The sequence below is a fragment of the Staurois parvus genome, unplaced genomic scaffold (genome assembly GCF_062004578.1).
Source record: "Staurois parvus isolate SC_StPar_1 unplaced genomic scaffold, SC_StPar_1.0 ptg001617l, whole genome shotgun sequence".
In the NCBI taxonomy this organism is placed as follows: domain Eukaryota; kingdom Metazoa; phylum Chordata; class Amphibia; order Anura; family Ranidae; genus Staurois; species Staurois parvus.
The window spans coordinates 71001-143089 of NW_028319413.1; the positions used below are offsets into that span (position 1 = coordinate 71001).

At 42.6% G+C, this 72089-nt stretch overlaps 1 protein-coding gene across 1 annotated transcript; it reads left to right on the forward strand.

The window, feature by feature from the left end:
* The first annotated feature begins 19227 nt into the window (after window positions 1-19227).
* LOC149435064 (ras-related and estrogen-regulated growth inhibitor-like protein A) lies at window positions 19228-42440 on the forward strand. Its single transcript, XM_089663052.1, has 4 exons — window positions 19228-19484; window positions 25596-25649; window positions 30768-30844; window positions 37940-42440. The coding sequence occupies exons 1-4, from the start codon at window positions 19337-19339 to the stop codon at window positions 38366-38368; spliced, it is 708 nt and encodes a 235-aa protein (XP_089519178.1). The 5' UTR covers window positions 19228-19336; the 3' UTR covers window positions 38369-42440.
* Window positions 42441-72089: the final 29649 nt, after the last annotated feature.

The window sequence follows — 72089 nt, forward strand, 5'->3', positions numbered from 1 at the left end:
AGCACTAGCATATAAACTATTCCATAGAGAAATATGTGTAAGGCTTATCATGACATAAGATACACTCGAAAATATCCATAACAAGGTTATATTCAGGATACAGATACAATTGAAATTATAGACATTCATAAATATTTACAACCGTTTGTAAACAGCGCATATAAAGTTCCATCTAAGTATACTTTATTTAACTGATGTCAATGAGTATCAATAGAATATTATAAATAACATAAAATAGAGTAAAATGAATAGAATGGGGAGATGACAGAGATAGCGCCATCTTATTTCCCATTCTATTCTCTTAAGATTGCGACTGATATATATGGTCCGAAGATATTAACTATTATTAATAAAACAATTTAAATCTATATCTACGTTATGGCCTTTTGGATGCAGGGTCTGGAGCTCATGTATCCAGCGTGTTTCGAGTTGTGAGACTGCCCGCAGTTTATTAACCCCCCTCCAATGGGGTTGTACTACATCCACTCCGACAAATTGTAAGGATGATGGATCATTATTATGTTTCCGTTTGAAGTGGTAGGACAAGGAATGATCCTTATATCCCTTTTTTATATTATTAATGTGCTCTCTCAATCTATCGCGTAAGCGTCTAGTAGTACGTCCCACGTACTGGAGTTTACATGAGCATTCAAGGAGATATACTACGTTTTTACTATAGCACGTTATACATTTGTCTATGTTGTATGTTCTTCCTGTAGTACATGAGGTAAAAGAATATTGTTTATGTTTTCGTTCATTGTTAGTTGTGCATATGACGCACTTATTACAAGGAAAGAATCCTTTAATATTTGGTGCAAAAGAGATCTTTTCTGGGGGGTTGATGACATTTGGTGCTAATCTATGTCTCAAAGCCATGGCCTTTTTATATATAACTTCTGGTTTATCTGGTAGAATTTTGGAGAGAATGGGATCCGTCATCAGAACATTCCAATTTTTGTTGATAATACGTTTAATGGCCCTATGCTGTATGGAATATGTAGTTATAAAAGGGCAAGACAATTACTTTTTTGCCATTTTATTATCCTCTTATAATGTACTTCTATTCATACTTGCTACTTGCTGAATTGTGTCATCAATACTTTGTTGGGGATATCCTTTTTCCAGAAATTTTTCCTTTAAGGTCTCGGCTTGTGTATAATATGTATCGAGTTCAGTACAGTTCCTACGGATTCTTAAAAATTAACCTTTCGGAATGTTTGCTAGCCATGTGGGGTGGTGACAACTTTCCAGCGGGATGAAACTATTCCTATCAGTTTTTTTAAAAAAGGACTTAGTAACGATCATACCGTTATCATTCAATAGTGTTAAGTCTAAAAAATGTATCTCTGTAGTGCTGTACGAATAGCTAAATTCAATATTAAGTTTATTGTCGTTTAGCGTTTTAAAAAAGTTTTGTAAGGACTCCTCCTCCCCGTTCCATAATAAAAACACGTCATCTATAAATCTTTTATAAAATATTAGTTCTGGCCATTCTCTGGCATAGATTAAAAACTCCTCCCAGTAGGCCATAAAAAGATTTGCTAGGCTGGGGGCAAACTTTGCCCCCATCGCTACGCCTTTGGTTTGCAAAAAATAATTACGATCAAACCAGAAATAATTGTTCTGCATAGCGAACTGTAAAAGTGATAAAATATACTCAATATGTGGGGGAGATAAAGTGCTGTGAGTGTCCAAGAAATATCTAGTAGCTGCCATCCCATCTGCATGTGCAATGTTGCTATATAGGGACGTAACATCCGCTGTAACTAGAAAGGTCTGAGAAGAAATCCTGATGTCTTTGATGTCATTAAGAATATGTTTTGTATCTTTTAGAAAAGAAGGGGTTTGTGTAACCAATGGTTGCAGGAAATAATCTATATATTCTCCTACTTTAGAGAATAGTGAACCTATTCCACTTATAATAGGTCGTCCTGGTGGTTTTACCGGATTCTTGTGTACCTTTGGAAGTATATAAAACACTGGAAGTCTCGGAGCCGATGGACACAAAAAATCCTTCTCTCTTTTATTTATTATGCCGTTCTCAAATCCCCTTTTAATAATATGTTTCAAACCTTTTTTAAGGGTTGGTAGGGGGTTGCTGAGTAGGCGCGTGTAGGTGGTGGTGTCATTAAGGATTTTGTAAGCTTCCTCAAGATAATCAGATTTATTAAGTATAACCACCCCTCCTCCCTTATCCGCTGGTCTGATGACCAGGTCTTTTCTTTCTAGAAGGAGGTCAATTGCTTTCGTAGTATCTGTGTTGGGGTTTTTTTTGAGTTTAAGCTCCTCCAGATCTTTTAATACCAGTTCCCTAAAGATATTAACATGAGATCTGGACTGGGGTGGGGGGTTATAGGTTGAGGCATTCCTTAATGTTGAGTAGTTCGCAGTATTATTCTGATCATGAATACTAGGGTTGGAAAAGAAATACCGTTTTAAAGAAAGTTGTCGTGAGAATCTATGAATGTCAATATAAGTTTGAAACTTATTTAACTTTTGTTTAGGGGCAAATTTTAGCCCCTTATCCAGAAGTTTTAGTTCAGGTTGTGTCAATGATATATTACTCAGATTAAAGATACCTTGGCCGGCTATGTTTTCCTTCTTTTGCCTGTTTCTGTTGACCCTTTTACCACCCCTTTTCCCTCTACGGAACCGCTTCTTTTCCGAATCCTTCCCTCCCCTAAAAAATGCACCTGGGGTGTTCTATTTGGATCATGATTATATGCTGTCCTTGGTGGTGTATGTTGATGGTTCCGATTGTCATATTATTCCCTGTTGGATTGTGGGTTAGATTGTTTTTTTAGATTCGAGGGCATCTGATTATAGTACCTAGGAGAAGCTACTGCTCCTTGTTGACGGGGATAGTAGTTGTTATTGGGGTAATAATTCTGATAATGATGCCTAGGAGATGCTCCTACTCCTTGTTGATGGGGATAAGGGCTCTTATTAGGATAATATTGCCCATTATTAAACTGATTTTGTTGAGTGTGGTTTTGATGTTCAAAAACCGGATGCCATTGCATGTTCCGTGCACCTACATTTTGATCAGTAAGCGGTTCAAATCTATTCGATGTTGACACATTATACTGACTGGGTTTTCTATTATATTTAGGAGACTGATATTGTGAATATGTGGAATCATGTCTTTTATTAGATGATACTTTTTTAGGTTTCCTCTTATTGATATCAGTAGGGTTAGAAGCTATTTGTGGGTTATCCTCAGCAGATTGCCACTTGAACACTACATTCTCTTGATAATCCTTAAAGTCTCTAGAGTACTTTTTCTTTTTCTTTATTTTTTGTTCTTTTTCTACATTTTCAAGATACTTTTTTACTTTATCAGATTCTTTTTTGTATTCTTCCGTATCTTTATATGGAATGAGTTTCTCTCTTATAATGTTAATTTCAGAATCTAGATAAGTCAGTTTTTTCTTTTTCCTTGTGATTAGAAATTTTATTAAATCTATCCCAGCTTTATTAAAAAATTGGAACCATTCTAAAAGGCCTGTATCATCCATATATTCAGGGGGTACATCCCATCTGAGTGATCGGGGAACCATGCCATCTTTAAGATATTTATCTAGGAATGATACATCCCATAAGGTTCTAACTTCAGCAGAGGTGAGGTTCTGTAAATGTAAGAAAAGACCCTGAAGGTCATCTCTTGTATCATCAATCGTATAGATATCCTCAGAAATAATAGATCTAGTACAACCCCATTGGAGGGGGGTTAATAAACTGCGGGCAGTCTCACAACTCGAAACACGCTGGATACATGAGCTCCAGACCCTGCATCCAAAAGGCCATAACATAGATATAGATTTAAATTGTTTTATTAATAATAGTTAATATCTTCGGACCATATATATCAGTCGCAATCTTAAGAGAATAGAATGGGAAATAAGATGGCGCTATCTCTGTCATCTCCCCATTCTATTCATTTTACTCTATTTTATGTTATTTATAATATTCTATTGATACTCATTGACATCAGTTAAATAAAGTATACTTAGATGGAACTTTATATGCGCTGTTTACAAACGGTTGTAAATATTTATGAATATCTATAATTTCAATTGTATCTGTATCCTGAATATAACCTTGTTATGGATATTTTCGAGTGTATCTTATGTCATGATAAGCCTTACACATATTTCTCTATGGATTAGTTTATATGCTAGTGCTATATATAGATTTTTATATCTTATATTTTATTATATTTGGAACCAATTTGCAATATGATTAGGCTGATTAAGAAAGATTTTTATTATATAATTTTAAATTCATTTTGTTTACCTTATACCACCAAAATAAACTACACACTGAGCGGCTCCTTAGTTTTAATATAAACGAAGGACGATGTGTGCTCTCATTATGGTAATTTGATAATGAGTGCCGGGCGGTTAGATATACTGTAGCTGTCACAGTGTGTATTCACAATAATCCAAAGGAAAATGGCGCCCGTACAAGTGTCCGGACGTCTATGTATAAAACTTCCAAAACATGGCGCCTCCCTAATGCGCATGCGCCTAGCATATAAATTGGCGTCACACGGCTCGGCGTTATTGGCAAATCCCCCCAGACGACGTGCGTGTGCACGAAACGCGTAGGAGGAGCCAGGAACGCCGTGACGTCACGCCGCCGGAGCATCGTGGAGCTCCGGCAGCCATCTTTAACATTGGACGTAATATCCAAGAGCACTGGAGGGAGGCTATCGCATTGCAGACCTTACCTGGTCAGCTGATGAACCCAAGGGAAATTTATATTTAAAAACGCCCATTTAACTGTGCGTTCTGGTGAGTGTGCATTTCTTCAGCACTATACCGCACAGCACCTTACTATCAGGAGGATATGAATAGATGAGAGCACTTGAAGTCACCTTGATATCACCATATGAACTGTTTCATTTATTTATTTATTAATTTATTTATAGTATTTCTCTTTTTAGCGCTGCATCTTCTGATTTATATTGTTTTATGGGGTTTATGGTTACCTGGTGCACAGCTGCTATTCTACTGTTGTAGGTGCGCTCGTATACATTTTCTTTACTATCTGTTTTATTTACCATTGAGTTGTTTGAGCAGCACCACATTTTAACATTCTATCTTATAACTGGAATGTTATTTCACCCTTTTTGAAATATCTTCAGTCAAATATTTAATATTCTATATGGCGGACATCTTTGAGATGAGATCATCTATTATTTCTGAGGATATCTATACGATTGATGATACAAGAGATGACCTTCAGGGTCTTTTCTTACATTTACAGAACCTCACCTCTGCTGAAGTTAGAACCTTATGGGATGTATCATTCCTAGATAAATATCTTAAAGATGGCATGGTTCCCCGATCACTCAGATGGGATGTACCCCCTGAATATATGGATGATACAGGCCTTTTAGAATGGTTCCAATTTTTTAATAAAGCTGGGATAGATTTAATAAAATTTCTAATCACAAGGAAAAAGAAAAAACTGACTTATCTAGATTCTGAAATTAACATTATAAGAGAGAAACTCATTCCATATAAAGATACGGAAGAATACAAAAAAGAATCTGATAAAGTAAAAAAGTATCTTGAAAATGTAGAAAAAGAACAAAAAATAAAGAAAAAGAAAAAGTACTCTAGAGACTTTAAGGATTATCAAGAGAATGTAGTGTTCAAGTGGCAATCTGCTGAGGATAACCCACAAATAGCTTCTAACCCTACTGATATCAATAAGAGGAAACCTAAAAAAGTATCATCTAATAAAAGACATGATTCCACATATTCACAATATCAGTCTCCTAAATATAATAGAAAACCCAGTCAGTATAATGTGTCAACATCGAATAGATTTGAATCGCTTACTGATCAAAATGTAGGTGCACGGAACATGCAATGGCATCCGGTTTTTGAACATCAAAACCACACTCAACAAAATCAGTTTAATAATGGGCAATATTATCCTAATAAGAGCCCTTATCCCCATCAACAAGGAGTAGGAGCATCTCCTAGGCATCATTAACAGAATTATTACCCCAATAACAACTACTATCCCCGTCAACAAGGAGCAGTAACTTCTCCTAGGTACTATAATCAGATGCCCTCGAATCTAAAAAAACAATCTAACCCACAATCCAACAGGGAATATTATGACAATCGGAACCATCAACATACACCACCAAGGACATCATATAATCATGATCCAAATAGAACACCCCAGGTGCATTTTTTAGGGGAGGGAAGGATTCGGAAAAGAAGCGGTTCCGTAGAGGGAAAAGGGGTGGTAAAAGGGTCAACAGAAACAGGCAAAAGAAGGAAAACATAGCCGGCCAAGGTATCTTTAATCTGAGTAATATATCATTGACACAACCTGAACTAAAACTTCTGGATAAGGGGCTAAAATTTGCCCCTAAACAAAAGTTAAATAAGTTTCAAACTTATATTGACATTCATAGATTCTCACGACAACTTTCTTTAAAACGGTATTTCTTTTCCAACCCTAGTATTCATGATCAGAATAATACTGCGAACTACTCAACATTAAGGAATGCCTCAACCTATAACCCCCCACCCCAGTCCAGATCTCATGTTAATATCTTTAGGGAACTGGTATTAAAAGATCTGGAGGAGCTTAAACTCAAAAAAAACCCCAACACAGATACTACGAAAGCAATTGACCTCCTTCTAGAAAGAAAAGACCTGGTCATCAGACCAGCGGATAAGGGAGGAGGGGTGGTTATACTTAATAAATCTGATTAACTTGAGGAAGCTTACAAAATCCTTAATGACACCACCACCTACACGCGCCTACTCAGCAACCCCCTACCAACCCTTAAAAAAGGTTTGAAACATATTATTAAAAGGGGATTTGAGAACGGCATAATCAATAAAAGAGAGAAGGATTTTTTGTGTCCATCGGCTCCGAGACTTCCAGTGTTTTATATACTTCCAAAGGTACACAAGAATCCGATAAAACCACCAGGACGACCTATTATAAGTGGAATAGGTTCACTATTCTCTAAAGTAGGAGAATATATAGATTATTTCCTGCAACCATTGGTTACACAAACCCCTTCTTTTCTAAAAGATACAAAACATATTCTTAATGACATCAAAGACATCAGGATTTCTTCTCAGACCTTTCTAGTTACAGCGGATGTTACGTCCCTATATAGCAACATCGCACATGCAGATGGGATGGAAGCTACTAGATATTTCTTGGACACTCACAGCACTTTATCTCCCCCACATATTGAGTATATTTTATCACTTTTACAGTTCGCTATGCAGAACAATTATTTCTGGTTTGATCGTAATTATTTTTTGCAAACCAAAGGCGTAGCGATGGGGGCAAAGTTTGCCCCCAGCCTAGCAAATCTTTTTATGGCCTACTGGGAGGAGTTTTTAATCTATGCCAGAGAATGGCCAGAACTAATATTTTATAAAAGATTTATAGATGACGTGTTTTTATTATGGAATGGGGAGGAGGACTCCTTACAAAACTTTTTTAAAACGCTAAACGACAATAAACTTAATATTGAATTTAGCTATTCGTACAGCACTACAGAGATACATTTTTTAGACTTAACACTATTGAATGATAACAGTATGATCGTTACTAAGTCCTTTTTTAAAAAAACTGATAGGAATAGTTTCATCCCGCTGGAAAGTTGTCACCACCCCACATGGCTAGCAAACATTCCGAAAGGTCAATTTTTAAGAATCCGTAGGAACTGTACTGAACTCGATACATATTATACACAAGCCGAGACCTTAAAGGAAAAATTTCTGGAAAAAGGATATCCCCAACAAAGTACTGATGACACAATTCAGCAAGTAGCAAGTATGAATAGAAGTACATTATTAGAGGATAATAAAATGGCAAAAAAGTAATTGTCTTGCCCTTTTATAACTACATATTCCATACAGCATAGGGCCATTAAACGTATTATCAACAAAAATTGGAATGTTCTGATGACGGATCCCATTCTCTCCAAAATTCTACCAGATAAACCAGAAGTTATATATAAAAAGGCCATGGCTTTGAGACATAGATTAGCACCAAATGTCATCAACCCCCCAGAAAAGATCTCTTTTGCACCAAATATTAAAGGATTCTTTCCTTGTAATAAGTGCGTCATATGCACAACTAACAATGAACAAAAACATAAACAATATTCTTTTACCTCATGTACTACAGGAAGAACATACAACATAGACAAATGTATAACGTGCTATAGTAAAAACGTAGTATATCTCCTTGAATGCTCATGTAAACTCCAGTACGTGGGACGTACTACTAGACGCTTACGCGATAGATTGAGAGAGCACATTAATAATATAAAAAAGGGATATAAGGATCATTCCTTGTCCTACCACTTCAAACGGAAACATAATAATGATCCATCATCCTTACAATTTGTCGGAGTGGATGTAGTACAACCCCATTGGAGGGGGGTTAATAAACTGCGGGCAGTCTCACAACTCGAAACACGCTGGATACATGAGCTCCAGACCCTGCATCCAAAAGGCCATAACATAGATATAGATTTAAATTGTTTTATTAATAATAGTTAATATCTTCGGACCATATATATCAGTCGCAATCTTAAGAGAATAGAATGGGAAATAAGATGGCGCTATCTCTGTCATCTCCCCATTCTATTCATTTTACTCTATTTTATGTTATTTATAATATTCTATTGATACTCATTGACATCAGTTAAATAAAGTATACTTAGATGGAACTTTATATGCGCTGTTTACAAACGGTTGTAAATATTTATGAATATCTATAATTTCAATTGTATCTGTATCCTGAATATAACCTTGTTATGGATATTTTCGAGTGTATCTTATGTCATGATAAGCCTTACACATATTTCTCTATGGAATAGTTTATATGCTAGTGCTATATATAGATTTTTATATCTTATATTTTATTATATTTGGAACCAATTTGCAATATGATTAGGCTGATTAAGAAAGATTTTTATTATATGATTTTAAATTCATTTTGTTTACCTTATACCACCAAAATAAACTACACACTGAGCGGCTCCTTAGTTTTAATATAAACGAAGGACGATGTGTGCTCTCATTATGGTAATTTGATAATGAGTGCCGGGCGGTTAGATATACTGTAGCTGTCACAGTGTGTATTCACAATAATCCAAAGGAAAATGGCGCCCGTACAAGTGTCCGGACGTCTATGTATAAAACTTCCAAAACATGGCGCCTCCCTAATGCGCATGCGCCTAGCATATAAATTGGCGTCACACGGCTCGGCGTTATTGGCAAATCCCCCCAGACGACGTGCGTGTGCACGAAACGCGTAGGAGGAGCCAGGAACGCCGTGACGTCACGCCGCCGGAGCATCGTGGAGCTCCGGCAGCCATCTTTAACATTGGACGTAATATCCAGGAGCACTGGAGGGAGGCTATCGCATTGCAGACCTTACCTTGACCAGCTGATGAACCCAAGGGAAATTTATATTTAAAAATGCCCATTTAACTGTGCGTTCTGGTGAGTGTGCATTTCTTCAGCACTATACCGCACAGCACCTTACTATCAGGAGGATATGAATAGATGAGAGCACTTGAAGTCACCTTGATATCACCATATGAACTGTTTCATTTATTTATTTATTCATTTATTTATAGTATTTCTCTTTTTAGCGCTGCATCTTCTGATTTATATTACAAAGTATCATGGCTTCGGTTATCTGGGAGCAGGGTCGTGGATAAGGGGGTACCACCAGTCCTCCTGTATGGGGCCCAGGCTAGAAGGGGGGCCCAGGCAGCTGGGTGAATCAGATGTGGGCAGGGAGATGATTGGCATGGCAGGGGTGAGGCAATTACTGCAACTGATGAATGTCTCTCTGCAACAGCGGGAAGCTTCTCCTCTTCCTCCCACCGGTTTTCAGCTGCTGCAGAGAGACACATATAGGGGATTGGTTGCCCTTCCCCTCGGTTGCACCAATCACCCTCACTGTGCACCATACATTGCCCCCACCCCTACTGTTCTGCCAGCTTCCCTCCTCTCCTTCCCACCAGCAGCTGCAAGCACACAATAGGATCCTTCAGGATGGAGAGTGGGGGGAAGGGTCCGGTAAGTATGTCACATTTACCAGCCCCTTCCTTTTCTGAATGAACACAATGAGTAATCAGTACCGATCGCTCACTGTGTTCATTCATAAACCGAAGCATGGTGAACTGTTTTTTTTTTGGGGGGGGGGGGGGACTGGTCAGATTGGCTCTATGGGGCCCTAATGTTTCTAACAGCTGCCCTGTCTGGGAGTGGGCAATGCAGCTATGATGTCACCATTATTTCAAGGACCTCCTGACTGGTTCAGTGTCATATTTTGATCAATTAGATTATGAGGTTGCATCGTGGAAGCAGATATGATCGATAGCTTACAATCGTATCTTCCAGCTATCGTTCAAATTCCACTTTCCCACGTGTGGCAATTGTATTGTTAACTATATATTGATGATTCAGGAGGGATCGATTAGAAAAGGAATAAATTATTTATTTGAAGCATGTATGTACATACTGGATGAAAAATGATTGTTTCCCATCGATTGGCAGCACTGGGATATTATGTTAATCAATACGATTGTTTTTCAATCGATCAGTTCAGAAAATTACATGGTTGAATCAGAACTGTGATCAATAACTTACAAATGCAAGTTATGATCATGTCTTTCGGTTCACACTATAGAAATGCAGACCAGATGTGTTCCGGATGCGTTTCTGCATGCAAATTTTTGATGCGTCCAGGTGCATTTTTGATGTGTTATTGACGCGTTCCAGTGCTTTTTTTATGCATTCCACTTATTTTTTTCCCCTTTTTCTTCAATTTAAATAGGGACATGTGCGTTCCAGTGCGTTTTTGGTGTGTTTTGGTGAGTGCTGGTGCGTATTTGATGCGTTTTACTGTGTTGCACTGGAATTGCAAGCACTGATGTGAACTATGACATTGACAATCATATAACCTACTTTCTGTGCGTTTTGGATGCAGAAAAAGCAAATGAAATGCATGTAGTGTGAACTGACTCCAGGCCCGGACTGGGACAAAAAATAGGCCTGGCCATTTTATACTGGGCAGCCAATATCTCCAGGGACTGGGGGGGGGTAGGGATGGGGGAATAGAGATCAGGCATTTGCGGAGGCGGTTGGTGACAAGATATTTACGGAATCGGTCCTCTGTACTGTAAAGGGGCACTGTGATACTGTATAAAGGAGACTGCACTGTAAAGGGGCACTGTACTGATTAAAGTGCACCTTTACAGTGCAGTTCCCCTTATAACACAGTGCCACTTTACATTACAGTGCCCCTAGCAATCACAGCCCCCTATCACAGTGCCACTTTCAGTTATGTGTGCCCCCTCACCCCTTTCTCTCTAATCCCAGTACCCTATATATTCAGCAAACAAACATCCCAATCCAACAAAGAGACATCCCCATCTAGCAAAGAGACATCACAATCCAGCAAAGAGACATCCCCATATAGCAAAGAGCCTGCCCAGTCTAGCAAAGAGACAGCCTCAGCCAGCAAAGAGACAACCCTGTCCAGCAAAGAGACATCCTCGTCCAGCAAAGAGACAAGCCCAATACTGCAAAGAGCCTGCCCAGTCCAGCAAAGAGACAGCCTCTTCCAGCAAAGAGACAACCCCGCCCAGCAAAGAGACATCCCCATTGAGCAAAGAGACAGCCCAATCCAGCAAAGAGACAGCCAGTACAGCAAAGAGACATCCCAATCCAGCAATGAGACATCTCAATCCAGCAAAGAGACAGCCCAGTCAAGCAAAGAGATGGCCCAAGTCAGCCCCGCTACAGAGACCTGGTTCACACTGATGTGATGCAGAATTTGCTGATTTCTGTGTTTTTCCAGCACTGCATCAAAATCACACTCCATTCACATTCCACTGCAGGTGTGTATGTTAAGTGCAAAACGCACTGTGATTTGCAGAATTGGATGGCAAAAAAAGCTTCCTACACCATTTTGCTGCAGATAGGGTGCAATTTGAGCCATACAAAATGAATAGGCTCAAATCTCACTGCTGGAAAAATCGCATGTGATTTGCACAGGAATGCAGTGCGATTCCAGTGTGAATCACATGCGATGTGTCACATCATGGCAGTGTGAACCGGGCCTTAATGCAGGACACCATGTTGGGTCCAAGATGTTCACTGACATTGTGACAGAGAGAACGGTCTCTCTATCTCTCTCACAAAGTGAGAGATACTGAACAGAGAACAACTTGTCATGTCAGAAGGTAAAATGACAGACACAGAGCTAGACACCCACGCATCCTCTCATGATGAACATTTACTGTCAGAAACAACTACAAGACACTTTGTATAGATTCAGACTGAGACTCTCATCAGAGGTAAACTTTATACAAATTGACATAATTTGGCCTAACAGTAAATGTTAACTTGCTGGCAGTTTTAGGCTGGCATTCACTTTTTCTTCAGTCCAGGCTGGCTCCCTGTGGTGTCTGTGGCGGCAGCAGACAGTGACACCTATCTGGCATCAGGTAATGGGGATCTCCTCCAGCTCCTCCCCCTACACAGTCATGGACAGCCGAAGGGTCAGCTGACGATAGCTTCCGCCCCCTGCTCTGACGGACATACAGGAGGGATTGAGAAACAGAGGAGCAGCGCAGGCTGCAGACGAGAGGCAGCTGAGCTGCCGCATCTGCTTTGCATTTTGCCCCAGCCCCACATCATGTTCATGTACATGCGGCAAATGCCCAGTGTGCCCTATGGCCAGTCTGGGCCTGAATGGCCCTAAAGGAAGTGTGGGATTTGAAAAACACAAACATACATACTCACCTTCAGCTCACTCTCAGCTGACTCTGGGTCACAGGAGAGCAAAAGTAAGTGCTCTCCTGTGACCAATGGCTGGATCTAGAGGGGTGCTGGGCTGCACCCCCAAGATTTCAGTTGCACCCCCACCCCCATGGACTCTGTGCCCGACTGCTTAGCTCCTCCTCCCATTCTCACAGTACACACAGCCTGGGCACAGGGCATGCAGCAGAGTTGATTCTCCCTACACAGCGTACAGCTGAGACTGGATTTTCTTACAGACACAATCTTGGTCTGCATAGTGTGAAGTTGGCTGCTATGTTTCAGTTCTGACCTGTGAAATTCCCAGGTTGGAAAAGCAGGATAGCTGCAGTAGCCAGCTACACACTATGCAGATCGAGGCTGTGTCTGTAAAACGATCCAATATGTGGGAGGAGGAGCTCCCCTGAGTGCCCTGTCAGCACTGACCCCAGTCCTCTGCCCTACCAGCAATGACCCCTCTTCTCTGCCCTGTAAACCCTTGTCCACTTCCCTGCCAACCCCTGTCCACCGCATAACCAACCCCTACCTCTGCCCTACTGATCCATATACACTGCCCTACTTACCCCTGTACACTGCCTAAATGAACTCTGTTCTCTGCCCAGTTAACCTCTGTCCTCTGCCCTACTGACCCCTGCTCTCTGCCCTACTGACCCCTGCTCTCTGCCCTACTGACCCATGTACACTGCCCTGCTGACCCCTGTACACTGCCCTACTGAGCCCTGTTTTCTGCCTTACCGACCACTGTTCTCTGCTCTACTTAACCCTGTTCTTTGCCCTGCTGACCCCTGTACACTGTCCTACTGACCCCTGTACACTGCCCTGCTGACTCCTTGTCCTCTGCTCTACTGACTTCTGTATACTACCCTACTAACCTCTGTTCTCTGCCCTAATGATTGATCCTTGTACACTGCCCTACTGACTATTGTACACTGCCCTATTGGCCTCTCTTCTCTGTCCTGCCAGCAGTGACCGCTGTCCACTGCCCTGCTGACCTCTGTCCTCTGCATTGCTGACCCCTGACCTCTGCCCTGCTGACCCCTGACCTCTGCCCTGCTGATTCCTGTCCACTGCCCTGCTGACCCCTGTCCTCTGCACTGCTGACTTCTGTCCACTGCCCTACTGATCCCTGTCCTCTGCACTGCTGACTCTTGTACACTGCCCTGCTGACTAATTGTCCTCTGCCCTATTGATCCTTGTCCTTCCCTCTGCTGACCCCTACACTGCTAACCCCTGTACAAACTGCTGACCCTATCCTCTGCCATGCTGACCTCCCATCCTCTGTTCCCTGACATTTTTTACTGCTTCCCCACATCAGACAAGCTAGATCTGTCCCTGCAGTGATCCTCAAGATAAGTATGACCAAAAAATCTTTGGCCATAGTTTTCTTTTAACTATTGATCAAAATCCCGTGTTGTGCATACTGATTGAATAATCCTATTGGGAGAGATCGATCAGAAAATAAATTGGTCATTTATCTATCCGTGTATGGGCATCGTAAGAAGACTGGCCAGGGTGGAAAATTATTGATTGTTTTACCTCAATTGTCAGGACTAAACCTAATTGATCATAAATGTGATCGTATTTTGATTGATTGAAATATGAGATTACATGCTGGAAACAGAGATAGAGAACGTAGATTCGATAAATGCTCAATGAATTTCTTTTCTGATCGATCTCTTCCAATAGTAATAATCTATCGACAACCCATTTGATTGATATACCACACACTGAGGAAGTGCATTTTGATCGATAGTTAAGATGCAATCATAATTTACGATCGTGAGTCATCTATCTCATCGCTATTTCCAATATGTAATCCAATCATTTGATTGATCGAAATGCGATTGTATTAATGAAAAAAGTATCTCAGGACTGCCAATCAATGAAAAATGATTGATAATTTCCCCCCCTGGCCAATCTACTTCAGTGTCAGAGCCTGGGATTGAACCTGGTCCTTCTGCAGTGAGAGGCAATGTCTCTTCTCACTGAGCTATCTGGAATGCTGGACAGCTCCCTTGACAATTCTTGGATAATCCTGCCTTGTGCCTTGATTTCTCTTGAACCTTGAACTCCTTGCTCCTCCCATGAACTTCCTTATAAAAGCCATGTCCATGCACTTCCTCCTTGCCAGATTATTGTTCCTTTCCAGCCAATATCCCGCTACTGTTCCTGCTGCTGTCTACACCTCCGCTACTGACCTTTGGCTTGTTCCTGACCACGATTTCGTCTCATCCTAACGTACTACGATTGATCTGCTACCATTTGTGACCGACCCTTGGCTTGTGACTGACTCTGCTTTCGTCTGATCCCTAACCTGTTGATCCGCTATTGGTTCCCAGTCTGCTCATTCCCTGGTGGGGTGATCCTGAGATCTGCGACCTGGTATTAACACGCAGCCCAATCCATCTCCACCATTAGGAGCTCTGGTGAATACCGGTTAATACTTAGACCCCGCACCTCAGGTGAGCCTGCGTCATTCCCAGGGGGATCCGCTGGTGTACCTATCCTGCTGGTTTCAGGTAAGCCTTTTACTGCTATAGCAACTGGTCTCTGAACCTGACCTTATATCGTGACATTCAGTTTTATCGAATCTGATCAAAATTGAATCTACATTTTTCAGAAGAGAGGTTATGGCTATTTTATCTTTTTCAGATTAATTTGTTTTGATTAAATTGCAGAATAACTGGATAGAAATTAAAGCATGTATGGCGACGAATGCAACCTAGAAACATTATTAAGAAAATTTCTGTGCGCTACAAAAAAAAAAAAATTCACTGAAAAACATAAAATATAAATTTAGGAGCTGCAGCATACACCTATAATGTGTTCCCACACTCAAAACAACAACTACCTAAAACTGACCCCAAGGAAGTCACTTGGGTGAATGGCGTAGCACGTAGGGCGGAGCCGGGTGACGTCACTTCTGGTCTGGGGCCGAAACAAAAAGTACATGTATTTCAATGCTGGTAATGAGTCCTTGACTCAAATGTATTATGTGACTAAGTTGTGTTGTGGTTTTGTATTCTAATCTAAAACATTAATAAAAGGTACTGCACTATCGGAGGCCTCTTCTTTCCTCTTTGAGCACTACAGGTGAAACTTGAAAAATTAGAATATCGTGCAAAAGTTCATTTATTTCAGTAATGCAACTTAAAAGGTGAAACTGATATATGAGATAGACTCATTACATGCAAAGCAAGATAGTTCAAGCCGTGATTTGTCATAATTGTGATGATTATGGCTTACAGCTCATGAAAACCCCAAATCCACAATCTCAGAAAGTGAGAATATTACATGCAATCAATAAAACAAGGATTGTACATAGAACAATATCGGACCTCTGAAAAGTATAAGCATGCATATGTACTCAGTACTTGGTTTAGGCCCCTTTTGCAGCAATTACTGCCTTAATTCGGCGTGGCATGGAAGCTATCAGCCTGTGGCACTACTGAGGTGTTATGGAAGACCAGGATGCTTCAATAGCGGCCTTCAGCTCTTCTGCATTGTTCGGTCTCATGTCTCTCATCTTTCTCTTGGCAATGCCCCATAGATTCTCTATGGGGTTCAGGTCAGGCGAGTTTGCTGGCCAATCAATTACAGTAATCCCACGGTCATTGAACCAGGTTTTGATGGTTTTGGCAGTGTGGGCAGGTGCCAAGTCCTGCTGGAAAATGAAGTTAGCATCCCCATAAAGCTCGTCTGCAGAAGGAAGCATGAAGTGCTCCAAAATCTCCTGGTAGATGGCTGCGTTGACCCTGGACTTAATGAAGCACAGTGGACCAACACCAGCAGATGACATGACTCCCCAAATCAACACATTTTTCCTCCATACTCTGGGTGCTTAGTTTCCAAATGAGATGCAAAAGTTGCTTTCATCAGAAAAGAGGACTTTGGACCACTGAGCAACAGACCAGGTCTGTTTTTCTTTAGCCCAGGTAAGACAATTCGGACGTTGTTTGTTGTTCAGGAGCGGCTTGACAAGAGGAATACGACATTTGAAGCCCATGTCCAGGATCCGTCTGTGTGTGGTGGCTCTTGATGCACTGACTCCAGCCTCAGTCCACTCCTTGTGAAAGTCCCCAACACTTTTGAATGGCCTTTTCCTGACAATCCTCTCCAGGCTGCGGTCATCCCTGTTGCTTGTGCACTTTTTTCTTCCACACGTTTCCCTTCCACATAACTTTCTATTAATGTGCTTTGATACAGCACTTTGGGAACATCCAACTTCTTTTGCAGTTACCTTTTGAGGCTTTCCCTCCTTATGGAGGGTGTCAATGATGGTTTTCTGCACAACTGTCAGGTCAGCAGTCTTTCCCATGATTGTGATTCCTACTGAACCAGACTGAGAGACCATTTAAAGGCTCAGGAACCCTTTGCAGGTGTTATGGCTTAATTAGCTGATTAGAGTGGGACACTTTGAGCCGAGAATATTGCACCTTTTCACAATATTCTCATTTTCTGAGATTGTGGATTTGGGGTTTTCATGAGCTGTAAGCCATAATCCTCACAATTATGACAAATCACGGCTTGAACTATCTTGCTTTGCATGTAATGAGTCTCATATATTAGTTTCACCTTTTAAGTTGCATTACTGAAATAAATGAACTTTTGCACAATATTCAAATTTTTTGAGTTTCACCTGTATATACAGATAAGTGTAGGATACCGATGATTTAAAGGGGACCTGCCTAATCATCATCCATTGGAATTACTGATGCCGTAGACATCACCAGATGACTGGGTGAAGTGCATTGTGACCTGTATATTTATATAGGTCCGCTGGCCAGGTGAGCAAGTATCCCCACTGGTGGAGCATTAAACTTTTTGGTGGAGCATTGAATCAGATGCAATGAACACAAGAATAATTGATGAATCTGACTTTTATTCGTCACAAATATTTACTGGTGTTTTATGAGTTATTTTACTTACACATATGGTGTCACATACAGTGCATTCATAAAGTACTCAGTCCCCCTTCACTTTTTTCAGTGAGGGGGGGGTGTGTGTGTGTGTGTGTGTGTGTGTGTGTGTGTGTGTGTGTTTGTTTGTTTGTTTCCGGTTAGGGGGTGCGTGCGCCCTACCCATGTTCCCATTGGCAGCTTCAGCTGTCGATCACCGGGTCCCGGCCGGTGATTCCCCGCCGGGAAGAGTATCACTGACGGGGAAGAGACCTGTATGTAAACAATACAGAGCTCTCCACTGTCAGCTCCTGCACACTGCTTTGTATGGCTCTGCATAGCAGCATGCTTACACAGTAAAACACACACAGTTAACCCTTTGATCTCCCCAGATGTTAACCCTTTCCTGCCCAGTGCTATTAGTACAGTGTCAGTGGTTTTTATTAGTGCTGATCACTATATTGGAGTCACTGGGGATGTCAGTGGCAGTTAGGCAGTTCCCATCCAATGTCAGAATTCCTGCCACACCGCTATAAGTCGCTGACCGCCATCATTACTAGTATTAAAAAAAATAAAAAAATTCCAGTATATATACCGCCATTTGCAGACGCTATAACTTTCACGTAAACCAATTTATTTACACGTATTAGGATTTTTTTTTTAGCAAACACATGCAGCAAAATACATTGTGGCCTAAATTTATGAAGAAATTAGTTTTTTACATTTTTTACTGGAAATGTTTAATAGCAAAAAGTAAAAAATATTGTTTTTTTTTTCTCAAAATTGTCCGACTTTTTTGTTTTATAGCGCAAAAAAATGAAAACCGCACAGGTGATCAAATACTACTGAAAGACAGCTCTGTTTGTGGGAAAAAAAGGACGAAAATTTCATTTGGGTGCAGCGTTGCATGACCGAGCAGTTGTCAGTCAAAGTCACTCAGCGCCGTAACGCAAAAAATGGCCTGGTCAGGAAGGGGGGGGGGGGGGTAAATCTTCTGGAGGGTGAGTGGTTAATAGCAAAAAGTGAAAAATATAGTTTTTTTCCTGAAAATTGTTGGTCTTTTTTTTTTTTATAGCGCAAAAAATAAAAAAAGCACAGGTGATCAAATACCACCAAAAGAAAACTCCGTTTGTGGGGAAAAAAAGGACATAAATGTAATTGCATGACCGCGCAATTGTCAGTTAAAGTAACCAGCTCCTGGTCAGGGCAAGCTGTTCATTTTGGGCAGACAGACTAGAAGAAGGTGTGATCTCCCCCTGACAACCTTATCCAAAACTGACATCTCCCCCCCCCCCCCCTCAGTCACATGGAATGTACCAAACCGGATCACTATTTTTAATCCTGTAAAACGAATATATCCGACCCGTCTCGTCTCTTCTAGATTCATTTAGAAAAAAACAACTGGAATGTCGCACAGCAGGATCGTCCAATCACCGCTCTTCCGCCGGTGGTCCCCCCCCCCCCCGTGGGGCGGTGCGGAGTGGTACGCTCCATTGAAATGCTTGCGCTGCGCTCCTGTGCGGGGGTCAGTCGAAGGAGAGCGGAGAGGAGAGCTGACCGGTCCTGCCGGGGAGAGCGGAGCTGTGGCTGCAAATGGTTCTAAAAATCCCGCTCCGGAGATCTGTCAGCCTGAGCCCCGAACACCAACCTACCTGCACCCCGCCAGAGATGACCGGACCTACCGCCCTCAAGATGGAAGCCAATATCCTGGTGCTGGGGGCAGACGGAGTGGGGAAGTCAGGTGAGTGGTGGGGCACCTACCGTCACCCCATAGGAGAGGGCAGACTGACCGCGAGCTGCCCAATGCAACAATGTATTCCTGCGAAAGTTACAATGGATCGAATATCGGCCAGACACACTTCTAGAAATGTTTGGTTGATTTTGTGCTCGATCTCCAATACAAGTAATTGATCAATATTGATTTTGTGCTCGATTTCCAATAGAAAAAATTGATCAATATTGATTTTGTGCTCGATTTCCAATAGAAAAAATTGATCAATATTGATTTTGTGATTTGATCTCTAATAGAAATAATCAATATGCCACACACAGGGCAGGAGATTCGATTGGGTATGATCGTGAATGATCTGTTTCTACCACGTCCTCTCATAATCTGATCGATCGTATAAAGTTGGCCATACATGTATAGGTTTTTTTTTTGTTTTTTTTTTTTTTCCAAGAATATTTGTTAACCATTAGTAGGGTCAAATTGATGTTTGGTTTGTTTTCAACGGCAGTGATGGGAATATTCAAAGGGGCAGGCAAGAAAACTCTTCTGGATCAAATGAATTTTTGGTCAGTGTATGTGGTTATCGTTCAGAAATTGCGTTCATTTTAACCGCTAGCCTACAGGGCACTTCTACCTCCTTCCTGCCCAGGCCAATTTCCAGCTTTCAGCACTGTCACGCTTTGAATGAATTGCGCGGTCATGCAACACTGTACCCATATGAAATTTTTATCATTTTTTTTCGTGGTAGAGCTTTATTTTGGTGGTATTTAATCACCTCCTGGGTTTTATTTTTTTTTAAACCAAAAACTACTGAAAATTTTGAAGAAAAAAAAATGTTCTTAGTTTTTGTTATAAAATTTTGTAAAGTGATTTTTCTCCTTCGCTGGTGTGTGCTAATGAGGCTGCACATGGGCACTGATAGGTGGCACTGATTGGCATTGATGGGTGGCATTGACTGGCAGTAATGGGTGACACTGAAAGATGGCACTGGCACATGGCACTGATGGGCACTGACAGGTGGCACTGCTGGGGCTACACTGATCATCAGGGCATACTGATCATCAGTGCCCTGATGATCAGTGTACATTTCCCCTCTGAGGGATGCCGATTACCGGCTCTCCTCCTCTCCTCTGTCAGCGTGACAGCTCGAGAGGAGAGAAATGCCTACAACCGGCATTTCCGTGTTTACATGCGATCAGCTGTGATTGGACACAGCTGATCACATGACCAAGCTGACATCTTCGGCTCTTTCCGTGATTGGTGATCCGCTGTGTCCGAGGCACATGCGCGCTCCCTGAGCCGTGTATGCGCAGTGAGAATGGGAGGACGAGAGAACCACCTTGCGCCCGTCATTGTACCATATGGGGGGCAGGAGGTGGTTAAAATTGAATGTTAGAAGCAAAAGACAAATATTTTTTTTTTTTTTTTTTTGAATGAATATTCTCGTTCGAAAATCTATAAATGTATGGCCAGCTTTAGGAACAAAGTATCTTGGAGCCGCCAATCGATGCAAAATGAGCAATAACTTTCTGCCCCATGGTAATCGTACATGATCAATTTCTGAAGTGATGATTATCATTTTTCTGAACGATCTCTTCTGATAGGAATAATCAATTGATATGTCACACACATGGGGAAATGGATTTTGAATAATATTTAAGATAGGATCATAAATTGTAGATCGATTATATAATTGATATGCCACACACGGGGGGAGGGGAATTCCTTTGATGGGTTATGATTGTAAATGATCTGTTTCCACCATGTACTCTCATAATCTGATCGATTGTATTCTGAACAAAGTATCTCAGTGCTGCCAGTCGATGCAAAATGAGTAATAACTTTCTGCCCTATGGTAATCATACATGCTTTTGATAAATGATCGATTTCTGAATTGATCATTTTTCTGAATGATCTCTCCCAATAGGAATATTCTATCACGCACATGGGGAAATGGATTTCGATCAATAGTTGAGATGGGATCATAAATTGTCAATCACATCTGTTTCCACCATGTACTCTCATAATCTGACCAATCAAATTACGATCATAGTCATGAACAGAGTATCTCAGTGCTGCTGATCATAATAAAATGCTGAAGAATTTTCAGCCCTGTGGTAATCATACATGCTTTTGATAAATGATCAATTTCCAAATTGATCATTTTTTTTCGAGCAACTTCTACCGATAGGCATAATCGATATGATATGCCATACATGGGGGGAGGGTAATTTGATAGGTTATGATCGTAAATCATCTATTCCCACCATGTAATCTCATAATCTGATCGTATTATGAACAAAATATCTCGGTACAGCCAATCAATGCAAAATTGGCAATAATTTTAGGAATAATCAATTGATCTGCCACACGCATGGGGAAGTGGATTTTGATCAATGGTTAAAATGATAAATTGTTGATCACATCTGTTTCCACCATGTACTCCCATAATCTGACCAATCAAATTACGATCGTTTTCATGAACCAAGTATCTCAGCTGCTGATCATAATGTAACAATCAATTTTCTGCACTATGGTGGCTATACACACTTTAATAAATTATGCATTTCTTTTCCGAATGATCTCTCCCAATAGGTATAATCGATTGATGTGCCACACATGCAGGGAAGTGGATTTCGATGAATCCTTAAGATATTATAAATTATTGATCACATTTGTTTCTACCATGTATTCTAATAATTTAACCAATCAAATTACGATCGTATTCATGAACAAAGTATCTCAATGCTGCTGTTCATAATAAAACTATCAACAATTGTCTTCCCTATGGTGACCATACACACTTTGATAAATGACCAGTTTCCAAATTGGCGAACATTTTTCCAAATGTTCTCACCCAATAGGACAATTCGATTGGTATGTCACACATGGAAGTGGAATTGGATAAGATATGATCAGAAGTTGTTGATCGCGTCTGTTTCCACCATGTACTCTCATAATCTGACCAATTTGTATTCCTGAACGAAGCATCTCGGTGTGACTGATCAAGACAAAATGATCAATAATTTTGCACCCTTTGACATGCACATTTTTGATAAATGATCAATTTATTTTCTAATTCTTCTCTCCCGATGGGAATAAACGATTGATATGCCACACACAGGAGGAAAGGAGATTTTTATCGATAGTTACAGGACTTGAAATTTGAAGTCCTGAGCTACTAGCCTGGCCCTAGAGTTACTCGCCATCAACAAACGCACGCACACACCTACGCGCACACATCTGTGCACACAGGCGTGTACATACACGTATGTACACGTACACCCTCCCCCACCATAAAAAGTTGCAGTACTTCGTTGTTCACTCACAGATCTGGGTACTGCACTCTAGGGGGAGGCAGAGAGCACAACACATACTCCTTACTTTGCTTTCCCTGCGCTCAGCTATTGAGCAGTGTGAGGTTCCCAGTGCCAATGACAGATCCGGCCTGAGCTCCGAGCCTGCTCAGCAAGACGGCCCTGGGGGGACACACTCCCCCACCATAATGTCCACTCGCCATTGGCGAGCAGGCGAGTGGAAATTTCAAGCCCTGAGTTATTATATGATCATAAGTAGTTGATCACATCAGTTTCCACCATGTGCTCTCATGATCTCACTGATCAAATACGATCATATTCATGAACAAGCATCTTGGTGTGACTGATCACAACAAAACGATCAATGTCCTGCCCTAGGCTGACCATAAACACTTTGATAAAATTATCAATTTCTTTTCTGATCTCTCCAGATAGGAATAATTGATTCATTCAATAGTTGAGATGTGATTGTGATTTATGATGGAAAGTTAGCGATCATCTGTTTCCGCCATGTGATCTGATATTCTGATCAACTGAAGTACAATGGAAGTCATGAACATAATGCTGCCAATCAGTGCAACAATCAATCATTTCCTGGTGGCCATACACACTTCGATGCATGATCACTTTCTTTTCCATTTGTTCTCTCCTGATAGAACTAATCAGTTGATGTACCACACACAGAAAAGTGGATCTCTTTTGATATTCTTTTGGTCAAATCTGATCTAAATTGAGTCTTTATTGTTCAGATGTGAAGTTATGGCTGTCCAGTTTGTGGATTTAATCGTTTTGATTGGATCGCACATCATTTGGGGGAAAAAAAAAATGGAAGCCTATGTGGCAACAAGTGTATATATTGCATCTTATCAGTCTTTAGATGTGGTGGATGCATTCATTTTTATATTTTATATCTGGTGATCCTGCCAGTAACACCCTTTTTCCTAGGGTGACCGCACTCACCCACGGTGTCACTGAAGGGGCAGCATTGTCACCCTGCTCTGCTTTATTGATTTGAACTACATAAACCCCATCTCCCCATTTCTATAATGTATAACAGGAGGGTTCTCCAAACTCTCTAAACAAAGCCAGTTTACTGTCCTGCCGGCTTTAGGGGGGCTGGATTGTGACCATTGGGGACAGAAATTGTCCTGGCATCAGTGAGAGGAAACAATGCAACTTTAGTATTAGGTGGAGAAATGGGTCCCCATCGTTGGTGTCAGTGGGAGAAATGGGTCCCCATCGTTGGTGTCAGTGGGAGAAATGGGTCCCCATCGTTGGTGTCAGTGGGAGAAATGGGTCCCCATCGTTGGTGTCAGTGGGAGAAATGGGGGTCCCAATCGTTGGTGTCAGTGGGAGAAATGGGGGTCCCCATCGTTGGTGTCAGTGGGAGAAATGGGGGTCCCCATCGTTGGTGTCAGTGGGAGAAATGGGGGTCCCCATCGTTGGTGTCAGTGGGAGCAATGGGGGTCCTCATCGTTGGTGTCAGTGGGAGAAATGGGGGTCCTCATCGTTGGTGTCAGTTCAAAGAAGATAAATGATGAAGCTGATAACATTGTTTGAAATTTAAGTTCAGTGCACAGCTGAAGCTACAATGAAGCCCTGTTCACATTTTAGCGATTGGGATTGTGGGTGATTTTTCTGTGATTCAAAAACGCACTGCAATGTTGGCAAAAACACAGCACCAGTGTTTGTGCGGCGTTCATTTTTAATGGTCCCTAAACCACTGTTTTGCTGTGATTGTTGAGCAGCAAACCACACCGTGCAAAGCTTGTCACCCAAAACATCCTACACTTTTTTTTTGTTTGTTTGTTTTTTTTACCGCAAGCTTCGTGCAATGCAGTTTGCCGCAATAAATCGCATGCCAATTTTGGCGAAAACGCACCAAGATTTAGGCGCCATTAGTCACTTCCCACCCGAGGTACGCATATATTTGGTCTCTCGGTGGGTGGGCTAGAAGTTGGTGGCAGGAAGGGTTAAAAAAACGAATGGGACACACATGCGCTATGTTTTGCCAGCATTGCAGTGTGATTTTGAATGACGGGCAGGATTGCAGTGATCCCAAATCATTAGATGTGAATGGGGCATAACACTGGTTTTTGGCAGGATCAACTGGCATTGTGTGTACTTAGAAAAATGTACTTGGCCTTAAAATTAAACAAATGCAGCCACCACATTGCAAGTTGCAGGTAAGCTTCAATATTATACATTTGGTTAACCCCCCCCAAAAAAACCCACCCACAAAAAAGTCTGTCTTTTTGTGCCATCACTTTCTATGTTATGTTCTTGCGTTTTTAGATATGTTTTGCGTTCTCACATACAATGCTCTCTGCCATTGCAGAGGAAACCAGGAATGTGCACCTGCGCATGTTCCTACTTCTCATACCCCGCTGTGTTCCTGACAAATTGGTCATAGGGTACACTGTACAATCTGATTGTACAATCTTTAGATTTTTTCCATCAACAATGTTGTACAAGGACCTGCCTGACTGGATACAAATTGAAAGCGTTGTTTACTTTGGTCCTCGGTTTTTTTTTCATGGTTCTGGTAAATCTAAAGGAGATGGTACAGAAATTGTACAATCAGATTTTTATAGTGTATGGCCAGCTTTCAGGTTTTCATGCGCACCTGATCAGAGGTTCCAAATCGGTCTCTGGGTGTCTTGATGTAAATGGACTTGTCTAGTCACACACGGTTATCTATAGGTCCGACCTCAATGTGACAGATCGGAGGTAATGACATGTAAATGTTATGTCTGTGTTGCTTTTACGATTTCCTAATTGTGGACTTTGATTCTGCTCCGTACAGCGCTGACCGTCCGCTTTCTAACAAGACGCTTCATTGGAGAGTATGGGGATCTCGGTAAGTACACATCTGAATCCTGACTGTTTCTGAGAAGTCTTTTTGTAAAGTTGCAGTTTTGATATTTTAAAGAGTTCACATTTTCCGAAAAAATTAAAAGGTGAACTTACCCTGCCCCTCCCCCTCCTGGACCCCACTGTACTTGCCTCCTTGGCTGATGAGCTGTCAGTGCTCATGTAGCTGGTGTAACAGTCCAGGGATTTGAAATCCCCTGCTCTTTTTACTTTCTTTCTGTAGGGCTTCCAGGACAGATCAGAGCGATTCCAATTTGTAAGAGGTCACATGCTGGTGCTGACCAATCACAATTGTTCTGATCCGTCCCAGGTGCCTTACAGAAAGATGGAGAAGAATAGGGATTTCAAATTCCCGAACCATTGCCTAGAGTGCATGGGGCACTGACAGCTCATCACCAATGAAGGCAAGTATAGCGGGGACCCAAGAAAGGCGGGTGGGAATGGGGTTTGGAGAGAGTGTAGGGTGTTGGTTCATTTTTTTTTTTTTTTTTTTTTAAAGGTGAAGTAACCCTTTAAAGTGGCTGTAAGCATATACTCTGTGAAGTGACTGGCCTCAGGTGTTACAGGGATGAAACTAATCCTCCTGCATAAGTTGTACCTGCTTATCTGTAGTATTCTCTTCTCTATAGCCATTCAAAGTACTTTTTTTTTTCCTCCCCTTTGGAGGGGGAGGTTAAATGCTCGGGAGCACCTTTTTTCTTAACTAAACTTTGTCTTTATAGACAAACTGTGGTTAAAAATAGTGGCTGAGCCCCACCCCCTGTTCCCTTCTCACTGGTGTGGCTAATGGCTCCAGCTGCTTTTTCTAAGCCAGTGACAGTGAGATGCGAGGGGCCCGATATGTCTCATGCACATCACTGGATCAAAATTGGGCATAGGTATATATTGGTGGGGGGGGGGGGGTGTTGGTGAGGATGGCTAAGGGGAGAGCTGTACACTAAAGGTTTTATACCTTCATGCATAAGGGTAACAAAAACCTTCTGCCTTTACAACCACTTTAATGGGAGCACATGAAAAATACAAAGCTTGACAAATTATAAAAAAAAAAAAAAAAAAAAAGCGTGACGATCCAGACACATTAGTCTTTCTGTGAACCATGTTATGGCTTGACAGCTAGGCATGGGCCCCCTACCCTTTCACTTTACAAAGGGTTATATACTCATAGTCCAGTGGTGCAAGGATAAGGTGTATCCCTTACACTGTCCCCTCGCTCCTGCATTATGTGCGCTGCAGGGCCATTAACCCCGCAGTGTACATGAGAATATGGCCATGCAACCGCAGCCTGAAGCACCTTAGATTGGCAGCAAGGGATTGGTCGCACGGCTGCAGGGACCGCTCCGCAGCAAGGAATGAGGTAAGTGTTACACCTTACCAGGGGCGGACTGACAACTCATGGGGCCCCCAGGTAATAGGGGATCATGGGGCCCCTGTGTCCTTGCCAAAACTCAGTCTATGAAAAAGAAAAGGTACCAGGGGCATCTCATGGGGCTCCCTACTGACCCCGGGCCCTCGGGCAGTGCCAGAGTTTCCAAATTATCAGTCCGCCCCTGCACCTCACCCCTATACTAAATTAACATTTAACCCTTGCACTGTGGGGGGCTCACTGCAGTGGTACACTGGGCCTATCTCCTTGTTTGTGTTTTGTTTTTGTTTTTTTTTTTTCTTTAAAATCCAAATAATCACACAGCCCCTAGACAGAGCTAAAAAAAAACAAAACAGGACATGTAATTGTATGCATTCTGCTTGTCCTGGTTTAAAGTACTCGCCATAAAATCAAAAGGCAGAGGTGAGGTTTGCTTTTTGTAACCTGTGGAGGCATAAGACCATCTACACCAAGTATGCTGGAATATGGGCTGCTGGTTCCTTTGTGTTGGCTGAGTTCCCACTGACCTCCATGGGCACGGTGTGTTTATTGATCTTGTAGGAATAAAGGTCAGCCTTTTGGTGAAGGTTTTAAAAGGCCATGAGAAACATTTTGCAAGCCTTTTGTCTTACTATCTGCAAACACACTTTGATATTTGAGAGATGTTTGCAGAGAATACAATGTATCTGTTTCATTAGTTTTCAATTGTTCATTGTTGTATGCTGGTTGTAAAGGTATTTTACCTTTTTTATGCATGAAGGTAAAAAAATCTGTGCAACAGCCCCCCCCCCCCCCCCCCATACTGACCTGAGCCCCTTCTTGATCCAGTGATGTGCACAAGAGCAGTGGCTCTCCCTCATTGGCCTAGACAGCAGAGGGAGCCATTGACTGGTAAGTATAAAATGCTGTGGGTTTTTTTTATCGATTTTTGCCAGTGCTATAGCCACTAGCAATAATCGCTGTTCTCCCCACGTCGAACACCATAGCGCTGCAAGAGGGATTCCCCCTTCAACAGTTGGTTGAGCAATTTGTTTGTGTTTTTTTTTTTTTTTTTTTTCTGCAACCCGTGGTTACAGGAAAAAAAATTGCATGGCTGGCTTTACTCTGCGCTGAGTGTACTGTGTAAATGTGCTGTGTTGTCAGATGCTGGGGCAGGATTGGGTAAACTATGCTAAATGCAGTCTGCTATAGTGTTCTGTCGACGTTTAGTTTCCAACATTGCTGCTTTGCAAAAGCTAGTACGATTTTCTAGGGGAAATTTTTGAAGACATCTGTACGATATTCCCTTTTTTTTTTTTTTTTTTTTTTTTTTTTTTTTTTTTTTTTTTAGGGATTTATATAGTGCCGCCAATGTACATGGCACTTTACATATATTGTACATTCACATCAGTCCCTGTTGTACAGGAGCGTACAATCTAAGGTCCCTAACTCGCGTTCTTACATACTAGGGCCAATTTAGACAGGAGCAAATTAGCCCACCAGCATGTCTTTGAAGTGTGGGAGGCCAAGGCAAGCACATGGAGACCATGAAAAGTCCATGCAAGTAGTGTCATGGTTGGGATGTGAGCTGATGATCCAAAGCAGAAGTGCTAAACTCTAAGCCACTGTGCTGCACTATTAGCCTAGGTTCACACTTCCACATGTTGTATGGGCTGCATTTATGTGAGCACAGCAGTCCATTGGAGACGGCTGGTGTGCCTTGCAAAACGCAGGGTAAAGGTCCCTTCATCTTGCCAGAAATCGCAGTCCACATGGGAATTGCACTGTAGCGCAGGTGTGATTTCCAGTGTGGGGGGCCACCCATTAGGATTAATGGCACCTGTCTGTGGGTTCCACGTTGTGTGCGGGTGGTTGCAGCTGTGGGGATGAAGTGCAGGTCCTGCAGCTGCTTCCACCCGCACATATGAGAACTGAGCCTCAGTGCTGAACTCCAGGGAAAGGAAAATTTGTTACTTGCAATGGAGCTGCCCTAGCGCTGCAAGGTTTAAATGCTCAGTTAGGTGTAGGAGGCTACAAAAAGCATGTCTTATCTGATCCTCTGCTCCTGCAGTCTGTAGAATCAGTCACTGCAGCCTAAACTCTGGTTGTTGCAGGTCCTCTGATGTTAAAGTCCACTGCAGGTCCCATACCTCTGCACTGGACATAAGGACACTGAAGGACTGTTCACTTCTGGAGTGTAGAGAAGCGCACCAGCTGCCAGGGGAGCATTAGATTGGGTATTTAAAACTGCACCCCTAGAACTAAACTAGCATTTAACTTTTGCAGTGCAGGGGCAGCCCCACTGCAAAAGAGGATTTTTCCTTTCAACAGATACTTTAAAGGATAAGTTCACATTATTTTTTAAATATAAATGCCATTCTTTTGCAGGAAAAAAGTGCATTTAGAATTTTTTTTTTTTATTTTTTTATTTTTTTTTGAGCCTGGAAAGCATTTCACCAGCTAACTGAGTGGAAGCAGTCTGCTCATAGCAGGTCTCAGTCAAATCATTGGCTGACCCCTGCTGACAGAATCCCGCTATGCCCAATCACAGCAGGAGGTGGGGGAGGGTTGCTGGGGGGGGGAAGCATTTGTGCCCTCCTTCTGGAAGAAGGGAGCAATGTACAGGTACATCGCTGTCCCTGTACAAGCCACCTGCAGTAAAATGTGGCCAGCTGGTCCAAAAGTGGTTGCAGAAAATGCTAGCTGTCATGCTCACCCGCTTGCTTAAATACATTTGTATGGGCACTGCAGTCTATGTATTTGAGTGGGCTGCTGCGCCATCTTAAAGGCAGGGAAAAGGTCCCTGCAGCATTTTAGGAATCGCAGCCTGCATGGGAACTGCAAGTGCGGTGCAGTTCCCAGTGCGTGCAGCATTCCATTAGGATTAATGGCTCATGCACCCATCCAGCTAATTTTTCTGTGCGGGTGGTTGTGGCTGCAGGAACAGGTGAGGACCTGCAGTGGGAGCCACCTGTACAGATGTCAACCTAGCCTTAATCCATTGACCTGGAAAGCATACAGATGGAGGTTTCACAACTTTTTTTTTTTTTTTTTTTTTTTTTTTTTTTTCCTTCCCCTGACTCTTGCTGTACATGACATGGCTCCAGGTCAAAGTATTCAAGCCAGAGGGATTAGCTTGACTACCAGCATTTTCTAATGTAGCCCCTGTACTTCTCTTGTAACAGGGTTCCTTTAAAAGTGTATATATAATTTGTATGCAATTTGTTTATAATTTTTTTTTTAACTTGTATTGTAGAATTACTAATCGTGGACTTATTTTGTAGTAGTAATAGGTTCTTGTTTAAGCCAATGGAAATAATTTGGCTACTGGGAAGAAATCCTTTCATAGAGACCTATTGAGGTGCAGATTTTCTACTGTACTGATGTCTTCATTAATGTCATTACTGCAGAATGGGCTGTACCCATTGTTCCCTTGTTTGACGCTAATGTCATAATAAAACTATCTTTAGATGATGCAGCTCATCTCAACTAAAGAAGCTGCCTAATTAACTTAGAAACTGTAGGATAACATAATTTGTCTGAGCTTTACTTTGGAAGCCTACGTACAGACGTAATGAAATAAAGCCAGGCTATTAGGATGAACAGAAGCAGATGTGGCTGTGTGGATATTGATGGAGTCAAGTTGTCCTGAACACGCAAGAAAGCTTTCATGCAAACCAAACACTCGTGCAATATTAATTCCCGGAGTGAGCTCTGTTGTGACCGATCTCATGTATTTTTTTTTTTTTTTTTTCCTTGCAGAATCTATATATAGCCACAACATCTTGGTGGACGGAAAGGAAGTTCTATTTAATATTTGGGATTTTCCGTACTCAAAGGTGAGTTCTTCACCAGCTTACCCAACTATTTTCCACGATGTGGCTTATGGAGATTTATGAAGTGTCTATGTACTTTGCATTGGGGAAAATCTTTCATCATATTTGTCCACACACCTATTGAGTTTAGTAACTCATATTAAGCTCTCTCAATCAACGTGAACTACTTCATTAGTTATACTGCAAGCATTTGTAAATAGATAGGAAGGTATAATTATATTTGTGTGTTTTTGGAGGCCAGGCATCATTTTAAATGGCAGACTCAGGTCCAGAGTAGGACCTAGTAACTGTCCCATCCGGACTTGCGGTCTCACCATTTAGGAGCCACTTCTTTCTTCTGGCCTTCATCTGTCATTCTTAAACTCTAGTTTACACATGCGTCTTCAGCTGGGGGATTAACATGATTCTTGAAATAGAATTAGTCCCTATAGATGGCTTTAACATATCTGCATTGCAGCTGCAGTCAGTGTGGTTTAGAAGGTCATGTGATTTTTTTGGAGCTGTGATCCGAATTATTAATCTTCCCACTTGAATGGGAACCTCATCAGATTACATTTGTAGTTTTCATTCTACATCTGAGCAAAACTGAATAGTATAACATTTTGTCATTGGGGGGGGGGGGGGGGGGTTGTTTATGGACAATCTACATATCAGAAAAGAGGAGCATTGGATGGCTATCTACCACATTGTGGCAGATGGAAGGCTGACCTACAGCAGTGGTTTCCAAACTGCAACCTATTCTTGCCTTTATAGTGCCTCGGGGCGCTATTCCTCCCACTGACATTTTAACAATGGGTTATACTGATACCTGGACATTTTTCTGCTCCCAATGGCCACAGTCTGGCCCCTCTAAAGTCCAAAGGATCATAAACTGGCCCTTTGTTTAGAAAGTTTGGAGACCCCTGTTATACAATGTTGGTGCAGTGTATCTTATGAGGGTGGTGCAGGCAACCTTTTTAACATGGAGGAACCACTAATGGAGCTTTCAGGTCTTGGGGAACCCCTGTAAATTACTATATAATTTCATAGTACATTGGTGTGATGGCCATTGGGGGGGAAATGTTTCTTACATTGATGGTCTGTGAAGGAATGCCCTCTTACAGATGGCTAAAAAGAGAATTTGTGTCAGTAGTTGCATATCTGACCGAAGTTGGTCAAGGAACCTCTAGACATTGTCTGAGGAACCTTTTTTGAGGCCTGGTTTAGAGAGGCTGGTGTGGTGGCTGATGGACTGATTCTACTGTTCTGACGTTCAGCCTTTGGTGGATTTTTTCAGGGATGGGCTGGTGAACTATGGAGTGAAATAACAACTAAGCAAAATGTTTTTTACAATAAAGATTAACCATACATTGAAATGCAGCTTACATGCAAACAAAATCCATAAGAGACCCTCTTGAACCAATCCATTGTAGAGCTGATCTATATTATCTGGTTCAACTAAGGAGTAGGAAGAATCTCTTATTTTTCTTTTGTCTTTTTGACATTGGTTGTTGTGTTATTGCATATGTAGTGAAATATCAGAACTCTCCAACTAGTCAACAATGCTACTACCATTGAAAACTATGTTCTTAGTTGGTTCCATTGTAAGGTTAGTCTGGCTGGTTGATGAAGGCATAAGGAGCAGAGATGATTGACACAAAATCCTCCTTGCAGCTTTGATATCACCATTTGGGAGGGGTTTAGGGAGAATACGGAGTTTAGGCACAATTCAACCATTGAATTTGTCAGGAGATGAAGTTGGAAACAATAGGTGTAGGTTTCCAAAATGGAATCTTAAGCTGGTGATGCTCCTGGTAGAATCTTTTGTGCAAAAATATAATTCTTATATTAGAAAACCATGTGTAAATTTATTTTTTTTTTGGGCCAGAGTGTAGCCATTGGGAGTAGAAAAGGTCCTGATAAGTGGGGAAGAAAATGCCCCATCTTTGGTGTCAGGAATTGTGTCCCATAACTGGTATTGGTGTCATTGGAAGGAAGGAATTTTGTCCTATCGTCATTCTCAGTTGGAGACATTGTGCCCCATCATTGGTGTCATTCAGCCCAGTTGTTGGTGTCTTTGGGAGGAGGTTTGCCTTTTCATTTGGTGTCAGTGGAGGTGGAATTATGTCACCTCGTTGGTATCAGTGAAATGGGGCCCCAATGGCTGGATTAAAGTAAGCAAAGGGCTGCCGTTTGAAACTACTGGTATACAGAACAAAACGCCTAAAATGTTTACCAGAAACTAATTCCAAGAGAAGAACATGGTCAACTATATAACCACTCCTTCTGGTAATAATAGTTGCCTGGCTGACATTCTTTCTTCAATATTTCCTCAGTTACTGAACACATGTATGCTGATGAGGAGTTCTGACTTCACTGGTTGCATACTTGTTATGGTTGGTTTTATAAGAAAGTGTTAGCCAGAGGCAGCCAGGTACCTAGTATAGCTAAATAACAAGCATGTCATACTTGGGCGGTGTAGTGGCTTTGTACAGAGCAGCCTTGATCTTCTTCTCCACTGGCGCTCCTAGCTCCTCCAAGTGCCCACCAAGCTGTGTGCTCTGGGGGCACGCTAGCTCCTGAGCTCCACTCTGTCTAAAAGACAGTGTGGCTCGGCCCCGCTCTTCCCTTATTGGCTTCCAGGTCGCTTTAATGAGGGAGAAACCAGGAGAGCTACTGCTCTCATGCACATCAGTGCATCGATATCAGGCTCAAGTAGTAGTTGGGGCTGAGAGGGGAGCTGCACACTGAATGCTTGTTTTTTACTTTTATGCATAAAGGTAAACCTTCAGCCTTTACAACCACTTCAAAACCAGATGAAGTGATGGCCCTCTCCATAAAATTTAACAACTTTAAAGTGTAAGAAAAACCTAATTCTAACTATTCCTAACTCCTACCTATCCTGCCTGTATAAAAATTGGTCTACTTGCCTATATATATTTTTTTTTAATCCACTTCATCCCAGTCACATGATCCTGCAGTTCCAACCACCTCCTTCCCCTCACCCTTATCAGTAAGCGGATGCTGCAGGGGAGAGAAGGGAGAGCCAACACTTAATGATTGGCCCAGCATTGTGACAATACGTACCAGTGCTGTCACCTGGGTAGAGTACATAGGTCTGTGTAAGCTACAGCTTTAAAAGCTCATAGCCTGCAAAGGGTGGATTCTTCTGCTCTGGCAACTGCATGAAGTGTCAGGGGAGCAAAAGGAGAGATATACGGTACTTGAGCTTTTTTTTTTTTTTTTTTTTTTTTTTTTTTTCCCCCCTCCCTGCATGGGAATTCTTTTGCCTATACCAGGAATCTGATTAGTTACTATGAGCATCAGCTCCACTGTTGTATCCGCTTTTATAAATCACTACTCCAATATGAATTGAACAATGAATGTAAAAAAAGAACATGATACACTATCAGTGCCTAGGGGCACTTGTGTACACAGTTGCATGACACCGACAACAATCTTGTTTAATAAGTCACTGGATGCTTAATATTTTACTACTGAAGTAGCAATTATGTTACTAGGGGTCTGCTCAATGACTTTCCTTGTCCTACTTGATATTACAAGAAACGGGTATCCTTGTGTGATTTGAGCTTTTTAGAGACTGCACTTTTAGCTGATGGAAAAACACGAGTGCTTTAAAACATCTGTACCCATGTCTGATCGTGTATAGAATGTCGAGGGAGATAAGAGAAGCCCAGTGATTAGAATTTTCCTTATCTGACTAGAATGTCATGAAAACTCTTCAAATATTTTTCCATTTTGATCTGTGATTGAGTGAGGAATGTGCTAGATTAAACAATTGGAACATTGGATTAAAAGACCATTACTTAAAAAAGAGAACGCATTGTGCAAAAAGTACAAACCTATTGCAGCTGTTTTTTTTGTTTGTTTGTTTGTTTGTTTTTTTTTGTTTTGTTTTTTTTTTTTAAATTCATGCAATTAAAGCAGATTCTGGGATTTATTTTTTCCATATGCAATGGGGCTGTGGCCGCACTGCATGGGTTGATTGCACATTTTGTCCAGAGGTGCAGAGAAAAGGCAATCACCTGATCTTTTGTTTCTCTGGAAAACAGTGCTCCCCCACATCCAGGAGTGGGCTGTTCCTGCTGTCTTCACATCTAGAGACTGTCTATGGGTGTGATGTCAGGAACAGACCACCACACAAGACCGCTAGACTGCAGGGGTACAGGAGCATCAGGGACCGGTTTTGTGCTGGGAGGATCAGAGGATTAGGCAACTATTTTTTGGTTCTCTGCACCCCTTTAAAGAAAATGAGTAGAAGAATTTACTGGAATTATTCAACAAAGGAGCTTTCCTAAACAGTTTTTCATAACTATATCAGCCGTGTGCTCCTAAGGGCTCATGCACATGGGTGCATATCTACTTGCATTGGAAACAAACTGGCATATTGTGGTGCAGTTTGCAGATGCCCATAAACAAACCTAAATGGTTGTAGGCCAGCTGGGCTCAGGGACTTGCGTCTATGCGCATGCATCACGGTACACATTGCTTGCCTGCATACAGCCCAATAAAGCCATTCATGTCTATGGGCAGTATGCAGCAACAGGGGCTCCTGAGCACAAAAATATGCTAGTTTGTTTACAATGCAAGTAGATATACACCCATGTGCATGAGCCCTTAGGGGCACACGACTGATATAGTTATGAAAAACAAACTGTCTTTTTTTTACTCTGCGAGGATTGTACCTGTGTGCATAAGCCCTATAGTTCTGTAGCAATAGTTCTACTTCCAGTTTTAAACCTCAGACATGAAATATGATCAAAGCATATCCCTCTTTAGTGTCTGCTTGTCTCAATTCAAAGCACTAAGTGTAATTTCTGTCTGCTGCCTTGTTCCTCTCAGTATGAGTCACATCTGATAAGTTTTCCTGACACCAAGAGAAAAATGGTGACAGGAAAGGGCACAGCCTGTGATTGATGGCCTCAGCTCTGTTGCTGTGTGGAGGGGGTGTGTCCCTCCCCTCCCATCAGCTCTCAGAGCTCTCCTCAATGACGTTACTTCAGGTCCCCGCCCCTTGCTTTTCAAAGCTGAGATCCAATTTAAATTCTGCATTTTAGATGTACGGGAAAGATGACTAGACAAGAGGTATAACTTGCGAAGGATGATTTGTTTCATCTGTATATCACCTGAGGCCAGGCTCTTCACTGGGTGTATGTGGGTTTACAGCCACTTTTAAATCAGAACCACACTGCCTCTGAATATTAAAATGGATTAAAACCATTTTAGCCTGTGGTGCTCAAACTCCCCCATCCATCCATGCCTCCATGCGTATTTTGCTGAGAAATTACTTTGACTAATACACCCCCCCCCCCCCAATAGTTGGCTGTGGCCATTTTTAGTAAGGGCAGATGATCCAGGTAGCATTTACTTCCTGGAATTTATCTGTCCTTGGCTCAGGCATGCAGGCAGGAGGGTGTGCTTAACCGAGAGCCCCTCCTGGAGACTTCTGGGATGTAGAACTTATTTTGCCTAGGTCTGCCAGTAAGTGAAGAAAAAAATAATAAAATTAAAAACAAGTAAATATACTTTCCTATCTATTTACTAATGCTAGCACCATAAGGATTAAAAATGGCCAATGTTGATTGAGAGTGAATCTCCACTTTAAAGCGGAACTAAGTGGCTCCTAAATCTCCACCCTTCACTGCCATTTTTAAGCCCAGGCATGTGCTACTGGTCTTTCCGGCATTTTGTTGCTGGAAGAAAACGGCAGCGCATCTGTGCACACATGGTGGATTTCTACACAAATGCCCCCACCTTCTGATAGATGAGGAAATAGTGCCAAGTGGCATTTGTGAGCATGTGCAGAAATCCTGCACACATGTCACGCAGTTGTTGCGGCTGAGTAACCTACTGCCATCTGGGATAGCTATGATGTAGTCAGGAAGTGCTGCTTTGCAGTGCAAAATGCATCTAAATGGTAACCATTTCAATAAGTTTTTTTAGTATCTTTGTAAGGCCCTTTTCACATGAGAGGTCTGATCAGGTCCACCTGTCTGTTTTTCAGGCGCACTTTATTGGATGGTCTTGTCACTCCTATGGACTGATAGGTGTAATTGTTTGTTTTACATCTGTCTACCTCCAATCCTGAGCGCTCAAAAAAAAAAAAACACTGTCCCCTTCCGTCTAGGCAGTTTGAATTGGAGGGTAGCCTTCTAGACTGGCTCTGTCCATGTCCTCTGTTGATTAGTGGCCAGGTTCCCCACTGATCAAAACAGAGCCTGCTCCGTGTGAAAGGAGTCTTAGAGGAAGGGGGGGGGGGGCAAAATAAGAAATTGTTGTTTCGTGTGCATTAAGTCCCACTTAAACCAAGGTCCAATGATACTCCCCTTTTCCCCTTCAGTCCCACTTAAACCAAGGTCCAATGATACTCCCCGTTCCCCTTCAGTCCCACTTAACCCAAGGGCCACTGATACTCCCTGTTCCCCTTCAGTCCTACTTAAACCAAGGTCCACTGGGTGACTTAATAAAGGAGGCCACACCTCCAAAATGCATTGTGTAGGCAACCACAACACGTCTGTCTTCCTCCTGCACCTCAAGCTTCTCACTGCCCTACAACCAACAGCTACGTGGTGTGGCACCATCAGGTTTGGGCGCATGCTCGTTATCATTCCCATGCTGCTGACTAGTTCCAGTGGCCTTGCAGCTGTCAGAGGGAGGGTTCCCAGTATCCATACTACCCGGATCATGCAGCAACCATTAGGAGTGGATGGTGTGGACACACATGCCTTTTTCTACATGGAATATGAGTGTATATTGTGCAGATTCTTATGGTTGGTTTTTAATAAACTGGATTACGCTAGGGTAGCTGTGTGCCCCCCTTTTTTTGGGGGGGGGGGTTAGGGGTTTGAGGTAGAGTAAGGAGCTGAGAATCTCTACAGAATCAAGCATTAGTGTTGTGGGGGGAGGGGTAGAAAATGCTGGTATTACAAAGAAAATAGAGTAAAAAAAAAAGTTAAAAAAAAAAAACTGATTTTGTGCATTTTGACCAATCTGCTCCTGATCAGGAAGGGTTTTACTATATCCATTGATCTATAAATTTTAAAATGTTTTGCTCTTTAATGACTTTTTTTTTTTTTTTTATTTTCTAAACTGCCATAGGAGCCAACTGAAGAAAGCTGCGCAGAGGAGGAGAAGCGCATTCAGTGGGCCGATGGTTTCGTCTTGGTTTACAGCATTTGTGACCGGGCCAGTTTCAATATTATCTGCCAGACTATCCAACTGATCAAAGCTTCCAAAGACTGCTTAGGACCAGAGAAACTGCCCATAGTCATTGTGGGTAATAAACGCGATCTGCATCACTTACGAACTGTCTCCAGCGAAGAAGGGAGGCTTTTGGCTCTGTCTATGGACTGCGACTTCTATGAAGTTTCAGCAGCCGAGGCCTACCATGGCGTTCTTATGGTTTTCCATGGCTTGGTGGATAAGATTAAGGAGTCCAAGCTGGTGACCAAGAAGGGGACGGGGATACGAGGCATTGTGAAGAGCATGTCGGCGGTGTTTGCTAGGAGGAGAACAGACTCTCTGTAATACCTGCAATGCTTGGCAGACGATGACACACGACTTCAACATTTGTAACACTTCTGTTTTACATTCTAGCCGTTTTGACTTGGCGGTGAAATGCCGTGTATTTAAAACTGCCTATATCAACTTTTTTTTTTTTTTGCTCATTGCTCTTTTAACACAGTAACTAAATGATTTACTTAACTGCTTCTAAAGTTGGAGCCGCAACTTAGAAAATGAGGCGTGAAATTAAAAAAAAAAACCCTGGCTTATCACCGTGAAGCTGCTTTTGTGTGATAAGCTTCCCCACACATTAGGAAGATCTAAAGAGCCTCCAGCTTTCATCTGTTCATTATCTCCTATCAGACATGTCCTCTCTTGTTGCTGAGTTCTTCGGCTTTGCATTCTATCTCGAACTTTCAGCTTCATCATGGAGTAGATCTTACACAGTAGTGAAAGGAAAGTCTATCAGTGATTTACCATTGCTTATTGGAATGAATGCACATATCACTGTTGTGGCATTGTCTAGGTGCTCTGTGTTTTCACAAGCTGGTCCCTTGTGTGTACTGGGAGGAATGCATTTTTATGAGGGTAATGGAATGTGTGTAGTAGACATTCCATGCTGGGACAATACAGAAGCACCTCATTGCTAATTGCAGAAATCACAATAAACCGATCTGTGCTCATAGCAGTTAAGCCGTAAAGTGAAGTAGTTCATCAAAATCTGGGAATGTTGGGTGTAAGGAGCATGTACAAGAGGACTTCTGATCTCCCTGTCAAACATTTTCAGACCTGTATTTTCTTTTTTTCTGTTAGAAACAATTGTACTGTCCGTGATACTTTTTTTTATTTGCACTAACATACAATTTTGAGGACAAGCTTTCGGGGAGTGTCCCCTTCAAGGTCCAAGCAGTACAATACAAATCACAAAGTTTTAGCAGAATGTTATGCACGAATACAGCTATAATCACTTTTTTCTGTTGGACATTCATAATCAATTTATAATGCATGCTGGATGACAGGGGCGGACTGACAACTCATGGGGCCCCCGGGCAATAGGGGATCGTGGGGCCCCTGTGTCCTTGGCCAAAGTCAGAAAAGCATATGAAAAAGGTACCAGGGGCATCTCATGGGGCCCCCTACTGATCCCGGGCCCTCGGGCAGTGCCCGAGTTTCCAAATGGTCAGTCCGCCCCTGCTGGATGAAGTTTTTATACACATTGAGGAGGATTTACTAAAACTGGGGAGTGCAAAATCTGCTGCAGTTCTGCAGAGAAAACAATCGGCTTCCAGTTTTGTTTGTTTTTGTCAAAGCAGCACAGTGGCTTAATGGTTAGCACTTCCGGCTGGTAGTACTAGGATCCTTGGTTTAAATCCCAACCACGGCACCACCTGCCTGGAGTTAGCATGTTCTCCCTGTGCGGGTTTTCTCTGGGTACTCTGGTTTCCTCCTACCGCCAAAGACATGCTGGGAGGTTAATTGGTTCCTGTCTAAATTGGCCCGTGTGTGTGTGTGTGTGTGTGTGTGTGTGTGTATATGAGTTAGGGACCTTAGATTGTATGCCCCTTGAGGGTTAGGGACTGATGTGAATGTACAATATATTTGTAAAGTGCTGCGTAAGTTGATGGCGCTATAGAAGTACCTGAAATAAAAAACTTAAAAAAAAAAAAAAAAAGCTCCATTCTAACCCCCCCCCAAGAAATAAGTCAATAGCTACAACTACTGTGACTGCTGCCTTTTTTATTATAAGGACACTTCCTGTCCAGGGATCCAGCACTATCCTCAAACGTGCCAATTCTTCAATCAGGTTCCTGGCACTGGCATCTTGGCTAAGGGAAACCAACAATGAAGCCTTGCGGCTTCACAGCTAATTTCTTACTGCGCTTCGTGACAGGTCCAGCAGTCTCCTGGGACCTGTGAAGTGTCCCAGAAGGCTACAGAGGAGGGGGTGGTGAACTTCCACTTGGATCACAGGCAATCCAACTGGAAATGAGACTGAGTACCTGTCAAAACCAGGCACCCGCTCCTCCCATTCCAGAAAGTGTCAATTGCTACAGAGGAGGGGAAGGGGGGAGGATGAAGACAAGCGGAACATCCCCTTTTGGGTGAAGTTCTACTTTCATTGAACAAGTTGAAGTTAGAAGCTGATTGGCTACCGTGCTCAACTGCACCTAATTTTATATTTTTTTAGTAAATCGACCCGATATTTGCCTGATTATCTCTTTTGGATAGGAAAAATAGGAATCTCCAAATGATTTTCCAGCCTATCGGCTTGGGCCTCATTCACACTGCAAATATATGGCAGCTGTGGCACAAATCCAATTGATTCCTGTGGCTGGATTCACAGGTGGGTATAGCAATTGGCTTGTGTTCAGGGCGATCATCTGACCCGAACCACAGGTAATTGCTCCGTGTGCAATTACATGCTGCTGCAGTCAGCCTACAAATCCATTTACAACTGTCCTAGGCTACATCACCAATCTTGTCTTAAGATATCACCCAAACCATCATCTCTGCTCCTCCCAAGACCTCCTGCTCTCTAGCTCTCTTGTCTGCTCCTCCAATGCTTGTCTCTAGGACTTCTCCAGAGCCTCTCCCATCCACTGAAACTCCCAATCAAATCCTGTCGAGCTATCCCCTACTCTGTCCACCTTTTAGGCAATTCCTGCAAACTCCTTTTCAGGAAAGCCTATCCTGCCTCCACCTAATAACTGAGTTTTTAATTCTCATCCTTCAGTTATTCACTTTTGCACAACTGATAGATTGCAAGCTCTAAACCCTCTTGTTTGGAATTGTATTGTAACTGTACTGTCCCCTTTATTTATATGCACATACTGTTGGTGCCATATAAATCCTGTATAATAATAGTCTGTGAATACATAAAAGTCTGGGTTGGCCCTAAAGGTTATGAATTATTGGAATCCTTGAGCCCAACTGATTTTGATTGTTTGATACAAGTCTGGCAAGGTTTCACCTTCTGCCAAATTCCAAAAAAGCTTAGATTAGTGTGACACCATTGGGTTTGTAAACTTATGAAATGAAAAATGAACAAAGCATATCCTTTTGTGTGTTCTAGCCTCAGTCCAAAGCATTACGTGTGATTTTGTTTGTGCTCTGCTATCTACATGAGTCACTTCTAACCGGTTATGCCAACACTAGAGAATCCAAGGGGATGTTCCCACCCTCATGTCACAGCACACAGCAGGTGATTGACAGCCTCAGCGATGCATGTTTCCTCATAAGTGTGTGGCAATCCCTAAACTCAGGTTTCAGTTTGTACTCCGCTCCCTGCTTTATTCTTTATGGTGACATCAGATTCCAGTCCTCTGCCTTCTGCAGCTGAGAAATAGCCTTTGATCAGTGTACTTTGATGGGCTATAGAGAAAATGCTACAGCTAAACAGCTACAACTTATGTGAATGTTTATTCTGTGTATCCTCTAAGGCCAGTCACTTTACTTGGTATATGTAAGAGTTGACAACCACTTAAGACCCCCACTGTGATGTCTACTATTATCTTCAGGGCAAAGAGAAATACGAGGAAAATGAGGTTATGAATATTGTACATTTTGTAAAAGAAGCTACGCCATGATTTTGCTCACTATTGTCCTTGTAATTCTAATACTTTTGCAGTCTGCAGTTATTGGGAGTTTTTTAGATGAATGAACAAGTCTTTTTCCAATTATTATTGGACATTTTTTTCAAGATACATTTGATGCAATAAGTGTGCATTTATTGCTGTAAATAAGCAAAAGAAATATGGGTCATGGGAGCTATGATGATTAGACTGATAAAGAGAACATTCCGTGATTCCATCACAACACTGCCTTCATGTAATACATCTGTGAAAAAAAAGTATAAAAAAAAAAATTCTGTAAGGTGTTGTCAATTCACATGTCCTGCCAGTGTCCCCACTATAACTATGTAACACTGTGTACATTATGATTGTATATTTGTACAGTTCAGAGCTCTGCCGTTTATCTGTAGAACCTTCCCTTTGAAAATGGAAAAGTATATGTAAATAGCAAAGTAAAATCTATTTTAAATGGTTTGTATAATTGATACAATATATCAATAAATATTCTTATGTGTGTACATGTATCTGCTGTCCAATGTATTTTGATATTTACAAGTATCTAGAAACCATAAGTTCTAGAGCAGGGGTCTCCAAACTTTCTAAACAAAGAACCAGTTTACTTTCCTGCAGACATCAGAGGGGCTGGACTGTGTCCATTGGGAGTAGAAAATGTCCCTGCATTGCTAACTATGCCCCACCATTGGTGTCCATAAGAGAAGTAGTGTGCCCCCACTGTTATCATTCGGAGGAAAAGTGCCCTATCATTGGTGTCAGTGAGAGGAATAGTGCCCATCATTGGTGTCAGTGGGAGGAATAGTGACCCATCGGGGGCGGACTGACCATTTGGAAAGTCAGGCACTGCCCAAGGGCCCGGGGTCAGTAGGGGGCCCCATGAGATGTCCCTGGTACCTTTTTCATAGACTATTTTGAGTTTGGCCAAGGACACGGGCCCCATGATCCCCTATTGCCCGGGGGCCCCATGAGTTGTCAGTCTGCCCCTGTGCCCCATCGTTGGTGTCAGTGGGAGGAATCGTGCCCCATTGTTGGTGTCAGTGGGAGGAATAGTACCACATCATTGGTATCAGTGAGTAATGGTGACCCATCATTTGTGTCTTTTGAAGGAATAGTGCCCCATCATTGGTATCAATGAGAGGAAGGGTGCCCCATCATTGGCGTTAGCGGGAGGAATAGTGCCACATCATTTGTATTATGAGTAATGCTGACTCATCATTGGTGTCTGCTGAAAGAATAGTGCCTCATCATTGGTGTCTGCTGAAAGAATAGTGCCTCATCATTGGTGTCTGCTGGAAGAATAGTGCCCCATCATTGGTATCAATGGGAGGAAGGGTGCCCCATCATTGGCGTTAGCGGGAGGAATAGTGCCACATCATTTGTATTAGGAGTAATGCTGACTCATCATTGGTGTCTGCTGAAAGAATAGTGCCTCATCATTGGTGTCTGCTGGAAGAATAGTGCCTCATCATTGGTGTCTGCTGGAAGAATAGTGCCCCATCATTGGTATCAATGGGAGGAAGGGTGCCCCATCATTGGCGTTAGCGGGAGGAATAGTGCCACATCATTTGTATTAGGAGTAATGCTGACTCATCATTGGTGTCTGCTGAAAGAATAGTGCCTCATCATTGGTGTCTGCTGGAAGAATAGTGCCTCATCATTGGTGTCTGTTGAAGGAATGGTGCCCCATCGTTGGTATCAATGGGAGGAAGGGTGCCCCATCATTGGCGTTAGCGGGAGGAATAGTGCCACATCATTTGTATTAGGAGTAATGCTGACTCATCATTGGTGTCTGCTGAAAGAATAGTGCCTCATCATTGGTGTCTGCTGAAAGAATAGTGCCTCATCATTGGTGTCTGCTGGAAGAATAGTGCCCCATCATTGGTATCAATGGGAGGAAGGGTGCCCCATCATTGGCGTTAGCGGGAGGAATAGTGCCACATCATTTGTATTAGGAGTAATGCTGACTCATCATTGGTGTCTGCTGAAAGAATAGTGCCTCATCATTGGTGTCTGTTGAAGGAATGGTGCCCCATCATTGGTGTCAGTGGGGTGAATGGTGCACCATCATTCGTCTCATTGGGAGGAATTCTGCTCCATTATTGGTGTCTGTTGGAAGAATGGTGCCCCATCATTGGTCTCATTGGGAGGAATGGTGCTCCATTATTGGTGTCTGTGGGAGGAATAGTGCACCAAAGGCTGGCAAGAGACAAGCAAAGGACCAATTCCATCCCATGGGCTGCCGTTTGGAGGCCACTGATATACAGTATATAGCACGGTGTTCCTGCAACAGGATGAGAACTTCAGTTGGGCTGAACACTGCTTAGCCATTCATAGGGAGTTGTGTATCCTAAGAGGATAAAGCTTCCTCTGATTGGCTTAAGTGGGCTAATGGTATCACAATCCCCACCAATCAGAGGAAGCTTTGTCTTCATTCATAGAACACGCAGCTCCCTGTGCAAGGTTGAGCAGCACTGAGCCCAACTGAATTTTGTTCCAGGAGTGGGGTGGGAAGTTCTCATCCCGCTGCAGGAACACAGCGCTGTATACTGTGTGTAGCTTTGGCTATATACATTTTATATAAAATGCACCCAGCTGCGGCTTCCATTTATGAAGGTAATCGTTTGGACCAGCTTGGAGATCTACTTTAAGGCCCCATGCACACAGATGGTAAGAAGCTGAAAATACGCTTAGTGAAAAATTCCAGGTGGTTTCCAGTCCCTACTGAGCCGCAGGTGCCGTGTATATCCTGCCATACAAGTGAATGGCTTTATCTAGCTGTAGTCTTGTACATTCAGGACTGGTTCACCCCATGAATCACATAGGAATGCACTGTTCCAGGTGTAGTGCAATTTCAGTCTATCCGTTTGAATGAATTGAAATTGCGCCAGACCACAGCAAAAGTAGTTCATGTACTACATTGAAAAATAGTAGAACAACCAGATCACATGGTACTTCTGCACCATGCGATCCGGTGCAGGCAAATGCACTCTGGGGTGTTACATAGTTTGTCTGGCTGAAAAAGACAAAAGTCCATCCCGTTCAACCATAAAAAAACAAGTATAATCCCATACCCACAGTTGATCCAGAGGAAGACAAAAAAAACCCAGCAAAGCATGATCCAATTTGCACCTGCTGGGTGCAAAATTCCTTCCTGATCACCCGAGAGGCAATCTGATATTCCCTGGATAAACTTTACCTATAAATGTTATCTTCTGTGTATCTAAGAAAGAATCCAGGCCTTTTTGAAAGCAATCCACTGAGCTGGCCAGAACCAACTCTTGAGGGAGTCTATTCCACATCTTCACAGCTCTCACTGTGAAGAAACCTTTCCATGTTTGGAGATTAAATTTCTTTTCCTCCAGCCGAAAAGAGTGCCCCCTTGTCCTCTGTGATGACCTACGATGGGTATTGTTAGCATTGCACTGACTCCTGCTGAAGATCACAAATGCAGTGAGTTTTGAATGTGGTGCGGGAAAGGTGGACGTTTCTTACACTGCGTTCTGGTGCGAACTGGCCCTCAGGGAAAATCGTTGTAAGCGCATACACAGGTAAATGTCTTAAATTTACACCTGATGCATTTTTTTTCAATCCTTCTTACTTGCCTTGACTTCCAGTTTAGGCTTAAAGGGTTTGTAAGGAGTAGGTGGGTGGTACCTCTTCCATGTTCCCCTCCATGTTGGGCACCAAGTATGGGTCACATAAGAGGTCTACCCTGAGGTGGATTCTTCTGGGCTACGCTGGGCCCCTTGGACAGGGTCACGTACCTTGCACATGGCATAACTTTACTGTGCCATGCTTATCAATGCCCCGGGACAATATGGGGTGGCTTTAAGGGATAGCTCAACTTTCAGCAGACCCCCACCCCAGAGATGGCTGTACACCGTGTACTCTTGATCCATAGGAAACACAACACCAGGACGTGAATACAGGACCTGTTAATGCGTTTCACACGATCTCGTGCGTAATCACAATAAAGGAAAGAACAAAAGTGCTGTCTTATATAGGTATTAGTTAATAAAGAACACTTATAATAAACAACACAAAAACAGCGCAAAATCTAAAATTAAAATAACAAATAAACCCTAAATTAATAAGTGTCCGTGAAAAAAAAATATATATATAAGTCCTTATTCCCATCAAAACCAATAAAAAAAAAAAAATCAAAAATATTCCAAATGTGCTTCCACCTATCCACCACGTGAGAAATAATGTTGACCGCACTCACCAGATGGAGGTGAGTAGTGAGCCTTATAGGATATAAGGGATCCTATAACCCATCCAAAGGAACTCAAATCTCCTTCTTCACCCTGCTATGGTATAGCCCTCATCTCCACTCTATTTCTCCATGGATTCCTCAATAGTGTGCAGAGAAAAAAACTACATAGTGTAATACTGCCACTCCATATAGAATATAAAGATAGAATAAGGCCACTCACATGTTTAAATAAAATTAAAAGCCTTGTTTAATAGCCTCAATGGCTTCAAGATAACCAATTTCTTGAATGTAGATATAGGGATCTCACGCTTGTATAGTCACTGCAGAGGTTGAACAGCCGTCCCCCTCCAAGATGGCCGCTTGAACCGCATAAGCCGGCATGCGTTCCAAACACCGGAAGTGACGTTAACCAGAATGACGGCGGACCAGAAGTGCGTCAACGCGTTTCGCCCCACCCACAGGGCGTTCTCAAGACCAAATAAAGAACACTTGTCCTAATCAGCACTCCTGAATCCTGAGGATACATCCACTAATACATTGTAGTAAAGCTCTGAGCAAACTGTTGGCGTTATATAAATCCTGTATAATAACCATAACATAAAAAATAAAACCATTGTATCAAAAACAGTGATCACAGAGAGCAATAAGAAAGGAAGAAAAGAAAAAGGAAAGCGAAGTGGAATGAAAAGAGAAACAAAGAAAGAGAAAAAGAATAATGGATAAAAATAATTATAAAAAATTATAAATGAAAAGTAAAATGAAAAATGAAATAACATACACAAACACAGATAAAAGTGAGTAAATATCCCAAGAAGATACGGGCCAAGAAGCCACATTTGTAAATAATAAAAATTTAAATAATAATATATACAAAAACCGCATACAGAAAACGCATGCCTACTTTAAAGTAAAATAAAATACAAAAAAAAATCACAGATTTTTCTCCCTTTGGGATTCTCTTCTCTTTTCTTTTTGTTTTTTGATGCGTCACTTTTGATATATATTTTTTTTCTGCTGTTTTGATATATTATGGTCTGAATATGTATTTTTTTGTGATTTTTCTGTGATTGTTTTGTACTTTATCCCAAGCAGGCATACGTTTTTTGTATTCATTTTTTGTATATATTATTTAAATTTTGATTATTTACAAATGTGGCTTTTTAGCCCATATCTTCTTGGGATATTTACTTGCTTTTATCTGTGCTTGTGTATGCTATTTCATTTTACTTTTCATTTATAATTTTTTCACAATTATTTTTATCCATTATTCTTTTTCTCTTTCTTTGTTTCTCTTTTCATTCCACTTTGCTTTCCTTTTTCGTTTCCTCCTTTCTCCGATCTGGTTTGTCCTGGAAGCTCTGCACAGAGTAGAGGGAGAAGAGCAGGGATTTAACATCCCTGCAACTGTTGAAGTGGCTGCGGGTGTGCTGACAGCTTGGAGGTAAGTGCAGCAATCCTGGAGGTGTAATTACAGTGGGGGGGGGGGGGGGGGTGTGAGGAGGGTGTTTAGTTTTACATTTTTTATTTTAAAGGTGATCTGACACTTTAACCACTTCCCTCCAGAGGATTCCCCCCCTCCCCCCTTCCTGACCAGGCCAGGCCATTTTTTGCATTACGGCGTTATTTTAACTAACAATTGCACGGTCATGCAACGCTGCACCCAAATGAAATTTACATCCTTTTTACCCACGAATTGAACTTTCTTTTGTTGGTATTTGATTGCCTGTCCATTTTTTATTTTTTGCGCTATAAAAAAGAGACAGACAATTTTGAGAAAAAAAACCAATATTTTTGACTTTTTGCTATTAAACATGTCCAGGAAAAATTTTTTTAAAATCAAATTTTGCCATACATTTAGGCCAAAATGTAATCTACTCCATGTCTTTGTTAAAAAAAAATCCCAATATGTGTAAATTAATCGGTTTACGTGAAACTTTTAGCATTTACAAATGGCGGTATATACTGGGATTTTTTTTTATTTTTACTAGTAATGGCGGCAATCAGTGACTTATAGTGGAACTACAGTGGGCATTCTGACACTGGGGGGAACTGACTTGGTGTCACTGACATCCCCAGTGACACCAATACAGTGATCAGTGCTGAAACAAAATCATTGACACTGTACTAATGACACTGGGTAGGAAGGGGTTAACATGAGGGGCGATCAAAGGGTTAACTGTGTGTAGGGAGTGTTTTACTAGGGGGCGGTGTGTTGGTGCTTCACTGTAAGCAAACTGCTCTGGATGGCTATGCTGTGCACAGCCACCCAGAGGAGTGTGCCCGAGCCGACAGGGAGGAGGACTGTTAGTAAACAAAGCAGCCCTTCTCCCTGTCGGAGATCCTTGTTAATCACCGCACGCCGGCGGGTAATCACCGGTCAGGAAACGGTGATTGACAGCCACGGCTGTCTGTCATATATACAGTTGTGCTCAAAAGTTTACATACCCTGGCAGAAATTGTGAAATTTTAGCACTGATATTGAAATATGACTGATCATGCCAAAAAAATTATCTTTTATTGAAGGATGATGGTCATATGAAGCCATTAATTATCAAATAGTTGTTTGGCTCCTTTTTAAATCATAATGATAACAGAAATCACCCAAATGGCCCAGATCAAAAGTTTACATACCCTGGAATCTTGGGCTAGCTGACCTTGGCTTCGTATCAAGAGATCCCCGAACTTTCCACTTCTTAATAGGTGATTTAACAGTACTGATTGGCATATTCAAGGCTTTGGACATCTTTTTATGTCCTTTTCCATCTTTAGAAAGTTCCATTACCTTGTTACACAGGACCTTTGACAGTTCTTTGGCCCGGATCAAAAGTTTCCATCCCCTGGAATGTTGGCCTTGGTACAGGCACACAAGGTGGCACACACAGGTTAAAATGTCAATTAGAGGTTAATGTCCACATCGGTTAAGTTCCATTACGTTGTTACGCAGGACTTTTGACAGTTCTTTTCTGATCCCCATGGCTCAGTATCTAGCCTAGTCAGTGCTTCCACGTAAGAGCTAACAAACTCAGTGACTATTTATACACAGACACTAATTGCAATTTATAAAGCCACAGATGTGGGACATTAACCTCTAATTGGAATTTTAACCCGTGTGTGTCACCTTGTGTGTCTGTACCAAGGCCAAACGTTCCAGGGGAGAGAAACTTTTTGATCCGGGCCATTTGGGGGATTTCTGTTATCATTATGATTTAAAAAAGAGCCAAACAATTATTTTTTATTATTATACAGGATTTATATAGCGCCAACAGTTTGCTCAGCACTCTACAATATAACGGGAGACAATACAGCAACAATACAGTTCAATACAAGAGGGATAGGAGGACCCTGATCCTTGGAGCTTACAATCTAGGAGGGAGGGGCTAGTGGTACAAAATGTAGTAACTGTGGGGGATGGACTGGTTGGAAGAGTAGAAGATTCCATTATTAGCTGAGGGCAGGATAGGCTTCCCTGAAGAGATAGGTTTTCAGAGATTGCCTAAAAGTGAGCAGAGTAGGCGATAGTCTGATAAATTGGGGTAGAGAGTTCCAGAGGATGGGGGAAGCTCTGGAGAAATCCTGGAGGCGAGCATGGGAGGAGGAGACAAGGGAGCTAGAGAGTAGGAGGTCGTGCGAGGAGCGGAGAGTACAGTTTGGGTGATATTTGGAGACAAGATTGGTGATGTAATTTGGGGCAGAGTTATAAATGGCTTTATACGTTATTGTTAATGTTTTCAATTTTATCTGTTGGGCAATGGGAAGCCAGTGGAGGGATTGGCAGAGAGGGGTGGCAGCTACAGAACGGTTAGTAAGGTGGATGAGTCTGGCCGCAGCATTCATGATAGACTGAAGAGGGGATAGCCTGTGATGAGGTCGGCCAATGAGGAGGGAGTTACAATAGTCAAGGTGAGATATAACATAGGAGTGAATGAGTTGCTTAGTGGTTTCCAAGGTTAGGAACGGGCGTAACTTGGAGATGTTATGGAGGTGAAGTATACAAGATTTGGACAGTGATTGGATTTGGGGCTGAAAGGACAGATGGGAGTCTAGGATTACACCAAGTACCCTGGCATGAGGGGAGGGACTGATGGTTGTGTTATTGATCTTTATGGAGGAGTCAGGGGAGGGGCACGGGATGGGGGGAATACTAAGAGCTCAGTTTTAGAAAGATTGAGTTTGAGAAAGTGGATATTTGATAATAAATGGCTTCATATGATCATCATCCTTCAATAAAAGAGCATTTTTTGGCATGATCAGTCATAATAATAATAATAATAATAAATATTTTCAATATCAATGCCAAAATTTCACAATTTCTGCCAGGGTATGCAAACTTTTGAGCACAACGGTAAGTATATATACGTGATTTTGTGCATCCCTGCCGCCATGTAGCAGTGTTTCTGCTATAGGGCGGACGGGAAGCAGTTAATATCCACTTACATTAGCATGCTTTTTGCACTAAACATCGCTCTGCGTGACTCGCTGGTCTATAAACAAACATATAGCATGCAGAATATCTGTGTTTACAGCATACAAATGAAAAGACGAGAGTGTGAAATGTCCTAATCTGAGTGGGAATCAGTTACAGATGTGAACAGGCACCGCTCCCATCAAACACATTGCCGGGCCTACAAGTGGAGGCAGAGGTTCTTGTTTACTTTTAGCGTCATTATTGCAGAACCAAACTGTGAAAACAAGGCCTTCCTATGACTGCATTCTACAACCATCTGACATCTCCTGGAAATTCAGCATTGCTGGGGAAGGTTGGTAACAGAAGACTGCAGAGCGGGATGTCTGGAAGTAAAAGGCACTTTAGCCCTGAGTGCAGAGCTGTCGTGACAATGGGTAGTTAATTGGCTCCAAAAAAAAAAGCAACAAAAATCAACAAACACAGCCGTGACAGAAATGTTTATTCACAGCGGAGATACAGACTTGCTCTGCCTGAACAAGATTTTAATGTCTGGCATGCGTCATCCACATAAATGTTATTAGACCTCTGGACACATTTGGGAACACTTGAGGCTAGAATAAAGCCAATGTCTGGGAACCCTCTCCTTCTGCCCTTTAATCTAACTGATGGGGCCTGGAGTGGGTAACGTACGTAGTGCGGGGGTCAGGTGCATATAGTGTCATGTACGTAGTGCGGGGGTCAGGTGCATAATGTGTCATGTATGTAGTGCGGGGGTCAGGTGCATAATGTGTCATGTACGTAGTGCGGGGGTCAGGTGCATAATGTGTCATGTATGTAGTGCAAGTGGCTAGTGTGTATTGTACAGAGTGTGGGGGTCAGGTGTGTAATGTACAGAGTGTAGGGGTCAGGTGTGTAATGTGCAGAGTGCAGGGGTCATGTGTGTAATGTGGAATGTACAGAGTGTGGTGGTCAGGTGTGTAATGTACAGAGTGTGGGGGTCACGTGTGGAATGTACAGAGTGTGGTGGTCAGGTGTGTAATGTACAGAGTGTGGGGGTCATGTGTGGAATGTACAGAGTGTAGGTGTCAGGTGTGTTATGTGCAGAGTGCGGGAGTCAAGTGTGTAATGTACAGAGTGCGGGGGTCATGTGCGTAATGTACAGAGTGTGGTGGTCAGGTGTGTAATGTACAGCGTGTGGGGGACAGATGTGTAATGTATATAGTGCATGGTCAGATGTGTAATGTGCAGAGTGTAGGGGTCAGGTTTGTAGTATACAGAGTGTGGGGATCAGATGTGTAATGTACAGAGTGTGGTGATCAGGTGTGTAATGTACAGAGTGTGGGGTTCAGGTGTGTAATGTACAGAGTGTGGTGATCAGGTGTGTAATGTACAGAGTGTGGGGGTCAGATATGTAATGTGTAATGTACATAATGCATGGTCATGTGTGTAATATACAGAGTGTAGGGATCAGGTGTGTAATTTGTAATGTGTAGAGTGTGTAGTGTTCATAGTGCAGGGGTCAGGTGTGTAATGTGTAATGTATGTTGTCTGGTGGTCAGGTGTGTAATGTAGAGAGTGTGGGGTTCAAGTGTGTAATGTACAGAGTGTGGGGGTCAGATGTTTAATGTACATAGTGCAGGGGTCAAGTGTGTAATGTGCATAGTGCAGGGGTCAGGTGTGTAATGTACATAGTGCAGGGGTCAGGTGTGTAATGTACATAGTGCAGGGGTCAGGTGTGTAATTTGTAATGTGTAGAGTGTGTAGTGTTCATAGTGCAGGGGTCAGGTGTGTAATGTATGTTGTCTGGTGGTCAGGTGTGTAATGTGCATAGTGCAGGGGTCTGGTGTATAATGTACAGAGTGTGGGGGTCAGGTGTGTAATGTTACAATTGTACTGGCCCCCAAACCCCCCCCCCCTCCACCATTGTGACAGCTAACAGGGGATCTTCTCCCCCAGCTGTAACAATTAAAAAAACGCAGGTATGTGGGGCTCTGCCCACCTGCGTCATCCATTCACAGTGTTCTGGGAATGGGAAGACTACAAGTCCCAAGAGCCTTTACGGATGTTGGCTTGTAGTTCTCAATGAACTACCACAGCACTGTAAAGTGCCACATGTCAGTGTAAAACTGCCTGCCCCTATGAGGTACGAGCACACAGATACACTGACAGCCAGCAGGAGCCCTGAGGCAAGCAGGGACAGAGTGCTTTTAAGGGACACGTTTGGTGGACAGTGAGCCAAATGTTTGATTTTGGTACCAGGAGTGTGGACTGTTTTTACCGTTCATGAAACTATGAAAAATAAAGATTTTATTTTGAGATGTCTAGGTGCCGGACATTCACTTTTCATAGTTTCATGGATGGTATGTACAGCCTATATCCAGGCACAAGCATCTGATCCTCATCCTTTCAAGTGTGGAACTGGGATAGTAGCACAGCAACCTTCTTTTTTGTGCTAAAATCAAGTTGTTTTATTTTCCCTTTTGGTTAATAAAAGACTGCTTTGCTTTTACCAACACGGCTGGCTGATGATCCCAGGCTCTCTGATAGTAAAATATAATTTATATATCTATATCTGTATCTATCTATATATACACTGCTTAAGAAACATGAAAGGAACACTTTTTAATCAGAGTATAGCATCAAGTCAATGAAACTCCTAAGATATTGATCTGGTTAGTTAAGTAGCAGAGGGTGATGTTAATCAGTTTCAGCTGCTTTGGTGTTAATGAAATTAACAACAGGTACAATAGATGGGAAAAAAATGAGATGACCCCCAAAACAGGAATGGTTTTACAGGTGAAGGCCACTGACATTTTTTTCCCTATTCATCTCTTCTGACTGTTTTTCACTAGTTTTGCAGATGGCTAAGGTCAGTGTCACTACTGGTACCATGATGAGATACCTGGACCCTACAGAGGTTGCACAGGCAGTCCAACTCCTCCAGGATGGCACATCAACACGTGCCATTGCCAGCAGGTTTGCTGTGTCTCCCAGCACAGTCCTAAGAGCATGGAGGAGATTCCAGGAGACAGGCAGTTACTCTTGGAGAGCTGGACAGGGCCGTAGAAGGTCCTTAAACCATCAGCAGGACCGGTATCTGCACCTTTGTGCAAGGAGGAACAGGATGAGCACTGCCAGAGCCCTACAAAATTACCTCCAGCAGGCCACTGGTGGTATTGTCTCTGACCAAACAATCAGAAACAGACTTCATGAGGGTGGCTTGAGGGACCGACGTCCTCCAGTGGGCCCTGTGTTCACTGTCCGACACCATGGAGCTCATATGGCATTTGCCATTGAAAACCAGAATTGGCAGGTCCACCACTGATGCCCTGTGCTTTTCACAGATGAGAGTAGGTTCACCCTGAGCCCATGTGACAGATGTGAAAGGGTCTGGAGAAACCGTGGAGAAAGCCAAAATGAACTAGCCTGCTGCATCATTTTTTCACTTTGATTTTTGGGCTTTGAATTCAGTCCTCTGTAGGTTGATCATTTTCATTTCCATCAAATGATGGGGCATCCTTACATTCCTAACACATTACCCCATCCTCATCAGTATAGATATCCAGCAGGAGATGTGGAGATGTTTGCCCAGTGAGATCTGATGTGTTTTCAAAGTGTTCCTTTAATTTTTTTGAGCAGTATATATATATATATATATATATTTATTTATTTATTTATTTTGGGGGGGAGGGGGCAGTTCCCTTTGTCAGGCATGGTGTAATACAAATAACTGAGATATATATTAAAGCTTTTTTGAAAATTCCAAGTAGGCTTTCCTGGTGCACTAAAAAGAGGCTTCCGTCTAGCCACTTTGCCATAAAGCCTAGATTGGTGGAGGGCTGCAGTGATGGTTGGACCTCTGTCCCATCGCCACACAGGATCTCTGGAGCTAAATCAGAGTGACCATCATGTTCTTGTTCACCTCTCTTACTGAGAACCTTCTCCCCCGATTACTCTGTTTGGCCGGGCAACCAGCTTTTGGAAGAGGCCTGGTTGCGCCAAACCTTTTCCATTATGGAGAGAATTATGGAGGCCACTGTAACCTTGGGAACCTTCAGTGCTGTAGAAGTTTTTTTGTAGCCTTCCCCATATCTTTCCTTGCAATAATACTGTCTCTGAGCTCTGCAGGCAGTTCATTTGACCTCATGGCTTTTGCTCTGATACAGTATGCATTGGCAGCTTTGAGGCCTTTTATAGAGAGGCGTGTGCCTTTCCAAATCATGTCCAATCATTTAATTTACCACAGGTGGACTCCAATCAAGGTGTAGATACATCTCAGCAACGATCAAGAGAATTGGGAGGCCCCTGAGCTAAATTTCAGATGTTGTTGCAAAGGTTCTAAATACTTTTACCAATGTGAGATTTCAGTTTTTCCTTTTTGATCAATTTGCAGACATTTCTAGAATTCTGCTATCGCTTTGTCATTACGGGGTACTAAGTGTAGAGTAATGAGAAAAAAAAATAATAATCAATGTGGTATTGGGCTCCAATATAACAAAAAGTGAAGGGGGTCTGAGTACTTTATGAATGCACTGTATATGCAAAAAACATTATTGAACTGAATTAAGATTTGACATATTAGACTTCTCAGTCATCAGGACTTGAGCAAAAATCACCATCAATTAATTAAATAAAAGTCCCCCTCCTCGATCAGGGGGGACAAACCACATATAAAGCCCCTGCAAGAAGTGTGGGAGGGAAGGGAGCGGGCAGTGTTGTCACTGGTACACTAAAGCCATTCTGATGGTCCTCTTCTTATATAGGGTGCCCCATGCCCCATGGAAGGGGCAAGCAGAAAACTCTGACATGCGACAGGTAAACGGAATATTGAAGGGACAGCTGCTAACCAATAGCGAGGGAGTTGAGTAAAATAGGGAGAAAAAAAGGGGGAAAGGAAGGGGGCAGCCATAAACCCATGGAAGGGGGCTCTCATGAATTGTATCCCCCCATTGCCACTCTGTGCCCACTGTTCTATTTGCAGCATTCACATTGGTTTTTTTTTTCTTGTGGCTCTTTTAGGACTTTTTACGTATTTACTGTGACTACAGTAAAAATAACTGGTTTTATTTAATCAGTGGATCTTTTACGGATGGCCTGTCAGTAACAGTAAGGAACATCTCCTTGGAACAAGATCAAGAGCAGACACATCTTGGAAGTACACAATGTTTCCAGTGACGCTCCAGGATCTGTTTCTACTGTGTCTCAATCAGGATTCCTTCTCTCTCTAAATGAAATGCAATGTTTTTTCCACAAGGAAAAAAAAAAGAGCAGTAGGTTAAACATGGGAGCTTTCAGAAATCACGCTGAATGCATCATCTAATGATTACTGTGCCGTGGATCAGACAGGGGCGGACTGACCATTTAGAAACTCGGGCACTGCCTGAGGGCCCGGGGTCAGTAGGGGGCCCCATGAGATGCCCCTGGTACCTTTTTCATAGGCTTTTTTGAGTTTGGGCAAGGACACAGGGGCCCCATGATTCCCTATTGCCCGGGGGCCCCATGAGTTGTCAGTCCGCCCCTGGGATCAGATCATTGTGACATCATCTATGCCGTATACAGTGTCACTGCATTTACTCAAAAATACTAAGCACTGGGCATAACCTGCTGGTAACTAACCCAAACCTATATTAACTGGACATATGCTACTCGGTTCATTTTGATTTGTTTTTTGGCCGAAAATTTAATTTTTGGAGATTCGGATGTGTCCGAATCTTTGAATGGACACAGAAACAAATGGCAACGAATAAACCCTCCCCCCCCAAAAAAAATTAACAAATACATTTGTTTCAGAGTACATCATATGATGCAATAGTAGTTCAGACCAATGGGAAAATTAACAAAATTTTCATTTATTCGGATTTGGATGACAAATGGATCTGAATCTCTTTACATTCATTAATTCGGATGCACATGTCATTTCTCTAAGTGGGTTGGACTAGCATCTGAAAATATAATCTCCTAGATTGTAAACTCGAAAGAGCAGGGCCCTCGAACCCCTCGTGTATTGTATTGTTACTGTCTTGTCTCATGTTCTGTCCCCCTTGCTATTGTACAGCACTGAGCAAACCCTTTGGCGCTATATAAACACTGTATAATAATAATATCAAATCCATCCAATTCAAATCAGTCTGATTTGATAATATATCGAATATAAAGCAATTTTGTGGAAAAACGGCAACATTTTTAGAATCCTCCTGGACCAATAAATATACAAAGCATTCAACATAACGAATATGATGAAACAAAATTCTTCAATGAATGAATGCATCCGAAACTAGACGAAAGTAAAATTTATGGCATGCACATGTCTGATAGTAACTAAAGTGTTCAAAATACAATTTAATATTCTGGATAACAAGGAAATATTTCTGAAAAAAAATGGCAGTTTGCCCAACATGCCATTTTTTAGCCATATGAAGGGTTGTTTCTTGTGAAAAAAAAACTACAATTGACCACCATTTTTACTCGTGCTGCCATTCTTGGCCGCAGCTGTCAATCGCAGGGTCCCGGACGGTGATTACTCACCAGCGCCTGGTGATTTCAGATGGGAAGGAGAACTGTTTGTTTACTAACTCCCTGTCAGCTCGGGGACACTGCTTTGGATGGCTGTGCACAGCACAGCCATCCAAAGCAGTGTGCTTACATTGAAGCACACTGACACAGCCCCCTAGTAAAACACTCCCTGCACACAGTTAACCCTTTGATCGCCCCTCGTGTCAACCCCTTCCTGCCCAGTGCCATTAGTACAATGTCAGTCCTTTTTTTTTAGCACTGATCACTGTATTGGTGTCCCTGGGGATGTCAGTGACACCAAGTCAGTTCCCCCCAGTGTCAGAATGTTTGCCACAGTCCCTCGCTGATCTCCGCCATTACTAGTAAAAATGTAAAACAATTTTTTAAAAATCCCAGTATATATAGCACCGATTGTAAACTCTATAACTTTCATGTAAATCAATTAATTTACACATATTGGGATTTTTTTAGGGAAGACATGTCGCAGAATACATTTTGGTGTAAATTTATGATGAAATTAGATTTTTTAAATTTTTTTACTGGACATGCTTAATAGCCAAAAGTAAAAAATATAGTTTTTTTTTCAAAATCGTCAGTCTTTATTTTTTAACACAAAAATAAAAAACGCACAGGTGATCAAATACCACCAAAAGAAAGCTCGATTTGTAGGGAAAAAAAGGACGTAAATTTCATTTGGGTGTAGCGTTGCATGACCGCACAATTGTCAGTTAAAATAACGCAGCGCCGTATCGAAAAAAATGGCCTGGTCAGGAAGGGGTAAATCCTCTGGAGGGCAAGTGGTTAACAACTGATCACTCATTCTGCTGTCAGCGGGGTTCCCCTGCTGACAGCAGAAGTGTAAAGAAAACAGTAGACTGCAGGTATCAGTAATTGGTATCGGTATGTACAAATAAAAAGTATCGGTACTCATACTTGCTGTAAAGAAATTGGTATCAGTGCATCCCTAATTATCATTTTTTAAAACATTATTCAGCTCCTGATGGGACGAAGTACACATAGTGCTTTGTCTCATCTTCCTAGTTCCCCTGTAACACTAGTTGTGATATTGGTCAGGACGCCCCCCCATCCCCTTGGTGCATGGTCATCCAACATTGCAACTAACATGGAGAGGGCTGCTTTGATATTGAGTGCCTGTCTCTGTCTCCCAGCACTTTCCCGAGGTAAGCATCAAGAGAAATGCAGAGGGAAGGGAGGCTGACACATCCACCGTAACCTATTCCCGATGCTTGCCCAGCAGCCAGAGACAGCCACTTGCAATCAAAGCAGCCTCCTTGTTAGCTACAGTATCAGGTGATCAGGGGCACCTAGGAAAATTTCCTATCAAGAACTGAATATTGTAAAAAAAAAATGCTAAACTTGTTCTGTAACAAAGGATAACATTATAAAATTAAAGAATCACTGCACTCTCATCCAGGCAATCTAGTGTAGACTTGAGAATGGCTTGAGTCTCCACCAAAGCCACACCCCCTGACATGTTTCACTCTGCCCACTGGAGCTTGATCATAGACTACCCTATAATTAAGCTCTGGTGGGCAGAGTGAAACATGTAGGTGGGGTGTGGCTTTGGTAGAGACTCATGGGTGGAGGCCATTTTCAAGTCTACACTAGGTTGGCTACACTAGGTTGGCTGGATGAGAGTGTGGCGCTTTTTTTTTATGCACGCATTGGTTCGGATGAGCACCTTTGGCAGCCTGCACCTTTTTTCCTGGTGACTGCAGGAGTTTGGCTTCTCCAACTTGAGCGGCATTCATAATCTAGCACTAAGGTCAAAGGATAACATTATAGTGGGAGATCATAAAGGAATATATCATGGAGTTAGTAGAAATCTCTCCACAAAGATGGGAAATTCCACCTCTGACACTTGTCACCTAAATACAGTTGCAAGAAAAAGTATGTGAACCCCTTGGGATTACGTGGAGTTTTGCATGAATTGGGCATAAAATGTGCTCTGAACGTCATCTAAATCACAACAATAGAAGAACACAGTCTGCTGAACATAATACTACACAAACATTAGATGTTGCCATGGTTTAATTGTACATAACATGTAAACATTCACAGTGCAGGGAGGAAAAAGTATGTGAACCTTTGGACTTAATAACTTGTTGACCCTCCTTTGGCAGCAATAACCTCAACCAAACGTTTCCTGTAGTTGCAGATCAGACCTGCACAACGATCTGGAGTCATTTTGGACCACTCCTCTTCACAAAACTGTTTCAGTGTAGCAATATTCTTGGGATGTCTGGTGTGAATCGCTCTCTTAAGGTCATGCCACAGCATTTCAATCGGGTTGAGGTCAGGACTCTGACTGGGCCACTCCAGAAGGCGTATTCTGTGCTGTTGCAGCCATTGTTTTGTTGAATTACTTGTATACTTTGGGTCATTGTCCTGTTGCATCACCCATCCTCTGCGGAGCTTCAGTTGGCGGACAGATGGTCGTACGTTTTCCTGCAAAATGTCTTGATAAACTCAGGAATTCATTTTCCCATCAATGTCAACAATCCGTCCAGGCCGTGAGGCAGCAAAGCAGCCCCAAACCATGATGCTCCCTCCTCCATGTTTTACAGTGGGGATGAGGTTTTGATGTTGGTGTGCTGTGCCTTTTTTTCTCCACACATAGTGTTTTGTGTTCTTCCCAAACAACTCAATCTTGGTTTCATCTGTCCACAGTATATTTTGCCAGTAGTGCTGTGGAACATCCAGGTGCTCTTTTGCAAACTTCAAACGTGCTGCAATATTCTTTTTGGACAGCAATGGCTTCCTCCGTGGTGTCCTCCCATGTACTCCATTCTTGTTTAATGTTTTCCTTAATGTAGATGTGTCAACAAAAATGTTAGCATGTGCCAGAGATTTCTGTAGGTCTTTAGCTGACACTCTGGGATTCTTCTTTACCTCATGCAGCATTCTGCGCTGTGCTCTTGCAGTCATTTTTACAGGACGACCACGCCTAGGGAGAGTAGCAACAGTGCTAAACTTTCTCCATTTGTAGACAGTCTGTCTTACCATGGACCCATGAACATCAAGGATTTTGGAGATACTTTTGTAACCCTTTCCAGCTTCATGCAAGTCAACAATTCTTGATCGTAGGTCTTCTGAGAGCTCTTTTCTGCGAGGCATGGTTCACATCAGACAGTGCTTCTTGAAACCAGTAAACCCAAAACAGGTGTGTGTTTTTTAAGGTCAGGACAGCTGTCAGCAACACATCCAATATCATCACACTGATTGGAGTCAAGGTTGGCTCACTCCTGGCTCCAATTAGCTCTTGGAGAAGTCATTAAGCTAGGGCTTCACATACCTTTTCCTCCCTGCACTGTGAATGTTTACATGTTATGTGCAATTAAGCCATGGCAACATCTAATGTTTGTGTAGTATTATGTTAAGCAGACTGTGTTCTTCTATTGTTGTGACTTAGATGACGTTCAGAGCACATTTTATGCCCAATTCATGCAAAACTCCACGTAATCCCAAGGGGTTCACATACTTTTTCTTGCAACTGTAGGTGTTCCCATTGGAAGCTATCTGTTTCACTTGCTATAGCAACAGCATTCCTGTCCTGCTCCCAGAACAAAATTGAGTCAGGCTGCTCAGTCATTCACAGGGAGCTTTGTATTCCATGACTGAATACAAAGCCTCCTCTGATTGACTGAGACGGAGGTCAAGACATCATCTTTCCACCTCTCTCCAACCAGAGGAAGCATTGTACTCATTCAAAAAATACAAAGCTCCCTGTGAATGGCTGAGCACCCTTCAGTTCAACTTGACTTTGCCCCAGGAGTGGGACGGGAAGTTTCCATGCCACTGCCGGAACACAGCGCTTTATACTTCATGTAGCCGAGGCTCCATATAGTTCATTCAGCACACAGCCGCTGCATCTGTTAGTGAAGGAAATAGTTAGTTTGGGCCAGCTTGGCTCCAATTATTTAAACTTCACTAAAATCTGGAGATCCACTTTTAAGTGGTTCTAAAGGCTGAAGGTTTCTTATCTTCATGCACTCTAGTATATGCATTCTATATATAATTATTATATATATATATATATATGTTGGTTTTTGGGTTTAATCCAAAAAAAGTCACTCCATTGTCACATAAAATAACAGATATCAGTTCTATTTATTGTCAGATATGTTGCATGTACAAACCTTCAGGTAAAGAGGTCACAGCTCTTGTTATGTAACACTCCTCCACCTTTACTAGCAGCTATGTGTGACAGGGAATATGCAGGTCCCGAGCCTGCCACAGCATGTTCAGCCTTAACCTCCATGTGCGTGACAGCCAGACTCCAATCCTTCATGATGTCATGAAGAAGGTCACCTCTGTTAGCATATTCCAGTAACTTATATGCAAATACTTGCACAGAAAGGTTTATACTTCCCTAAATTGCCGCATTATTGGAACAAACATTGTATGCAGACCCTTAAAACACAAGGAAACTAATAGAAAAAAAAACACATAAACAGGAGAAAAGAACATATTCTGTAAAATAGTGCCCACTACAAAATAGGAAAGCTTACATATTGCTATTTCATTTAATGAAAACATTCAGTTTTTGTATTGCTTAGCACAGGGCTCTCCAAACGTTCTAAACAAATGTCAGTTTACTGTCACAGGGGAGGCCGAACTTTGACTATTGGGAGTAGCAAATGTCCTGATATCAGTGGGAATGGACAATGCCCCATCTTTGGTGTCAGTGGGAGGAATAGTGCCCCAACATTGGTGTCAGTGTGAGGAATTGCGCCCGATCTTTGGTGTCATTGGGAGGTTATTGTGACCCATCATTACTGTCGTTGGGCCCCATTGTTCATGTCACTGGGAGAAATTGTCCCCCATTAGTGTTGTCATTGGGTGCGATCATTGACATAATTGGGACATATTGTGCCCCTTCATTGGTGTCAGTAGGGGGAATTATGTCTCATTGTTGGTATCAGTGGATGAAAGTGTACCCCAAGGGCTGGATAAAAACAAGCAAAGGACCACATCCAGCCCTCGGGCCACAGTTTGGAAAGCATTGGCTTAGCAGAAAAGTTTTCTAAATTGCAAATAATTTGAGGTATAAATACTACAAACAGAAATTTCTTAGGGTCCTAGAGCGGGAAAGGGGGGTGTCACACCTACATTAAAAATAATATTAAAAAATATATAATTATTTGTATTCATATTATTGTTTGTATATTAATTTTTATAAATAATAAGAATAAAAACTAAAGGGTCTTGTGGACATGACTTTCTAATTATAGAGGAGTAATGTAAAGCATGTAAAAAACAGATAGATGTCAACGGTGCACTTCTTTCTCCACTGCAAGGTCAACTCACCCCTGTGGCCATGTGGGTCATTACCTCCAGTCAGCTGGGCACAAGGCTCAAGGAAAAAGTGGATAAACACACCCACATAGTGTAGAAAATCCTTATAAAAGCCATTTATTAAAAACAAATTGCACTTACATGTATCAGGAGTAAATGAGCATATAGAAAAACAAAAAGTGGCACATAGAGAGAAACACTTCCAGGTCAACAAGAGTGATGATGTCAGCAATTGGCTCCACTCTACACTTTCCGCCTTATTTTTGGCTATGTCTTACATTGCTTCTCTTTAATTAGGGGGTCAGGTCGATCTGGTAAGCTTACATCCTGTCAGGCAAGGTGCATACGCCCTGGTTCACATATATGTGGCTGTGCAGACCGCGTTTTGCGCAGGCACGAGAGCCCATTCATTTGAATGGACTCCCGTTCCCCGGGACATGCAGGGAAGAACTTCTTTGCAAACTGCAGCCCACACGGGAACCTCGGCTCCCAGTACGGTTGCGTTTTCCAGTGCGGGCGGCGTGCCATTAAAACTAATGGCACCCGCCCGCGGGTCCGCATTCCTCTGTGCAGGTGGTGGATTTTCGTGCGGATCTGCAGTGGCACCACCCGCTAAAAGGAGAACTTTGTCCTACTTGTTGTTGGTGATTCTCTCCATGGATTTGAAGTGCAGAATGTCCATGAGATCATGTAGCTGAAAGAATTCAGACTCACTGATGAAAGTTAGGGGTGCAGGAAGGGGCGGACTGACAACTCATGGGGCCCCCGGGCAATAGGGGATCATGGGGCCCCTGTGTCCTTGCCCAAATTTAAAAAAGCCTATGAAAAAGGTACCAGATGCATCTCATGGGGCCCCCTACTGACCCTGGGCCCTTGGGCAGTGCCCCAGTTTCCAAATGGTCAGTCCGCCCCTGGGTGCAGGCATGAGCCATACAATAAATACACCAATCAGACTCTGTATCAAATCTAGATGAATTGCATCATGTGGCCCTATTCGGCTGCACGGATTTTCATGCGGATCCACAGCCGCACCACCCACACATATGTGAACCTAGCCTACATGTGCACAGCTGCATTTCCATGAGCACCTGTGTCTGTGGCCAATGTGTACGAGTGGTGCCCATGTGTGCACATGTTCGCAAGCAGGTGAGCACGCACGGGCGCAAGTAAGGCTATTTAAGCTGCACTAGTTCTAGGGGTCATTGCCGTTTGGTCTACAACATTTCCTGTGCATCTGCTACTTGTTCCTGTATTAACCCTCTTCTGCTGACCTGATTTGTTCCTGACTCTGCCTGAGCACCACCTGCCCTGACCCTTGGCTTGTATTTAGATTCCGCCTCTGTCTGCTCCTTCTGCTCATCCACCTTGTTGTTACTGATCCCAACCTGACTTCTGACTAGTCTTCTGTTTGCTGCTTGAACCTGATCTGCCGACCTGGACTGTCTGACCTTCTTCCTGTACCTGTGCCTGCTGATCTGGGTCCATCATCTGCTCCAGTTATCTACCAGCAAGCATCCAGAAAGTCATCCCTGCGTACCTTGAAGCACGGCCTACTCTACAGCATCGGCCAGCAGAAGACTTATCAGGCACTCCTGCCACTCTGGCATTCTCTGTTGCTCTACCAAGGTTCCTGAGCCAGAGGTGTAAGAGAAGCCTACCTCTGCACTCCAGGCTCCATCACCAGGTACGTTACACATCCTATTACTTTGGGCGAAGGTTCAAGATCCATTTTGGTACTCTTTGGAGAAGAGGCAGTCTTCTTTGGTAACAATTAAGGACTGCTGCTTTCACTTTGTTATGGACTTTTCTTCCTTTTTAGGAGTTATCCTTCAAATACACAATTTTTATATGTTTATTTATTCTAGGGTTTTATTCCTTCCACTAATAACAATGGGGCACTATTCCTTCCACTAAAACTGATGCCAGGGCATTTACTACTCTCATTAGCCACAGCCAGGCCCTCCTAAAGTCTGCAGGACAGTAAACTGGCCCTTTGTTTAGAAGGTTTGGAGACCCCAGGGTTAGAGGGAGATGGTAGTAAGGGATGATAGGGAGAATTGGGCCTTAAAGTGGTTGTAAACCTAAAAAACACAAATCAGTCTAATCCTACAGTTGAATAGATGTTACCTTTACTAAGCATTTGGGCCTAGTTTGGTATCTTGAAGCAATCCCCTTCGCCATAAATCCCCCCTGCTCTTCTGAACAGAATAAATCCGACACAAGCAGAAAAATGGTGTCGCCACTCCCCTTCTCCGGAGGGTGACAGGCTGTGCTGAAAACAAGACCAGCCTGAGCCTCCATGTAATACACTGTAACGGGGTGGGGGAGCGGTGGTCCTCTCCCTGCTGGTCTCTGCCTTCACAAGATTGAGAACTCAGCACCAGTGATGTATGACATAGATCGGCATCACTTCAGTAATGCTGTACTAATCTAGGTAAGCCTGCTGACAGCTGAATTGTCCTGCTCTATTCACAGCACCTAGCTTGTGAATTGCTGTTTACAAAGTTTTACATGACAATGTTTCCTGGTCCACATTGCCACTTTGGGCTGTAGGATTCCAAAGATTTCAAACATTAACCCCTTCCTACCAGCTTTCTCCTGATTAGCACAGATCCCGTGCTGTAAGCAGAGCTGACATAGTCACTGGCACCTGTGTATTCCCCTGAATGCACTCAGGAGATATGCTGGCAAGCATGGAGATGTCAGATAGCTGTGACTGTTCCTGAGCCGAGGCTGGAGGGTTTGCATAACTGAGGGATTGTGTGACATCACATCTCCGCCTACTATTCTCTGATCCCAAGCCACGCCCACAGACCAGCAGTTTTTGGAGGGCTGAGACAAGCTAAGGGAACATTTTTCTGTTATATTAAAATTTATTCATTTATGGCAAAACGTATAGCACAAGATGTTGAATTTATATCTATAACAGTCTGGATGAAGGAGCAACAGAGATACCTTTGGGCAGCAGTATTGTTGGTCTGGAGGGGAAGGGAGTGTTAGATGTACTAGCAGATTTAAATACATTAACAAACAAAAGCCAAACTCCAGCTAACATTTTATAAGCAGTTACAGCAAATAGTTTTTTTTTCTTTTGGGATAAAGGTTTTACATTAATCAATTAAAGCTGACCATTGTAAGCACCCCTGTCAGTGGCAAATGGTTTGTTTCAACCCTCTAACTGCAACATATGCAGGACAGCTTGGTTTGTTGAAAAACAACAGTTTGCTCTTGGGTTTAAAGTGGTTGTAAAGGTTTAAGGTTTTTTTACCTTCATTCTATGCATGAAGGTAAAAAAAACCTTCTGTGTGTAGCATCCCCCCAGTCCCCCTAATACTCACCTAAGCCCCCTCTTGATCCAGCAATGTACACTGGAGTCTCGGCTATCCTGGGACTCCCTCTCCTTATTGGCTGAGACAGCAGCAGGAGCAATTGGCTCCCTCTGCTGTCAACCACAGCCAGTGAACCAATGAGAAGAGAGGGGCTGAACCACAGCTCTGTGTGTGAATGGACACATGGAGTGCGCATGCTCAGGTGCCCCCATAGAAGCAGCTTGCTGTGGAGTCACCCGACAGAAGGGATAGGCCAGGAGAACCTGCAGGGGACCCGAGAAATGGGGGATCTGGGCTAATTTGTGCAAAACCACTGCACACAGCAGGTAAGTATAGACATGTTTTGTTTTTTGTTTTTTTAAATGTAAGCTTTTAGAATCACTTTAATATGGCTTTCAGGCCCTGGACTTAAAGTGATACTGAACACACACAGTTGAATTTACGTTGTCTCTTTAATTTCTCTATATGTATATACAGTTGCAAGAAAAAGTATGTGAACCCCTTGGGATTACGTGGAGTTTTGCATGAATTGGGCATAAAATGTGCTCTGAACATCATCTAAGTCACAACAATAGAAGAACACAGTCTGCTGAACATAATACTACACAAACATTAGATGTTGCCATGGTTTAATTGCACATAACATGTAAACATTCACAGTGTAGGGAGGAAAAAGTATGTGAGGCCCTAGCTTAATGACTTCTCCCAGAGCTAATTGGAGCCAGGAGTGAGCCAACCTTGACTCCAATCAGTGTGATGATATTGGATGTGTTGCTGACAGCTGCCCTGCCCTTAAAAAACACAAATTTTTTGGCAATAACATGGTGTGGGTGGATTTCTGTCAGTCACAGACTGTATCACGCCCCTCCAACCTGTGTCTTAGAATAAGAGGGAGGTGAAGCCTCCACCAATCAAGATGAAATATCCTGCCCTTATTGTTTTAGCTGGTTAGTGGGCATGGAGGAGGAGGGAGGGAGTGGGCTGTCATTTGCCACTTTGTATATGCCCACATGTGTGACTCTATAGTCACATGGGCTTAGATGTCATAGGGAGCAAATGTTCACCATAGAAACTCACTGAAAATTGAGCATGTGCAGAGTTGCCACCACGGCTACAAAATTCCCAGCTACATTTGGGACATAGACAGGAGGTAGAGATAGAGAACAGCAGGATCAACCAGGTTTTTTTGTAGAATACAGAAAACCAATCTCATAGTGACTAAGTGTGAACAGCATGTAATACAGGATTTATTAATGGAACGCAGCCAGGGTTGTGAGGAAGAGGCCCTTGTCCTTGTCAACATGAGGACAAGTTGCTCTGGGGGGGTAGCCCCCCGCCCCAAAGAATCACCTCCCGTGTTTTGGACATGTGGCCTGGTAAGGTTCAGGGGGCACTTGCTTGTCCCCCTCTTTTTCTGAGCTGATGGGCTGCATGCTGCGATAAGTGTCTGGTATGGATTTTGGGGGGGACCCTATGTGGTTTTGGTGTGGGGTTCCTCTTAAAATCCATACCAGACCCAAAGAGCCCAGTATGGATTGGGGGGGGGAACCTCACGCTACTTTTTTTTCCAGTTTTTTAAATTTTAATTGCAGGCAATAGGTTTGTTTATGTTCAGGAACCCCGCTGACAGCTGATGACTCCTCAGTTGTTAAGGATACGGCAGCCACCTGCTCCTTAACGACCATGTTGTTTACTGGTTGTTAAGGATGCCGGCAGCTGCACGCTCCTTGACAACTAGCTAAAGCCACACAAAACGCAAAATGCATAACAAAATGCAAAAAAAAAAACCACACATCAAAAACAGGTGTGAAAAAACTCAAAATGCACCCGGAAAATGCATAAACCGCAATCTACATAAATTTGAACCTAGCCTTAGGCTGGCCATACACTATACAATTTTCTGTCCAAATTTACCTTCAACTATGTAGTGCAAGAGCCTGCCTAATTGGAAGTGTTGTTAGTTTTATTTATTTCAGGTACTTATATTGCACTGTCAATTTACACAGCACTTTACATATATATTGTACATTCACATCAGTCCCTAACCCTCAAGGAGTGTACAATCTAAGGTCCCTAACTAACATTCATACATGCACATACTAGGGCCAATTTAGACAGGAGCCAATTAACCTACCAGCATGTCTTTGGAGTGTGGGAGGAAACCAGAGTACCCAGAGGAAACCCACGCAGGCACAGGGAGAACATGCAAACTCCAGGCAGGTGGTGCCATGGTGGGGATTCGAACCAACGACCCTAGTACTGCCAGGTGGAAGTGCTAACCATTTAGCCCCTGTGCTGCTCTAGTTTAGACCTCATATTATATGGTTTTTGGTAAACCTAAACCAAAAATCTCAAGAAAATTATATAATGTATGGCCAGCCTTAGCCTCAACTACATGGGCAATTTCTTTCACACTGAGTAGCCAAAAATTGTCAGCTGATCCCAAGATTAGTAACAATTGACATTGAATGCTGTTTGATGAAAAGGCCAGAAATAGCGAACAACTGCATGATTACATATGATCGTTGTGTCTTCCTGTGTAGCTACAGTGGCTGCTATTTGGTAGAAAGCCTGCAATCACTTCTGAGTCAGAAGGGTCAATTTCTTGGCACTTTGTATAATGACATTATAAAAATAACCAAGATAGCAGGAAAACAGCGTAGTCTCTATCGGGATAGTAAAGCATTGTTAAATAAGGGCAAATTTTAAACTATATTTGGTTATTTTTGGAACATAGAAAATTTGAAAGAAAGTGCAATTTTCAACTACGTTCCTGTTACCTGATATATATGTGGATTATTTTTAGAAGTGGAATTGTTTCAATAGAGCTGGGCCATGAAGCACAATATAAAAATGGACTTTTATCCATTAAGAATGATTACAGTGTTAGATTTCCTCTAATAATCAAGCCATCCTTTGTCTACATGAATCCTCACATTGATATATATAGAGTAGATGGGATTTATGTATTCTTTGATCCAAGCCGGTTACATTGTGTCCTAGTTGTTTTATGATTAATAAGAGCTTTAGCACAATAGGAAGCCTGAAGTAAGATTTCCTGTTAGGAAATAGACAGATCGCTAATTAAATACTAAGCCAACGTGGGTTTTTCTTTTCTGAATGTAATTAATGAACCTGCCACCTGTTTAACCCCTCGCCTACCGGGCACTTTTACCCCCCTTCCTGCCCAGGCCGATTTTCAGCTTTCAGTGCTGTCGCACTTTGAATGACAATTGCGCGGTCATGCAATATGAAAATTTTATCATTTTTTTGAGACAGATAGAGCTTTCCTTTGGTGGTATTTAATCACCTCCTGTGTTTTTTATTTTTTGCTAAACAAACCAAAAACAACAGAAAATTTTGAAAAAAAAAAGTTTTTTCTTAGTGTCTGTTACAAAATTTTGTAAATAAGTGATTTTTCTCCTTCACTAATGTGTGGTAATGAGGCTGCAGTGATGGGCACTGATAGGCTGCACTGATGGGCACTGATAGGCAGCACAGATGAGGAGGCACTGGGAGGTGGCACTGATGGGCATTAACAGGCATCACTGATGGGCACTGAAAGGCAGCACACATATATAGCACTGTTAGGCAGCACTGACTGGCACTGTTAGGCGGCACTGATGGGCACTGATAGGCGGCACAGATGAGGAGGCACTGGGAGGTGGCACTGATGGGCATTAACAGGCATCACTGATGGGCACTGAAAGGCAGCACACATATATAGCACTGTTAGGCAGCACTGACTGGCACTGTTAGGCGGCACTGATGGGCACTGATAGGCAGCACTGATAGGTGGCACTGACTGGCACTGCTAGGTGGCACTGATAGGCAGCACTGATAGGTGGCACTGATAGGCGGCACTGACTGGCACTGCTAGGTGGCACTGCTTGGCGGCACTGATTGGCAGCACTGACTGGCACTGCTAGGTGGCACTGATTGACGGCACTGATTGGCAGCACTGATAGGCGGCACTGACTGGAACTGATAGGTAGCACTGACTGGCACTGATAGTTATCACTGAAAGGTAGCTCAGATGAGCACTGATATGTGGCACTGATGTGCACCGTTAGGCACTGATATGTGGCACTGATGAGCACTGGCAGGTGGCATTGATGGACGCTGACAGGGGGCACTGATGGGGCTACACTGATCATCATGGCACTGATGATCAGTGTACATGTTTCCTCTAAAGGAATGCCGATTGCCAGCTCTCCTCTCCTCACGAGAAGTCAGTGTGACGGCTCGTGAGGAGAGAAATGCCGATAACCGGCATTTCTTTATTTACATGCGATCAGCTGTGATTGGACATAGCTGATCACATGACAGAGCCACCGTCATCGGCTCTCTCTGCTGATCTGTTGCCTCCCAGGGACACAGTGCACCACCAATCGCCAAGCTGCCCACCCCCGGGGGTGCACACGCGTGGTTAGAGTGGGACGATGTCATATGATGTCCTCCCAGAACGAGAGAACCGCTGCCTGTCCGTTATTTCCTTATATGGTGGGCGGGAGGCGGTTGAAAAGCAGTCCCTCCAATAACAATGATGTACACTTATTTTTGGATTTGCTTTGTTTATCTTCAATGACCCATGAAAGTAAAATCTGCTTAAATAATTTGTTACCCCACCATTTCACAATCCTGATATGTGCCTGCAGTACCATGTATTTGTAGGAAAAAGTATCCAGTTCTCTTTGTATTGCCTCCTTCGTGTGTAATCCCTGGTGTTCCTGCCAGTCCCTCTGCTTTCATATTAAAAACTGACCACACTAGGCATGAGAGCACAATGTGGTCAATTCTCTATCTGTGCTGGGAATCAGCCTGCTCTCCTCCAATGATCAGACTTGGGCTGACACGCCCCCCCCCCCTGCACACCCATTCGCTGGGAAGATCAGTGTGTTGCTGTTTCTCCTCCCTCAGCTCCTATGCAGCTGAAAACAGAAGGTATGTTATCATTTATAAAATGGGGGAAAACAGTGATTATAATTATTTTTATATGTATACACAAATGTTTTGCCTTTCATTTCTATTTTAAATGGAATGAGTTATTTTACAAGGTGAAGGTTTACATATACTTTAATGACTCTCCTATGTTCCAGGCTATTGTGAATTCTTCATATGTGGAATTGTTTACCCTGTTATTGGCTGACATAAATAATGAATTAAAAAAAATGGTTAGAGACACCTATCATATAAAATGAAATGCATTGGGACCCAGATACTGCTGTTAAAAAAAAAAGATTGTATCTACATTTCTAGATGATGCCTATATACAAAAGCAGAGCTGGATCCACAGGCTAGGTGAGTGTCCTTACTGTGCAGAAGACAGTAAGTGCCGGTTCACATATATGCGGATTGGATACGATTTGAACCACATCCAATCCGCATGACATGGTGCCTGTTCATATATGTCCAGTGCACTGGCGGTTCGGATTCAGTTTGGTTTGAAAAAGAGTCCTGTACAATTTCTGAGCAGTACGGTCCAGTTCAGATTACAGGCTGTCGACTTCTATGGAAACCTTTTCTAAACCGCATATGTGTGAAGAGGATAATCCTGAGAGCTAATCCTGTCCTGAACCTGATGTAAACCTGACATGAACCGCTGAACAACTACTGTATCAATTAGCTGTGAAACCTGAGCTTGAATCTGCACCGCACATGTGTGAATCAGCTCTAAAAGGTAAGCAGGGGGAAAAATGGGGGGGGGGGGGGAAGGCTAAAGTTCCTCTTTAACAAATCCCTGTTGGCAGAGATGAAGCATTCCCAACAAGCCGGATTACCAGGGGCGGACTGACCATTTGGAAACTCGGGCACTGCGGGGGGCCCGGGGTCAGTAGGGGGCCCCATGAGATGCCCCTGGTACCTTTTTCATAGGCTTTTTTGAGTTTGGGCAAGGACACAGGGGCCCCATGATCCCCTATTGCCCGGGGGCCCCATGAGTTGTCAGTCCGCCCCTGCGGATTACCACGTGCATCAACCAAGGGTCGCCAAATCTTATAAAATTTTTGAAGACAAGTCCTACTGTTGTATACTATATTGAATTTGGGTACAAGGTCATCAATAAGCCTTTGTAGCTGAGTAAAACCTCAGTGGAGCATATTATTAATAATTTTGATGCTGTTGTAGTATTGTTTATTTTATTATTACAGGTGCTTATAGTGCTGTCAATTTACATATATATATATAGTCAGGGGCGGACTGACAACTCATAGGGCCCCTGGGCAATAGGGGATCATGGGGCTCCTGTGTCCTTGCCCAAACTCAAAAAAGCCTAAAGCCTATGAAAAAGGTACCAGGGGCATCTCATGGGGCCCCCTACTGACCCCGGGCCCTTGGGCAGTGCCCGAGTTTCCAAATGGTCAGTCCGCCCCTGTAT

Bases quoted from the DNA above. Each gene is read 5' to 3' on its own strand.
- LOC149435064 (XM_089663052.1), top strand. From the start codon at position 19,337: ATGGTTCTAAAAATCCCGCTCCGGAGATCTGTCAGCCTGAGCCCCGAA. The intron at 19,485-25,595 runs GTGAGTGGTGGG...TGCTCCGTACAG, and splicing joins AGACGGAGTGGGGAAGTCAG to CGCTGACCGTCCGCTTTCTA. The intron at 25,650-30,767 runs GTAAGTACACAT...TTTTCCTTGCAG, and splicing joins TGGAGAGTATGGGGATCTCG to AATCTATATATAGCCACAAC.